General features: G+C 43.2%; 3 protein-coding genes and 2 long non-coding RNA genes across 7 annotated transcripts; 2 read left to right on the top strand and 3 right to left on the bottom strand.

Moving 5' to 3' along the window:
- Positions 1-2,354: 2,354 nt before the first annotated feature.
- LOC128450190 (uncharacterized) lies at positions 2,355-6,114 on the bottom strand. The gene is made up of 6 exons (XR_008339953.1): positions 5,894-6,114; positions 4,574-4,591; positions 3,860-3,889; positions 3,653-3,700; positions 3,439-3,495; positions 2,355-3,016 (listed from the first exon to the last, which is right to left on the bottom strand). It is a non-coding gene; the product is annotated as an uncharacterized LOC128450190 (long non-coding RNA).
- A 1,911-nt stretch (positions 6,115-8,025) lies between these two features.
- On the bottom strand, positions 8,026-13,333 carry dhdds (dehydrodolichyl diphosphate synthase). Of its 2 annotated transcripts, none has more exons than XM_053433662.1 (9): positions 13,261-13,333; positions 12,854-12,934; positions 11,942-12,058; positions 11,695-11,837; positions 10,411-10,527; positions 10,209-10,310; positions 9,992-10,106; positions 8,955-9,062; positions 8,026-8,803 (listed from the first exon to the last, which is right to left on the bottom strand). In XM_053433662.1, exons 2-9 carry the CDS (start codon positions 12,914-12,916, stop codon positions 8,558-8,560), a joined length of 1,011 nt encoding a protein of 336 aa, XP_053289637.1. In that variant the 5' UTR covers positions 12,917-12,934; positions 13,261-13,333; the 3' UTR covers positions 8,026-8,557. The 2 variants fall into 2 exon arrangements, with proteins under 2 accessions (XP_053289637.1, XP_053289638.1); XM_053433663.1 differs by having other exon boundaries at positions 13,164-13,299.
- Positions 13,334-15,845: 2,512 nt separating this feature from the next.
- ago1 (argonaute RISC component 1) lies at positions 15,846-32,797 on the top strand. Its single transcript, XM_053433605.1, has 19 exons — positions 15,846-15,971; positions 19,389-19,575; positions 21,775-21,895; positions 22,696-22,877; positions 23,568-23,704; positions 24,008-24,142; positions 24,402-24,489; positions 24,691-24,838; positions 24,985-25,104; positions 25,199-25,321; positions 25,436-25,569; positions 25,722-25,906; positions 26,097-26,256; positions 26,660-26,750; positions 28,872-29,066; positions 29,166-29,300; positions 29,395-29,496; positions 29,625-29,824; positions 30,045-32,797. The coding sequence occupies exons 1-19, from the start codon at positions 15,947-15,949 to the stop codon at positions 30,151-30,153; spliced, it is 2,577 nt and encodes an 858-aa protein (XP_053289580.1). The 5' UTR covers positions 15,846-15,946; the 3' UTR covers positions 30,154-32,797.
- Positions 32,798-34,192: 1,395 nt separating this feature from the next.
- Positions 34,193-68,687, top strand: LOC128450127 (protein argonaute-3). Of its 2 annotated transcripts, none has more exons than XM_053433607.1 (19): positions 34,193-35,036; positions 48,569-48,740; positions 48,935-49,055; positions 49,507-49,715; positions 50,864-51,000; positions 53,319-53,453; positions 53,555-53,642; positions 53,999-54,146; positions 54,325-54,444; positions 56,388-56,510; positions 57,398-57,531; positions 58,125-58,309; positions 58,615-58,774; positions 58,872-58,962; positions 59,117-59,311; positions 59,876-60,010; positions 60,593-60,694; positions 61,060-61,259; positions 61,411-68,687. In XM_053433607.1, the coding sequence occupies exons 1-19, from the start codon at positions 35,018-35,020 to the stop codon at positions 61,517-61,519; spliced, it is 2,583 nt and encodes an 860-aa protein (XP_053289582.1). In that variant the 5' UTR covers positions 34,193-35,017; the 3' UTR covers positions 61,520-68,687. The 2 variants fall into 2 exon arrangements, with proteins under 2 accessions (XP_053289582.1, XP_053289581.1); XM_053433606.1 differs by having other exon boundaries at positions 56,388-56,531.
- On the bottom strand, positions 42,678-43,916 carry LOC128450198 (uncharacterized). The gene is made up of 2 exons (XR_008339964.1): positions 43,776-43,916; positions 42,678-43,036 (listed from the first exon to the last, which is right to left on the bottom strand). It is a non-coding gene; the product is annotated as an uncharacterized LOC128450198 (long non-coding RNA).
- Positions 68,688-70,634: the final 1,947 nt, after the last annotated feature.

Here is a 70,634-nt window from a genome sequence, read left to right as displayed (position 1 = left end):
ATATAAAAACAACATAAAACAACAATATGGAGCAAAATGGAACAAAATATATACAGTACCAGAGTTATGGGCACGTGCGGTGCTAAGGTGCAGAGATTGGTGATAGTGCCACTAATATATCAACTATAAATGATGTGCAGGGGGGGGGGGGCAGAGTCAGTGTGATGCAGAGTCCATTTCAACTTCAAGACATCAAGGAAAGACAACCATGACCTTCAGAAAAGAAGAAGAGCAGAAGATTCCAGTCCCACAAAATGGATCAGTTAAGATTTAAAGTTCAGTTCAGTTGTTTGAATGTTTCTTCTCAGCATTTTGAAGACTTCTGCTCCACGATGACTCAAAAATCCTCCTTCAATCTCAAAAAGATCCTTAGAAATAAAGAAACACCTGGACTGGCTGTTCATTGTTCACCCTGAACGCAGCGTTTGACTCAGATGATCCCAACACAAGCTCCACTTTCCTGCTCTGGAGCTTTTAAAAAAATACATAGATTTGCACTTTTTCTAAAAGATGCAACGTCTAGTAAAAAGTGACAAGTTCCTGTTTGGAAAGGTTTCACTTCCAGGTGATAACATTTAGTTGCAAATACGACGTTTTTAAGGATTAACTTCTCATCCATGACTGCTTTTCTCTTTTGGTTTCATCTATATTGGAAGCTACTGGAAACTAGGTTCCTTAAAGTTGTGCAAAGGGGTCACATACAACCATGTGCTTCTCTAACACCAATCTATCAATTTAATGCCGGTCTAATGCTCTAGTTTATGGCTTTGTCTATTATATAAAGTCTAACAGTCTTTGGTATTCGACTCTGCAGGTTTAAATCCTATGATTTGACTTGAATGTTGTAGATGTGCTGCAGCCCACCCTCCTCCTCCCCTGACACGCTCCCCCTGGTATCATCTTTCACCCCCAACATTACCACATGTGGAGTAACATAATAGTTAACTGATTCCAAGTATGTGTTTACTGTACAGACTGTATAGGACTCCATACTTTACCTCATATAGTGCAGCAATGCTCAGAGTGCAGGAGTCGATTCGACTGACCCCAGCCAGCACAATGGAGTGTGACCCCATATACACTCAGATTCATTTATACCTGCAAATGTAAATGTAGGTGTTTGCTTGGGTCCGATGTTAAGATTCATGTTGTGAGTCAGTGAGGGTTTAAAAGGCTCATTTACAGGAGTGAACTGTTGAGTTTAGGGATTTTATCGTCGGTCTCTGGAGGATTGACCTCTCGTTTTTTATGTTGTGCTCAAAACATTAAGAACAATTAGGCTCAATAAGAGAAAAACAAATCAGTTCTCAAACTTTTCTATGTTTTTTTGGAAAGATCATAAAAACATTCGATTTTTATATGGCATAAATATAATTTCTGCAGAGATAGAAAATCGAGATATTCAGATTTCCTTTGTAAATGGGAGGTTTGTATTCCAATGAGAACACTGTAACCTGCATTGGACTTCGACCTCTAGCTATATTTGACCTATTTTTGGACACATATACACACACACAAGACATCACATGGTGCTAAATACACAATATAACACAAAAGAAACGAAATGTCATGAAATAACGTCCTCAGTCTTGTCAGTTCGCTTATCAAAACAAAACGCGTCATATTTGACCAAGTTTCTCTGAGTGAACAATTCCCGGCAGAGGGAAACCTCAGCTGGAAAGGAACATTATATTTACGTCTGCAGTGATGTTGTACTGCCCTCTACTGGTACTACACCACAACAACACCCAAGGTTGGCAAAAGGTTGCCTTTTTTGTGGAATGTTTTGTATTTCTCTGCCTCTGTTTATATTTAAGCACATAATTATGCAATGAAAGGCAGCAGAGGAAGAATTCATATGCTTGTTGAAGAACAAATACTTATAGTACAGTTTCCCATTCAAAAGTTTGCTTGAGCAAATGCACATTTAATAATTTCCTATTTACTTTCAACAATAATATGCTGCGATGTAAAGGAGAATAAAGGTAGTCAAATAAAACTATGAAGTAGATTCAAGTCTCATTTTGTAAGTGGAAAATACTTGAGTAAACCAGATGGTACTGATTATTAAACAGACTGAAATACTATGACATTTGTGTGAAAAGCTTGTAATTAAACTGAGGAATCATGTAGAAGGGAAGGTGATATTACACACAGCTGATGTACTCAAAATACTCATTACAATGAGATAATGTGTCTAAAATGGACGCCCAACTCCTCCTGGTTTGGTCACAGGATCTCCACCATGGGGCCAAAGTGAAAAACAAGTCTCAGTGACCGCCCTGGAAATTACTTCTACCTCCCTTCTTTAAGGTTTTCATCATGCAACAAAGTAATGGACAAAGTAACACAAGGACATTTTGAAAATTTTTATTCAAGAACATTTAGATCAACCATGAAGTCAGAGAATGCTTTCTTCTCTCCTAACAGAAACATAACTTAACAGAATGTTTGAAACCAAATGACCCAGTTCACATTAAACAAGTATTGGGGATATATCAACATCTGTCACCCAATAACAGTATTCTTCTGTGGCATTTCCACTGACTACATCTAATGGCGACATACAGTGTTTCAAAACATTTGGTAAGCAATAGTTTGTATTAGTTTAACATTAAAATACAAGGGGGCATAAAAGGCAAAATTCCTATTGTCCCCTGAACTTTAACAATATCCATTAGCTGCCTTATAATGTTTAAAATTTGAAGTAAAGTCCAACTGGGAAGATATCTATCAGTCAGCAGTTTAAAATAATAATAATAAAAAAATAACAGGATTAGACAAACTAAAATGCCACGTCTACGAGATATGGACGGTTATCATCTTTAAATGGATATGAGTGTGACAACAAAGTTTTGTTACATCAAGTGCAAGCCCAAAAAAAAAAACTATAAATGACATTTGTAATATAAAACTTGGTAAAAAATACTCATTTAAAACTGTACAATCACCAAGTACACAGAGTGAGCACATCAACAGTTCTTCATTTGGCCTCGGTGGCTTCAGCCTTTGGCTCCTGCAGGGACAGAAGATAAAACAGCGTTTTAACAGGAAATTACGTCTTTTATTTATTCACAAGGGGAATTAGTCTAGTAGAGAAGGCCCTTATTTGTAATTATTAGATTCAATATTTAATCATTTGACACTTTGGAAACCCTAGATTAACAGTTTTCATCAGAAACCATGTTGTGCTTTCACAGCTTTGAAAGTATTGCACTCTCAAATTAACAATGTAAGCCAAAGAGCAAATGTGTTTATATGATTTTGGTTCTGAGGCGTCAAATGCTGAATCAATTCCTTCATATTTACACTTTCTGCATTACCAAAACACTGGAAGAAATGATTAACTAAGGTAACCTTTCAAAACATGAGTAAGTATAAGTTTATTTTAATATTTATCACACAAAAATCTAAACTTTCTCTTCTGAAGAAACAAACCTCAGCCTTGGGGTTCCCGTTCTCAGTTGCCTTGGCCTTCTTTGCTTTGGGTCCCTTCTGCAAAATAACATGGAAGTAGAGTAAAGTATTACATGATTAAAACATCTAAACATTTGTTTAAGGTATCTTCACTTAAAAAAAAAAGAAAAAAGTTTCACATGTCACAAAAGACAGAGGCTTTCTGTTGAAAACCGCAAGTGATTCAGTTTCTTACCTTTGCTACAGGTTTGGTCTTAGCCTCGGCTTGTGCGGGTTTAGCCCTCTGTAAAACAAGGAGAATTTGCAGATGAGTACATATTCTGCTCTTTACTGTAGCCAACATCAGGATATCTTAATGCGTTGATGAAATTACAATTCAAATATGCAAAATTATCAGAGATCAACATTCATGATGGATTGCTGGTTACTCTCAAGAACTTACCACAGCCAGGCGTGGAGACTTTCTCCTGTCCTGAAGAGATAATAGGAAGAAACACTTGATTAAAATGTTTTGTTTTGACTCTGTTCAGACCTGAGAGATCGGATCACAAGTGGACAGCTGGTTTGTCGGTTCATGTCTGGCATTATAAATCGTGTTCATCGCATCTCCTGTCCAAGTCAATGTGTTTTTAAGTCAGTGTGAGAAGAGCTGAGCAACTGCATTGACATCTATAAATTAACAATGAATTAATTTACTCAATAAAAAAAAAAATTTAAAACCCATGTGTGGCGGCCAGTGTTTATACTGCAGCCACAAATAATGTAATGATATATTTGCGATATTTATAACTTGAGTGAGTCAGATGATGTCAGCTCAGTAGGCGGTCCTTCATATCTGATCCAGGACACATTCCATACAAGTCTCAGATCACCACTAAGTGTAGAGTGATCCAGTTTAAAAAGTGTCTTTCACAGATTACCCTGGACGGGGGTTAATACCTGGTCTGACCAGGGTCTTTAACAGAAGAGCTTAACTAAATATAGAAATAAAATGGAAAAGTAGAGGTATAATGTGGCACAGCAGTCAAAATGACTTCCAAAACAAGAAACTTAAAACTAAGTATAATCAGACATCACAAAATATTATATTTGTATAACAGTTGTCTATAAAAACAACAATGATATATATAAAAAAAACAAGTGAAATTGTACATACCGCTGCGGTCACACTTGTCTGAAAAGACAAAAAAGGAAGAAAAAAAATCAGTACTCAGTACTCTACAACAACACTCAAACAACTTTCAAATCTGAAAGAAACAACAGCAGGATATCGGCTCGCGCGCGCTTTATTTACTTCCGCACTATTTCTGTAGACGTGACGTCACCGGGGACAGACACACGGACACAAAGCCGCGGGGACAAATTGAGACATCACCGCCTGTTTTTCTTCTTCTTTGAAGTTGACAAAGAAATTCCCGCGCATATTTGAATTCAAACTGCCCGGTTGCCATGGCAGCGCGTTGGCGCCCTGACAGCTTCCTTTGTTTTGTATCCGCGCGCGCGTCGACAGACAGCTGTTGAGAAAGCGACCAGATTATGACTGATTATGACTCTACTAATCCGGGGCTCGACGCGACGCGACCAGACACACGACGGAGGACGAATCCGAACGCTTCCAGGCGTAGATTTAAATCGAGGGATGATTATCTTATTATGTTTTTTTGCACATAAATCTGTATTTTTAAGAGCAAACAAAAAATAAAAGCTCCTGCAGAACCGTGCACCAATTACATGCAGAACTGACAGAATCGTGATAAAACTAATCGCTAGATTATTCAAATCCATTATTGCACATTTCAAATCGCTGCACGTGAGCACCGATGCTGATAAATAGACGACACGCGCTGCTGCACAACAAACAATTTGAAAAAATGTTATCTTTCGCTTAAATGCAAAGTTGCAGCTTGAAATGTTTTTGGCGGAATCTATAAAAAAAAAAAAAAAGTGTTTTGCGTCATCATGCATGGAAGGGAGGGGGGGATGGGGGAAAAAAATACTTAAAAAAAGATTTCCCGCAATTTTATTCTAGAGCTTATTTTGGATTCTAACAAACCAGTGAAACCATTGAGTGGAACACGAACATTGGGAATCTGAAGTTTACAGTTGAAAACATTGCAAGATGTCTCCCCACAACATGTCTCGAACGAGCGGGGGGAAACACACGCAGCTCGGTGACAGTCAATAAAACCCGCGAGCATGGACGCGCGGGACGTGAAGTTGTTGCTAAACACGCCGTGTGTGTTTTTGTGTGTCGGCTGCTCCGAGGCGTTTCCCGACGTTTGTGCATCGGTGTGTTGTGTTCTGGTCGGACGGCGGGAGGAGGATGAGTAACGGGTCTTCCTCAGTGTTTCACCCGCCATTGCTGTGAGCGATGGTGATGACGTTCCCCCCGATGCACAAATAACACACGAGTCGCGGGCGGCGAAGAACCAAGCCGCGGCCGATAAATGAAATAAATAAAATAGAAAAATATTACCTTCGTTTTGCCCATGTTTGCTGGTGGGAATCGAACGGGAGAGCTCAGGCAAATATACCGAGAGATACAGGCTTTTTCCGGGGAGAGGACAAACGACGGTGGAGCTGTCGCTGTGGAAAATGGCGAATGTAAAAAGCAAACGAATGTTTTTGTAGTTTATTCTGTGAAATATAAGAAGAGAACTGGTTCCAGCCGGTTTGGTGTTTCCGTGGCTGCCATTGGACGGAGGCGCGTCACGTGTGCATAGGGACCGCCCCGTTTGTTAAAGAGGCAGTACTTTGCTAGGGGGGAAACGATACCACGCCGTGCCGCAAGGGTCGCTGTGTGCCCGGGGTTTCTTCAAGGAAGCAAAACATCAACATCTGTCGTTTTAGTTGTGACGCTTAGATGCAAAGGAGAATATTTGAAAAGTTACACATTCATATATGTGAAGAACTCAAATCTTAACTTTCTTTTTCTGTTTTTAAAAGTGAAGCCAAGTTTTACATCAGTTCATCCTCTATCTCCTGTGATAGAAAGGCAATATACAAATACTCAGTCTTTGCACACAAATTCATATATCGATATAATTTTTGTATAAACACTATATGTTTACTTCTGTTTACTTTATCACTTTCAGCTTATATGCGTCTCTATTTCTATCGATTCGTTGTGCTATTTTCTTTGCGCTTTAAGTTTAAAAAAGTAGGCAGCTGATTTCAGTTTACTCCACAAGTCCCTAAAAAGGGCAGATGATTAATTATAACAATAATTATTATTATATATAACTTTTTATTATTATTGCTGCCTATCCAGGTTCTGTGGAATCATTAGTTGGGATATATGCTGTAAATAAACTGAGTTTCCATTTAACCTGCTGGTGATGTCAGAATATTCACATTCAAAATATTCAAACACATTCATTAGATATACGATAGACACCAGTGTCTGATGTCGCTACTGCCCCCTACTGGAATTCAGTGCAATTTCTCTTTCCTTATATGTTGCTGGTAGAAATCGTCAAACACCAAAATCTCATCTTTCGATCTTGGCAGGAACTTAGTATATAGTTTTTCCTTCAGATATCTTTTAGGTTGACATCAGCCCTCATCTTAGAACCTGGAGCCGATCAGACAATCAGGCCTGGGAATGTTCAGTTAAAGACGTGTTTAAGTATGACAACTATCTGCAACGTAATCATCTGTTCCTCAACCACAAGGTTTCATTTTAAAAAGCTTCCAGGATGAAGCAACTTAAACCACAAGCTTGCAAAAGCCATTATGAAACTTGAATGGTCACAGTAAAAAGCAGATTGTTAACTATCTAGAAAGTCACAAGTGATGTTTGTCTGCAGTGGTTTACATTGAAGGGTTATATTTAAAGAAATAAGTCACACTAGGAGGGAGCTGTTGCCTAATTCTGTTATTTTTCATGAGTCGCTCTACATAAATGTCAATGAGTGTGATCGTAGTGTTCGATACCCGGGGCCGTCTAAAGGCAGATGGAACTGGATGCAGAAGTACCGGTTCACATTCCACTTAAATGAGTTCAAGCTGCACCTACATACAACTAGTTTTTCTCACATTATTCTCTGGAAAATCTATTAAAATGTCAAAGTTGTATCTCATAATGTTAAAGAAAGTGAAAACAAATTCCTGGATCCATAACTTTTGTCCAAATTGGATCTGCGCCCACGTTTTCTGGATTCTTTCTTGCCCCATGTCTCACTCTTCCAACAAGTTTCATGCATTGAAACCTAAAGCTGCAGTAAAAGCATGAAACTGATCTGTAACACAAGCTGAGTTGGACTGAAAACCTCTGTCACATGTTGAACACATTCATGGTCCTGGAGGGGAAAATACGTTTGACCTAGTTCCGGGCAGAAGGGCTACAGAGGCCTTTGAGAATCATTTGAGATGTTTTGAAACACAAATCAGTTTGTGATCGGTTGTCATGTGGGAGCACCGGGGCCGAGGCTGGTTTATTTAGAGGAGAAAACTTCCACTATCAATGTTCTAGTCCTGATATGAATGTGCTTTTGCTGTCGCGTAAGTAAATTTATTAGATATACAATAAAGTTATATTACCAGATTACTGTAAACACCCTGAGGAAGTGTCCATAACAATCCAGACTGAGACATGTGGCACACAAGTAAAAAGGCATGATTCAGACTTCATTTAATCATATCTGACATACAGGAATCACTCGTCTCTGTTGAGAAAGCTGGTCAAAATCTAGTTATTAGTTCATCAACATCACACTGAAGACACAACACTTTCTTTGGGCCACCACAAATACTTTCCACCATTAACATATATTAATGCGAGTGGCTGCTTTGTAGAAGCATTAACAGAACACAGGGTCTCTGGGTTTCACTCAGAGAATTGGATCTCCCCATCAACAGCATGCATTTCACAGATAACTCACACAAATTGTTTAACTACATCTTGACCAGAAGTTTCCAAACCTTAGATACTGTATCTTTTTTTTTTTTTAAATCTACAATCATAAATATTACAATTATTCTACAGCCCCATGGGGGTAAAATTGCTCTGTTGTATTTTACAAATCAGCAACTTAATGAGCCCGTTCCCAGTAACTGTTCGCTCTTCTTACACAGAAGCCCTTTTGTGGAGAGGAGAGTTTCACCTCCTCTCCACCGACTGTTTTTCCTCTTCGGAGCCCTACTGGGCCGAGACCCCTTCACTGCATAAGTCATTAACGTAAGAGTCTCTCTTGTGCTTTAGTGCTTCTAGGAAATCCTGAACTCGTTCTTCCCGGCAGGTGGTGTAGTGCAGCAGCTCCTCCTGTCTCCTCTGGGCGTCCGCAGGTTTTCCATTCCCATGATGCTGCAGGTGCTCGGCCGTGCAGGCCCGGTCCGACTCCAGCTGCAGTAAATTCTGATGCTCTTGATGCAGGTCCCTGGCTTTCTAAAATACCGTGAACATTCAAATTCTAATTAGATAAACAAGCTTTGTTTACACAGATGATATGTGACAAAACATGTAATGCCAATGCTGCTGTATTACGAATGTTGTCATTGTGCAGATTCACATATTGGCGACACAATTAAAGCCTTACCTGGATGTGTTTATGATTTAACTGATACTGAAGTATGGCTTCACACAGGTTCCAGAATGAATATTCCGGCCACAGAACGGATTGAAACACTAGACAGGAGTGGGACGTCTGCAGGATGAGAAGATAAGAGTTAATCAATACGAGGCTCAGAGGTGAAGATGTAACGTTCTTGGCAAAATGTCCATTGGTTAATAAATTCATCACTTATCATAGAATGAATTCCTTATTAACTGGACATTTCTTTGTTGTTACTAGAGCTTGACTGAGGATTTCTAAGAGGTCTAACAAAGAAATGTAATTAATCCTTAAAGTTTAAACTTAAAGTAAAAGAAAACCAAAATACAATTAAATATATAGAACTTGAACTGAGAAAATTAAGATTTTTTAAGTACAATATAAAGATAAATGCATGCAATGTAAAATAGAAGTTGTTATATCGTCAAACATTAACACCAAGACCGATTGAATGTTATATGAACACAAAACAGGAGCCTTTTTAAGGGAAGTCTCAACATGTATGACTGTTATTAGAGATAAGAAATGTGAAAAATACAATAAATCCGGTATTTGGTTACACTCTAAAACTACAGTTGAGTTTTTTGATATATAGCTTGATAAAATAACCATTTATTAGTAATCTAAATTCTTTGGATACATTACAGAAATAGGAAAATTAGGAAAAACTAAAGTTGACTTGGCTGCTTTGTTGACACATATATCTTTAGCAGCTAAAGTTTGATGAGACTGAAATCCAGCTATGGGGGAAGGAAAATAAAAAAATGAAGCTTTATTCAAAGTGAACTTTGGACGTGAATATTTTAAGCAGCATAAACTGACCAACAAGTTCAACCATCATTGTGACAGCTCCAGTCCCCACATCAGAAAACACTAATCACTCATTTGCAGTGATCCCCAGACAGTCGACGATGCTTGGAAATCCACTTCTTCAAATCATACTTGAATGATTTCAAGGTTTGAGGAACATCTCCCACGAGAACTATCAGTAAAAAACAACTCTCAGTTATTCTCATCCTCACCTGCCAGAGCAGAAAGTCGCTGAGCCGCACCTCTCCAGACGTGCGGATGAGCAGGTCAGGGTTTGGAGAATTGTTGCTGTACAGACACTCACTTAGCAACGCCTCCGAAACATCACTGAGCATCACAAAGACACAAACATCTTGTTAAAGCAACGGCTCCTACATATCATGTGTTATTATGGATTGAGTTGAAGTGTTTATTGTTTAAATTGTTCACCTTGCTCTGATCAAGCCTTCCTCCACTCCCCAAGCCATTTCTCTGACCGCATTCGTGATTTCATATCTTGACGTGTAGGCAAAACACACATTCAGGAAACATCTGCAAGAAAAACAACACAATTTGTATAAAGTGGTTGTTTACAATATATGATATAAAGTCTGTTTATGCGAGGTGGGCGGTACCACATTGATGAACCTACTTATTGTGAGCTCTGGTTGTGATCACAGCTTTGGCAATCAGCTGCTGAAGGTCGAGCGGCAGCATGTCTAAGTCCCCCAGGACCCGGATACACACACCATGCTTCTCCAGGTTTTCTCTGCAGGAGGAGCGAGAGAGAGAAAGAGAGAGAGGACGTGTGATAAGGACGAGAAGAAGAACAGGGAGAACCATACGACTGTCATTTGTACATAGCCGGTGAAACATGTCTGGGTGCATTGAGACAGAGACACAAGGAATCTCTACAGAGTCGTCAGTGAGGTTAGTTTATAGTTATAGTTCATTGTCTTGTGTGCACAAGGTGAACCACATGTTCAACACAATAAGTATCATCATCATAAACCATTGTCTTGGTGCCATAAAAACCAGGGTTGTAAGACATCCTCTTGCTCTACATATTCAAAGTGCCAGTTGCCTCTACGTGAGGTTTTTATTTAATTATCTTTTTCACTCATACGGCTATTTGAAAGAAAAAAACATATTTCAAAATTGCAGAGCCACAATAAAATGTCCATTTCTTAGTTAGTTGTGCTCGTGGACTTCAGATCATTTTTCAAAGAATGACGTGTCTAACAGCTAAAACGCCACATTCGACTCAATGCAAAAATAGTTGGGTTTAATCTTCTGACTAATGGCAATGACATAAGGTAGGTCTGGAAATCTAATGCTATTTTTTCTTGATCTAACATCGACTGGTTATTTCTGAAACTTTAGATTAAATCACATCTCTCACACCTTCGAAGTTCACGGTTTGCAGGGTGTCTACACGTAGAAGTCTAATTTAAGCCATTTTAAACCGTTTTTATGCCACTTAGATTAAATTCAAGCCCAAACCTGTGATGTTATTCGATACTTAAAGTAGAAATATTCTTGCTCCAAGTAAACTCATTCATGTCTGTTCGAATCCACCTCCATGATCCCCATTGTTTTAAGTCTTTCAAACTTAAGACACAGCGCAATGTGCTTCGTAAGCACTTCCAGGCTTTAACCAGGAACTACACGTAATTCTCAAGCCACTTATCACTGAACTTGCATTTCACCATGTTCATAAACTAGCCAGCAGGTTAGAACGCATTAGATTAACACATAAATTTAACCAGAAACAGATTAATGACGCAGCACATAGCAGCTTCTAAAAACCCTGACTTTAACTACACAGAACTGCAATCGGTTCCCCTCAGCTTTAAGGAAGCAGTGAATCATATGATGTATAAACTTTCCAGCAGAGTAACAACACATTTTGAATCTTGTTTAACTTGAAACCCACCGTTCCTCCAACAGCTTTTCAAATTTCTGCTTGGCCAGCTCCATCAGCCCATCCACCTCGTCTTTCGAGCGCTTGAAGTTCTCGATGCTGAAGGCGTACACGGTCACCTCTTGGATGTTGAGCTGTTTACACCAACGTAGTGTCTGGTGTGGAGGGAATAAAGGATTACAAATACAGGAACAAACCACTTCAAGCCCTGATGACATGTTTATGAAGAAGACAAACTTTAAACCCAGTGGGTCCTCACATCTGCCAGCTTGTTGAAGCCCTGCATATGTCCTTCCTGCCGCTCCATGTTTTTCTTACGCGCGAATCGGCGGTTACCATCCATGATGAAGGCCACATGCTTTGGCATGGGTCCAGCCTGGGGGACACAAAACAGATCAGGAGGATGATGATGACATGTACATCCCATAATGTTTAAATCATACGCCGGCCACATTTTATGTAGAATCTCCCTGTAAGAGAAAACTTTTCATTTCTGACTTTGGAAGCAGAAACTAATCCAAAGTCAAAGTTCTCACATTAGCTTTTCCCTGTGATTTCAACTGTCTCACTGTGTTTGGTGGCAGAGGACACATCTGCTGATCATGAGGTGAAAGCACAGAGGGGGGGGGGTGTTCTTCAAGTTGTCCAACTCAGACTTGTGGAAACTGTTCATGGCATTTTGCATTGTTTACTGGCATTTTATTGATAAGTGAATATTTATATTAACCGTGAATATGATCAGCTGATAGGGCTGCTGATAAAATGTTATGTGCAGCTCTACACCCTACAGATTGAAGCACCACCTAAAAATACAGCTGGTGTACAACTGGTGAACTAAGAAACTACAGACTGACGTGAACAAACAATTCATATTATATTTGTAGTTCATTGAAATAAAAGGAATATTAATATTTGTAGAGTGAGCCGTGTGTCTAGTAGCTGCAGGTGTTTCATTTACTTCTATTCATAAAAACAATCAAATATGTCATAAGCCCAAATGTTTGCACACATTAACGCTGATCAAGGTGTTTTCCCAAAGGACTTCATGAAAAATACGATCTGTCTGCTGTGCAATCAAAAATAATGAATGAATGAAGTGTGCTGAGTTTTATTTGCAGCCCTATTTGTCCGCTACACACACAGTACTGAAGAGACACACGTTCACACTCACCTTAAGGACATTGGCTGAAATCTTCTCAATCAGGTTTAATTCACCTTCTCTGATCCACGACATCTTCAGTCTTTAAACGGTCTGAGAAAAAATAAATAATAAAAAATGAACACGAGCCACTGAGCTGCGGATGTGAAAATAACCAGGTTACAGTTCAAATGGCTGAATGTCTTATAATCGTGTCATGACAGAAATAATTCCACATGCAGCCATTGACAGATTCCTCCGGTAACTGGAGCTGAGCAGCTCTGAGGGTTTGAATCAAAGCTCAGAGGGAATCGAACATGGTTCAGAAATCATCTCCTCTTACATGGAACTGCTTCATTAACTCAAACTACACGAACACACGCGCTGCTCTGCAAAAAATCACGCGCATTTCTTCCCATTTCTCAGATCTTCCAACTCACAGCTCTTACGATGACGACCTCTTCCGCACTGGAGTCATGTGACGCTGTGACCACTTCCTGCCACGTGACGGTAGACCTCCAAATGAAGTGGATGGACTGAATTTAAAAAGAGGGAGGGGGCTCGGCTGCAGACAAGAAGGCGGCGAGACCTCCGTTCTCTGTGGACGCATGCGCAACAGACATTCCGCGCTTAGGAAATAATTTCAGAAGTTGGTTTTCACCCCTGTGACGTCCCATAAATACTCTTGTATACATACTTTATTCTCAAAATATATTAACTTTATTCTCAAAATATACAAACTTTATACCATTAAAATATACAAACTCATTTCATTAGAATGCAGAATTCTGTCATTTTAACCATTTTTCAAAAGTGTTTAAAAAGTCTTCTCAAAAGCCTTCTCAAAAAGATTTTATATACTTTTGAAATAACATTTTACATACAAATAGATAGATAGATAGACAGATAGATAGATAGACAGATAGACAGACAGATAGATAGATAGATAGATAGATAGATAGATATTAGATAGATAGATAGATAGATAGATAGATAGATAGATAGATAGATAGATAGATAGATAGATAGATAGATATTAGATAGATAGATAGATAGATAGATATTAGATAGATAGATAGATAGATAGATAGATAGATAGACAGATAGACAGACAGATAGATAGATAGATATATAGATAGATAGATAGATAGATATTAGATAGATAGATAGATAGATAGATAGATAGATAGATAGATAGATAGATAGATAGATAGATAGATAGATAGATAGATAGATAGATAGACAGACATTTGTTTGGAAAGATGGTGCACTAGTGGGGAACAGAAGTGAACCATGAGCAGTGATCCTCTATGGTTTTGTATTTGAAAGAGGGTTCCCTCTGCTCAAAGTCTGAGAAGTAAAGATTTTGTTGTTTGTTGTTGTCTTTCCTAAAAGTGTCGTTGTCTTCTATGTTTTTCGATCTTTGGACTCTTTATTGTATCATTCAGACTTTTTCTTGTCTCACTACTAATATATATTGTAACTCTTTGTGTTTACAGACAGAAATGTTTGGAAAGTCAACATGAGAAGTGTCTTTGTGGTTGAAGTTGATTCAATATGAAAAAAGTTTCCACAGCGTCACAGTTTACACGTCGAAAAAGAGGCACTGACTCACTAAGGTTCATGTTTTTACATTTAATTAACATGTAATAACTGTTGGAGAAGGGAACACATGTGTTTTACAGAAAGCCCAATTTCACTCATTCCAGTAATTAAATGAAAGATGCAAGATAAGATACAGATAAGATACATTTTATTGGTCCCACACACACATGTACACACACACGACATGCAAATGGGGGGAAATTTGTTCTCTGCTTTGGACCCATCTGGTGAACACAGGAGAACACACAGAGCAGTGGGCATCAATGCACCCATCCCAGGGAGCAGGTGTTGGGGGAGTAAGGTGCCTTGCTCAGGGGCACTTAGATAGTGGGGTGGGGTAGGCACTTAGACAGTGGGGAACAGATCCAGGTGTTGTCCATCCAGGTATGTTTTTTGTTGTCACTCCGTGGAGTCGAACAGGAGACCACCGTCGGATTTTCTGCCAATAGTCCAACTTTCTGCCACTAGCCACTAGTTTTGTTCAAGTCCTGTTCAAGCTGTATTTGCATGTGTTATGACTTTTTCCAGCGCATGTGTCGTCAAATTGATGAATTGCACGTGTTTCTTCGATTTGCATGTGTTTTCTAAAATTGCAGTGCGTAAAGCTCACTTTATCTATACATTAAAAAGATGGGGCTCCGAAAAGCTCCCATCTTTTGTGAGTCCCAGAAGTCCCAAGAGACGATATTTTGTATCTTGTGTGCAAAAGATGAATAAGTTGTGCAGACAGAGTTAAAATCTGTGCGGTAAAGACATGACTGAATGCTTTGAAGACAACACTATTGGCGTGTGTTTTATTAATTTGCAGGGCGTTGAGCTCTCTCTGCCACCGTACTTTCTCCATCACTGACACGGGGTCATAAGGTCACTGCCTGATTAAAAAGAAGATGAAAAATCATCATAAAAAGCTCCTCATCACATATCCACATCAGTGTCTATGGTCCTGGAGCAGAAACCTGTCCTCACACAAACTCCTGCTTCACAGCATCCTTGAATATCTGCAGTGCAGTTCCCTCCTTCAGCCTCTAGGGTGTGACAGCAAGTTCATCAACAGTTCCATGGCACTTTTTTAATGACAAAGAAGAAGTTTCAGATTTTGGGGGGTGGGGGGCTGGCCTGTGTTTTTTTGTTGGGTCTCCGTCTGGACGCGGAGCAGCAGGAGCACAACACCCGGACCGAGAGCCACCACGTCGCGGCAAAATCGGCAAAATCTCGGCGGGCAGAGGGAGCGCGCTTGCCCCCCGCGGAGGAAGAAGAACCAGCCGCTATCGCCCTCCAGCTCCGGGGTCACCGGGCACACCAGCGACCGGCCGCTACCGCCGTTAGCCTCGACTCCTCTGCGGGTCCGGGGGGCTCCGGCAGGGGCAGGGGGCGGGGGTACACCGAGAAGCGAGACGACCGCACGCCGAGAGGAGGGGGCTGGAAGTCTGATAACGCTTCCAGCCTGAGAGGGGGCCGCCGGTTTGGCCACTGCACCCCCGGACTAGCTAGCTGTGTACCCCGCGCTGCTAAGTTAATGGGATGGAGCCGGGACCGTCTGGCGATGGTAGGTTTTTGATTTCCACTCCAATATGATCCAGAGTTATGGCTGCAGGTAGAGACTGCGGTGTTGGAACAGCGAGGCTCCGGAGCCTGGCCTTAGCATCGGGGTGTGGGGGGTACGTGCAAGGGGGCTCGGTGACAACCCCGTGTGCCGGGGAGGTGGGAGATGGAGGGGGTCTCTGTTTGCTGCAGGCTCAACACTTTGCACGAAACGCGATCATTTACTCAGAATTGTAGACGTTTGCAGCCTGGACCGTGTCCCCAGCCTGGACCGTGTCCCCAGCCCGGACCGTGTCCCCAGCCCGGACCATGTCCTCAGCCCGGACCGTGTCCTCAGCCTGGACCTTGTCCCCAGCCTGGACCGTGTCCCCAGCCTGGACCGTGTCCTCAGCCTGGACCTTGTCCTCAGCCTGGCGCGGGGGCAGGGAGGTCGTGGGAATCTCCGGCGAGGAGGGACGCGGTGAAGCCCGCCTTCCAGCAGCTGGTCTGCAGCCTTTTCAATGACAGGTTTTAAATGTGTCTGTAATCCACAGACGCACAGTGGGGACACAAGCATCCAGGCCCCGACAACCGCGGAGACAAATGCATTATCTATTTATGTGGAACCAGCAATAAGCATCAATTGAGGTGCGCTCACATCTGCAGCTGGATTTCACAAACCCTGGGTTTCAGGGCTGAGTGTGCTCTGCAGCCTCTGTGCCGGCTTAAGATTCACAGCCGGTGCTTTATTACTCAGTTATCATTGATCACATTTAATAAAAAGTCTATGCAGAGTCTGACTTCATGCCCAGTTCGGAAGTCCAGCCTATCGTGGACAATCTTGGACTTTGGCATTCATAAAGCAGCCTCACATCTTTGGAAGGGTTTCTGTGTTGCACGCAGAGTTCGTGATCTCTGAATATGCCCAGGTTGTCATTATCTGCAGAAGTTAAAGACAAGTTGTCAGATTGAAGTCACGTTGTTGTTGTAGATATTGAACCTTGAATTCAGTTGAATAGTTTTTTGGGGGGGGGAGGGCCCCTCGGACCCCAGATCTTAAAGTCTGCTTGAGGGTTCAAAGTGTGATGATTCAATGTGCTTGTTTTCCAGGATTGAGCTGATTGCCATATTTAGCTTGTGGTCAACAGCCAATTACACAGAGAGCCAACTGGTTTGGCTGAAACAATTAATGCATAATTGGTTCTTCCTTCTCTTTCATGCACTTGACCTGTTGTGATCTCCTAATGAGGGACCGGGTCTCAGAGTAAATATCCACTGCTGCTCGTCATTTTTAAATTGTAAAGGGTCTAATTAGTGTGATGGATTTCTAGTGTGTGTTTTCAATGTGTTCATAAATTTGAGCCCAGAAGTTTTCATCCTCAAGCATGAGCAACACTTGAGATCTGCTGTTACTGTCAAAGTCAGAATTTAATCTTTACAAGTTAAATACTGAAAACAGAGCGTACACAAATGTACTTGTGCTGTCTTTTTTGGAAATTATTCAAATAGTTTTGTACTGCAAAGCTGATAAAAAAGATCATGAATCAGGTAACTTCCAGATAAAATATTAACATAGTCCTTCCCGTGAGACTTGGGCTTATTACGTGTTACGTCATTGCAAAGTCAGTAAACAGTGTCGTGATCCTTCGTGGTGTGATGCCGCACCAAAGCTCTGATTTAAGTCTTACCGCCTTGGAAAGACTGCTATTGTCTCGGGCTATGTGAGAGCGCTGGCTCTGCTTCTCACCATCTGCCTTCACTGGCACGAGCGTGAAGTGTGTGTCATTGTGTGTGAGTGTGCGACCATTGCATTGCACTCTGTGCGGCGACATATAAACACACATACAGGCTTTCTTGCACATGGAGTATGCGGTGGACACATGTCCGGTGTCTGTGTTTTTAATATGTTCTTCAGATGTGTGAAGAACATATTAACAGACTCTGTGTTTTCTCGCTTATGTTACTCCTCCTGTCAGCTTGGCATCTTTGGAAGACTTAGCATCCATGTGATGAGTTCTGTGTTTGACTCAAGGATTTCCATAGCAGCTATTTAAAGCAGGGCCTAGTCCAGTTCGGGATACCCAGGCACTTTTGCATGATGTGGGAACGTGCTCAGTGTAGGACCAAAAAGGCCTAGGTCTCTTCAGCGTGACCACAGTGGCACCCTGCCTCCTCTCGTCTCCTGCTACACACACACACACACACACACACACACAGGTCCCCTGATATCCATGACAATACGGTGTTGCCGTGGTGTCTCCATGGTGAGGCTGGGAATGCAGAGGGGGGCCCCCTGTATTTGTGTGTATCAGTGTGTGTTCGCCGTGGCGAGGGCGCTCCCTCTGTCACACACCCATATTTGTGAGCGAGTGTGAGACAGAGGAGCAGGGCAGCTGGGGTCTTTGTTGTGGTGCTGGAGGAGGGCTGTTCTCTGGGGACCCAGAGGTTAAGGCACTGGGCCCCTCTCAGGCAGGAGTCACAGCTAGCCTCACATCTAGCACCCAGACCGGGACCCCCTCTCTGACTGGCTCAGACCTGTTTTTGAGACTTGACACTAAAGACACCGACGGTCAATTGGTTAATAGAATGTGGAGGGAAAAAGTTGTTGAAAATTAAGTTGTGCGTTCTCAGAACCCCGTCATGATTCCCTCAGCATAATGTGTTATTAAATTTAGGATATCCCCGTGTTTAAATACTGGGACAAGCCAGTATTTGTCATTTTGCTTGTTCAATTAATAAAATTATTAATGACAACCATAATTTTCGTGGAATGAACTTATCTTTTGATCACTTTGCGTGGAATTTCTATGAATGAATATCTGTTAATGATATGCAAAGAAGCATTTTTCTAATGTATTCTTTATCTTCCCCCACCCCCCACCACCCCTTGTCCATCCTCGTTTGACCTAATCTTCTCATTCTTCCTCCGTTTTGCTTTGTCAATCTTTTCCTCCATCACCCCCTTATTTTGCTTCAACACCTCTCTCTCTCTCTCTCTCTCTCTCTCTCTCTCTCTCTCTCTCTCTCTCTCTCTCTCTCTCTCTCTCTCTCTCTCTCTCCCTTTATTCCCTCCTCTCCCCGTCTCCTCGGTCACAAATTCACACTTTACAATCTTTCCTGTCCGTGTTCCGTCTGTTACTGCCACTTACTTTCGTGTCCACCTGTCATGTCCTCCTGGCCCCTGCCCACGCTTCCTTCCTGACTTCTGCCCACATTTCTTGTAATCGTTTTCCTGCCACTGATGTTCACATCCACCTCCTCTGCCCTCTCATGCTCAACCGCTCTTTATTTCCTGTGTGCTTGCTTTGCCCTCTGCCTCTGCACTTGCTGTGGCTTTTGTGCACACCCACTTTCTTTTCCTCATTCCTGCCGCCATTGTTTTGAACCTCCTCCCCTCTTCTACCTGTCCTTGCCCATGGCTCCCTTTCCTCTGGCTGTCCAGTGCCCATGGGGGAATTCCCCCCACCCCTGCAGCAGGTGTTCCATGCCCCTCGCCGGCCAGGAATGGGCACCGTGGGCAAGCCCATCAAGCTGCTGGCCAACTATTTTGAAGTTGAGATCCCAAAGATGGACGTCCACCACTATGAGGTGGACATTAAGCCCGACAAGTGCCCAAGACGAGTCAACAGGTAAGAAAGTCACAGTCATGCTTTTTCTTATTTTTTCCGTCTCTGATGTCCCACAAAAAAATCTGTGTGTGTCAGTTGCTATTTGTCGTAAGCTATTATTACATTGTGGCAGCAAAGCATGAATTTTAAATGAAATTGGATAATAAAAGCCCAACAGCCACTTATAATCACTGTGGTGTCAGTCTTTCAGGAGGCGGCAGCCACAGCGTTCATCAACATGAACAATTCAGCAATTACACATTTAAATACTGTGTAACACTTTGTCACAATGATTTATTTGTTTTTACGGGTTGATTGCCATGTACAAAAAAAGTTAGTCTTACTCATTTATTACATATATTAAGGGAAACACATGGATGGGGGGGGGGGGGGTGCAGTATCAGTAGAAGTAAATCACTCAAATCAGAGGAAAACAATCGGAACATTTTGACCTGCTCATTCATGTTATAGATTATACTCGGCTCAATATGGAGAGTTGATCTTCTGTGTAAATCAAATCAAGTCCATGAATCTGTTCAGAATTAGGCATAAATAAGTACGTATGATTTTCAGACCATGTTAAGCTGCAGGAATCCCCCTCTTCCTGCAGTAGCTGCACTTAGATGACTGGACTAGGCAGATGGTGGAGTTCGAAGTGAATCCCAGGCCTCTTTTAATGCAGATATCCCACCATGTTGTCACTAAGAGGACCAATCATTTTGCCACCTATGCTTGTTTACACTGGAACAAACAATCCTGCACACCGCCATCCCAGTGTGTAATGTTAAGTAGAGCTCGACGACATACTAGTTAGCCAGTATGAGCCTTTCACTGACATATTGATATGAAAATATTTGATGAGATAACATGCTTGAGTTATGAAATTGGAGGCACGATGTTAAACACAACAATGTCCAACAACTTTCCTTTTACACAGATGCCGAAATACCTTTGTGACTCCCTTTAGTTTTTAACAGAATGCCGAGGTGCAACATTCCCATCTTGAACACCGTGTAAAAGCAGCTTAGCTGAACTGAAGAGTTCTGCTTTGATGGCTTTGGTCACGGCTCTCCAGAAAGCCCATTCCTCTTAAAACCAAAAAGAGAGACTGTCTTGTCTGCCTGTGAGGGAAGAGGGGTGACAGGCCACAAAGTGGATGTTTCATCATATGTGATTGAGGAGAACTCATCTTTTCACAAATGCATGAATGTCGTCTTTACTCATCTTCATCTGCTCTTGATTCCAAGCAGAAGTTGCAGTGTCTTGTGATTGTCTATGTGACTTTTCGAATGTGGGGCTAGTGGATCATCTCTTATGATCATTTTAAGCTTGAGAAAGACAGGATGGAATGGAGAGAAATCTGTCTTTTAATCTAGAAAACCTTAATTGAGTTTTATTACAAAGGTACATCTGCTTCAGTGGCATCTGGATATTTGAAGCCAGATGTTTATATGAGAACCTGGTGTGGCCATAACTGTTGAACGTCGGCAGTTTTAATAAATGAGATGTTGAATCTCTTTTTGCGTGTTTCCTCAAGTGAAATTAACTACCCCAACTCTGAAAGAAACAACTTAACATAACTTATCTTTGTCTGCTAAAACAGCGTTGACCCTTTACTTGTGTCCTCAAACAATCTGTTGGTGAAATCCTTGCCCATCTCAGCAGTGATTGTCCGGAGATCCCTCGGGCAGAGTCCTTGAGCTTCACTCTCTCACTAATTGCCAAGTTTGTGAACAGAAACAAGTGAAGCACAACCGTAATCTTTGTGTTTGTTATCAAACAGGCCTCAGACAACTTGAAATTTGAAAGAAGAATCTCTGAAATTTGCATGTGTTGGAGCCATATTCTCTCACATTCAGAGAGGGTCTTTGAGCTTCACTCTCTTTTAGCTTTAATGTTTTGGACAAAGGGTCCAAGAAGGCATGCAAAGGTCGAGCCCTCTGACCTTTCCCTTTTCAGAGGACTCCTCATCCCCCAAACTCGTATGAAGGCCAAGGCACCGTGCGCTGAAAGGTGGCCCGCCACCCAGACCCTCTCTCCCTTTGTCCTTGCCTCCCCCCCATGACCATGAAATATTGCACCCACCAGCTGTATCCTCCTTGATCAATATCCCGTCATCTGAAGAACGTCCCCCCTCTCAGCCGATCACAATAGAGCATCTCGATCAGGCAATGGGCTTTATTGACAGAGTATTGTGTTGATGCGTTTTTCCCCCTACAGGGAGGTGGTGGAGTACATGGTGCAACACTTCAAGCCCCAGCTCTTTGGCGACAGGAAGCCGGTGTATGACGGCAAGAAGAACATCTACACGGTGCTCCCACTTCCAATCGGGAGTGAGAAGGTGAGGGTTTGCAGGGGATTCATTGAACGCTGCTACATTACTCAATAAGCACCAACGAATCTCCCCTCAGGGATCAATACATTCTCTCTCATGCTCTGTTTGCAAGAATTAGAGTTTCTCTTGCAGAGGGAGTGAATAGCATGCACAATTTACTGTTTTCCATTTACTGCAGAGCCCATATGTCGACCGTTTAAAGAAACAACTTACCATCTGGTTTGATACTTTTAGTTTGAAGGTTTAGGACGAATAAAACAAGATCAATCTTATCTCAATAATATATTTTAAAGATGTATACTTATGGGAATATGTTTATTTGCTGTCTTGCAGAGATTAAGTCGGGAAGATCTATGCCCAGTTTATATCCGTCTTGTAATTGTGTCACAGACAGTAGCCAGTTAGCTCAGGTTAGCATAAATACTGGAAATGACAAGACTTTGAGAAGATATAACAAGGCACATTGTCCCCTTTAAAACTGCAACTTGAATTTTAACTCATTTGTTTTTTAAACCTGAATCTTAGCATGTCAAACCCAGGCTCAATGACATGTAGTCATATTAAGGAAGTCAAATAGGTGTGGAGGTAAAAATCATGCTGGCTTATGGGTTGTTGAAATGTCAGGAACAGGTAACCAGGCTAAAAATATCCTTCTTGTAAAAAGTAATTAAGGAAATGCCCTTTTGAGTTATAAGTACATTAAACCACACAGCCAGATGTATTTTTATTTCATCAACATTACTGTTCTCCTCCTGCAGTTTTTGTTCCTCATCGCTTCTCTCTGTTTCTGTCCTCCGTCTCTCCAGGTGGATTTTGAGGTGACCATCCCAGGCGAGGGTAAGGACCGAATCTTCAAGGTGTCCATCCGTTGGCTGGCCAAGGTTTCATGGCGCCTGCTGCAGGAGACTCTGGTCAGTGGCCGCCTGCAGGTCCCCCTCGACTCAGTTCAAGCCCTGGACGTGGCCATGCGCCACCTGGCCTCTATGAGGTAAAGGAACCCTACTGTGATACCAACACCTCTGGAAAACATACTAACACTGTACAGATGCATGTCTTAAAAGCACTGGGGTAAGATACTGAGCCCCAAATTGCCACTTATAGAAATAAACTGGATAGATGGATGGACTGTGTGAATGTGTGTGTGAATGGCAAAAAACCTGAGTGGTCATCAAGCCTAGAAAAGTGCTAAATTTAGACCGTTGACTGGAATTATCACATTTTCAGAGAAGTGGTGACCAAGCAGCTGACTCAGGTTTCTTACAGGATTGTTACATTCACTTGCATCAGACTTCTTAGCTCCCGGGGTCAGAGTCACCAAACAAAAGATGCTTGCTAGCTGAGACGTGAGTGTCCTCTGAACAATGCTGAGCAGGGTAATGATGATAACTGGCTCCAGGACTTGACCTGAAAATGGTCCAATAGGAAAACTTAAAATTCACAGATGTTTACCTCAACATGTTTGATTGAGAAAGCTCTGTTCTTAAGTCAAATTGAGTATTTTCCGTGCAGGTTTTCTTGTTTTTTAATGTTTACCAGGTGATGACTTATCCCGATGCCTCCTACATGAGACATAAGCTTTACTCAACATGAAGTCACTCTGAAGTCAATGTGCTAACTCAGTGAAGTCACTCTGCGCGTTCATTAATTTCATCTTCTCCCCTCTACCTCCTCTAATTAGGTACACTCCAGTGGGCCGCTCGTTTTTCTCCCCACCTGAAGGATACTACCACCCACTGGGTGGGGGGAGGGAAGTCTGGTTTGGCTTCCACCAGTCTGTGCGCCCCGCCATGTGGAAGATGATGCTCAACATTGATGGTGAGTCACTGAAGACAAGCTCACCAGAGAGTGTGTGAAGTCACCCAGTGATCTCAGTGCGGGATTGTTTCCTGACATTGCATGACCAAGCAGGAGCAGTGGAACAGAAATGCCTGAAAGTCGAATTTAACACAAAGCCGATGGGAAATGTCTGTTGCTCTCCTTTCTAATAGCCGCTCGTAACATTAGACTCCATATGCATTGAAGTTTTAGGACAATCCCGGTTAAAGGTGTGGACATCCATGTTCCTTCTGTCAGGTTTCTCCTTTTCCCTGAACATACATGTTCTCTGTCTCCCTCTAGTGTCCGCCACGGCCTTCTACAAAGCCCAGCCTGTAATTGAGTTCATGTGTGAGGTTCTGGACATTCGCAACATCGACGAGCAGCCGAAGACTCTCACGGACTCACAGAGGGTTCGGTTCACAAAGGAGATTAAAGGTGCATTGCTGGAGAGTATAAAAGTCCCATACAATTTTTAAAAAAAAACATTTCTCCCAGATGTCGCTAATCAAATCATATTTACTTACTTTACTCCTGCCATTTCAAAACACCTCCCTATATCTTGTTCGTTAAACATTATATTTGCATTTTGATTTGTTACTTTGTGAGTGTGATGATTCCTTTTCTTCTAACGATTTCATGTGTCTTCCTTTGTCACTATAAGTTAATTCTTGTGTACCCGGCTTGGTGTTGGCAGGCTTGAAGGTGGAGGTGACACACTGCGGCCAAATGAAGAGAAAATATCGCGTATGCAATGTCACCCGACGTCCTGCCAGCCATCAGACGTAAGTCAACAGACGGCAGTAAACTCAGTTTATTACAGTAATCTGGCAGATTCCTCTGCTAATACAAAAACCACATGCTGGACTGACGTACATGTCCTGAATAGACATCTTTAATACATTAGTTTTGGACTCTGAAGAGTTGAATGCTGGTCCTTTTCTTTCGGATGTATAATAATTTATGTTTGTCTTTCTTTTTGACAGGTTTCCCCTCCAGCTCGAAAGTGGGCAGACCGTAGAATGTACAGTGGCCCAGTACTTCAAGCAGAAGTACAATCTGCAGCTTAAGTACCCCCACCTACCCTGTCTACAGGTGGGCCAGGAGCAGAAGCACACATACCTGCCCCTGGAGGTGAGGAAGTTTGAGGATGATTCAATTTCTACTGCTCAAACACTTAACCCACCATCTTGTGTTCATATGTAATCCTTAGTAGCAGCATTAGTGCATGTGAATCACCAGTGATTTCACCCTAATTAATTGATATTTACGTGTTCCAGGTTTGTAACATTGTAGCTGGTCAGCGATGCATCAAGAAGCTGACGGATAACCAGACCTCCACTATGATCAAAGCCACAGCTCGCTCCGCGCCCGACAGACAAGAGGAGATCAGCCGGCTGGTGAGTTGTACAGAAATAGTCAAAGCCGGCCATTTATTAGTGTCTAAGTCCCAAAGGGTGGCAGCATCTGAACGATGACCTTCTCTGTCCACAGATGAAGAATGCCAACTTCAACCTGGACCCGTACATCCAGGAGTTTGGGATCAAGGTGAAAGATGAGATGGCTGAAGTGACGGGCAGAGTGCTGCCGGCCCCTATCCTGCAGTATGGAGGACGGGTAAAAAAACTAATAAATCATTCATCAACTTAAAAGAATCAATTTGTGAGTTAAAAGAAATCACTCAAAAGTGTGTTTGCTGTCGCTCTGACCTGATTTCTCTTCTCTGCACAGAATCGTGCCATAGCTACCCCCAACCAGGGAGTGTGGGACATGAGAGGGAAGCAGTTCTACAACGGCATTGAGATCAAAGTTTGGGCGATCGCCTGCTTTGCCCCCCAGAAACAGTGCAGAGAGGAGGTGCTCAAGTAAGAACTAATGAGCAGTGAGATTTCATTCTGTGAAGGGGAATTAAACCCAATTTCCTGAAACATTCTTTGACATTTCTGTTCCACTAACAGTTTTTAGTGTTCTAGCTTTAGCTTGCATAGCTCAATAATCTACTCTGGTCTCCTCCCAGGAACTTCACAGACCAGCTGCGTAAGATCTCCAAGGATGCCGGGATGCCAATTCAGGGCCAGCCATGCTTCTGTAAATACGCCCAGGGAGCCGACAGTGTGGAGCCCATGTTCCGACACCTGAAGAACACCTACTCTGGACTGCAGCTCATCATCGTCATCCTGCCAGGAAAAACTCCTGTCTATGGTATTCTATGTTATTTGATATTCGATCCAAATAATTAGATAATGAAATAAGAAAGTGACTATAATACTCGTCAAAGATACACATGAGGAAATAGGAAGACAGATAATCAGAAAGCTGACTTCACCGAATGCTTCCTCTGCTCTTTGGCATCATTGATTTACTCATAATGTTTCCAAACTGTTGTCTGTAGCGGAGGTGAAGCGCGTGGGGGACACCCTCCTCGGCATGGCCACACAGTGTGTCCAGGTGAAGAACGTGGTGAAGACGTCCCCTCAGACCCTCTCCAACCTCTGCCTCAAGATCAACGTGAAGCTGGGAGGTATCAACAACATCCTGGTGCCTCATCAACGGTGAGATACTGTTTGGTTGCTTTTGAATTTCGTTGCAAACATTTATTGAGCAGGAGAACTACTGGGATAATGTAGATAACACAACTGTCACACACACACAACAGTTGTTTGACCAAAGACTTAAGTCAAAGGGTCTGAATCAAAAGACTTGAGGGTGTAACTGTTCCATATATGTTATACCCTTTATCTTATAAAGGTAATTTTTAAGTGGCTCTTGCAAATAACACTTAAGTTGGTGAAACTTGTTATAATCGGTGTCCATGAACAACTTCTGCACCTTTCAATTCAAGTGAAAGCTCTCAATGTTCCACTGGATGAACTCAATGACCCGTCTCAGCTCTCAGCCTGCACTGTCTTTATGAGCAAGTGTAAATTGCATCTCCTCCTCCATTTGCACTCACAGGTCAGCCGTGTTCCAGCAGCCGGTTATCTTCCTGGGAGCGGACGTCACCCACCCCCCGGCTGGAGATGGCAAGAAGCCCTCCATTACTGCTGTAAGTCTCAGAAGTAACGCCTTCATTTAACTGCACCAGTTGACCTTGAACACAATCTCAGGAAAAGGAGGGGAATGAATTATCGTGCGTTACACAGACCAAGGCCATTCGTCAAATGTGGGTTTGCATGTTCACAGCTTGGGTGGAGGTAGTGAAGTATAACTTCTGAAGGGCATTTCTCATGATTCCTACTTATTTTTAGAAGATTTGACCCTGAAGAGATGTTTTACAGAGTGGGTTTGGGTTTGCTGTTTATCACAGTTACTGGAGCCAGACAATACAGATTTGGTATAAATGGACAGTCACACATTAAGTTCCAGGAAATGTTTTTACCCCCCAAAAAGTCCCGGCTTATGAAAGTACAGCTTGTTGCACTGAAAACATTTAATTATCGGAATTTTAGGCCTAAAAAGTCTTAAATATGTTAAAATGTGACTTGCCCAGGTCTTACTTATTTAATTTTTTTACATTAATTTAATGCTTGTTTCACCGTGCTGAAATTTTTTTTATCTACCTTATTACCTTATCATCAATTAATGGGAAGCGTAAGTAATTCTGGGACTCTGATTCCCGGAATGGTCGTAGATCACACAGGTCTTAAATTGAATTTATTATGACCATCTGCTTAATGCGTTTGTCTGCCACTTAGATCAACCAGCAAGTCAAAGTAATGCATTTATTTGCATCGCAGAATTGATCCACATGAATATCAGGCTTTTTTGCATCTCACAGATGACTACAAATCTCCATATACACAATATATCTGGTGAACAGTTGCCTTCATGATCAGTGGGTTTGAGCCATGGTCGCTCTTTTTCAACCCATTTCAAAGCCATAAAATACTTAGTACACCTGATCAGAAGTGTACCATTGAAAATTAAAGTATAGTGTGGCTGGATTCAACACTTCTTTCTTAGCCATTTAAAAAAAATACTCTATCAAGGATATGTAAATTATGCAAATGACCTCAGGATGTCGTAGGAAAACAAACACACATGGTTGGTTGAGGCTGCCTGGTAACAGTGGCACCGGGTGACCATGGTGCATGTCAGCGCTGGTGAAGAAGAATCCTATAAAGCAATAAATAACATGTTTGAGAGAGAAGAGCTTTATCTTTAATCACTTATAACATTTAGCTCACATATTATTTACAGCCTGTATTTAGTTTGACTGTTATTGTGAATGTAAGTTAGAAATGGGACAAACAGTCATCTTCATCACCTTGGGCACTGGGATACATTTTGAGATTATCATTAAACAATCATTAGTTGTAGCCCAAATTTACTGGTTTATTAGGTATTACAGGCTTTTCATAACAAAACAGATATGTTATATTGTAGAGCTGTAGAAATGCTTTCCATGATCAACATTTCAAAACACCGACTTACACCTTTTCTGATTAATTCTATTTTTGCTCAAGGCCCCAACGACGTCGTGCTTTGAAACTCTGCACCTTTAGAAACGTCTGTATTCGAGTTTTGTTTAGTTCACAATGACTGAGGCTGAACAAAAGCAAAAAGTAACGAGAGAGGAACCGGTGAGCTCATCACTGACTCGCGTTCAAAAAGGAAATGACGTCAAACCCCCCCCCCCCCCCGTCTGCCCTTGACCTCAGCTCAGCTGTGGTTGGCTGTGTTGTTGCCTAGCACTTATGACAGACGCTTGAGTCATGCAGCGAGAGGAACCGGCGGGGGAGAGCGGGTTCGTCTGGATCCTCCTGGCTGAGGAGAGAACTGGTGAAAGTGATGATTACAGAGGAGAGATGTGAAGGAGGAAAAGGAAAAGGTTGATGCTGAGCCTGCCACACGTTCCGCTCGCAGCCTCTAGGGGAAGCTCACATACAAAAATACATATTAGGGAAAAAAAAGGGAAAACTGAGAGAGTACAATGAGACCTTTCCAGTTAAAATTATGTAAATCCACACCCTATCAAAGTGTTTTTCATTTTTGTATATTCTTCTTCTCAGTAGCCTATTTTGTTGTTTCTCCTGGACAGAGCCTGTGAGTTTATTTGGAGAACAAACCAGCTTATTGTGTCCAGTGGCACAGATATTTCCCTTTTATGTTCCCAGTATGAATCAAATCACTGATCCTGACCATGCCTCGTTCCTCTCTCTCCCAGGTGGTAGGCAGTATGGATGCTCATCCCAGCAGATACTGTGCCACAGTGCGAGTCCAGAGACCCAGGCAGGAGATCATTGAAGACTTGTCTTACATGGTCAAAGAGCTTCTAATTCAGTTCTACAAGTCCACTCGCTTCAAGCCCACCAGGATCATCTTCTACAGAGATGGGGTTCCTGAGGGACAGCTGCCACAGGTATATGTGATGTTTTTTTATCCTTTTTTTTCTTTCCTTTAGTGATAGATGCTTTATAAAAACGCGGCTTAAGTGCTGATAAAGAATTCTCTTGTGTAGATTCTTCATTACGAGCTCCTGGCCATCAGAGACGCCTGCATCAAGCTGGAGAAGGACTATCAGCCAGGCATCACCTACATCGTGGTGCAGAAACGCCACCACACACGACTCTTCTGTGCTGACAAGTCTGAAAGAGTGAGCGTTTTCATCATTTACACAATTTGTACACATAAAATAAATTGTCTTTTCTTTTGATTGATAATTGTAACCCTGCCTCTTCTTTTGATAGATTGGGAAGAGTGGGAATATTCCTGCAGGGACTACAGTGGACACCAGCATCACTCATCCCTTTGAGTTTGACTTCTACCTGTGCAGCCATGCAGGCATACAGGTAATAACAGAAACTAAATGCTTTCCTGCTCGTGGGTAATAGCATTTGTTTGAATTCTCTGAATAGACATAGAGAATACCCTTGTCTCCAAATACCTCACATCACGTCCCTTGTCCGTCTGTCTCTAGGGTACCAGCCGGCCGTCTCATTACTACGTCCTTTGGGACGACAATCGTTTCACGGCTGATGAGTTGCAGATTCTAACCTACCAGTTGTGCCACACATATGTGCGTTGTACCCGCTCAGTGTCCATCCCTGCTCCAGCCTACTATGCTCGTCTTGTGGCCTTCCGTGCCCGCTACCACCTGGTGGACAAAGAACATGACAGGTTAGTGTGGGTGTGAACGATGTAAAGGCTTCCTCTCACTTTGATAAACTGTGATCCCATATGTGGTTCCCAGAATTCTTACAACCCACAGGAATTGGATCCTTTTCATCCTATTTGTTCTCTTTGTCACAAATATATGAAACAAAGTACATTTATTCTACAACACATGAAGAGTAGCTGATCTTTTGCTCTGCTTTTTCTTCCCTTGTCTTCTCTGCAGTGGCGAGGGCAGCCACGTGTCTGGTCAGAGTAACGGTCGAGACCCACAGGCGCTGGCCAAGGCTGTTCAGATTCACCACGACACCCTGAGGACCATGTACTTTGCCTGAGCTACACCCACCATCACAACCATCAACCCCTCCCACCTCATTTTCTACCTGAGTGGGCAGACAGCCCATCACCACCTCATCCCCATCCCTTATTCCCAATGACTGCCCACTACACACACACACTCCACAGACCTGCCGGTCAATCCCCCAAATCCAAGAAACATAAAGCCCTTCACCTGTAAAACACAGGCAGACTCAACAGCGCTCATGCACTCAAAAGGTTATGAATATTATTATTGTCATTTTGTTCTTTTTACTTCTCCAGGACTCTATTGCTCTTTTTATGTTGAATTTTTAAAACGTGGTTATAATTATGTAATTGTATTGCATCGCTACCTTCACACTCCTATGTATATAAGTATGCAATACGGATGGGAGGAAAACAGGCGATAAAAAGAAAGAAAATCCTGAACACTTTTTAAACTGCCACCACGATGCTGCCTCTTTACCCATCCGAACACCGGATACCAGTGTTCCCAGCCCCTGAGTACTGGGATCATCCAGAGGGGTGGTACTGGGCACGCACACTTACATGTATCATTTTAACGTTACCATGAACTACATTCATGTTTTTTTTATGTTTTATGAATAATGTAATTTTTGCCTTGAGGAGGTATGGCACATTAGCACTTAGTGTTAGCATGTAGGTGCCACCGGTCCTGCACGTAAGAGTTTGTTAGTACATGTGAGGCCAGCCCCCTGGTCTTCTCTGTAGCAGAGGCAGAAAGAGCAGGTGTAGCATATTGTAGACACAGGAGGAAAGTCCTGCCGGGCACTCTGTGCTGGTTAGCCAGTCCCTTAGAGACTTAGCCTATAGCGGCAACCTTAGCATAACAGTAGAGGGACCATTTGCATAGAGTGTATCAGATAGACTTGCACCCCATGCACCTAAGCCAGCATTATTAACCAGCCAAAAGTGATGCCAACCAATGGAAAAGGGGCCCTTAAACAGGAAGATCTTTTATTTCTGTCTTTTAGGCTATACGAGGCACTTTTTATTTCCTTATTGTTTTGTTTTTTTACTTCCAAATGGTGAGACTTGTCTGTACTGAGGCTTCACACACACACACACACACACACACACACACACACACACACACACACACACACACACACACACACACAAACACTACGTTGAAGTTTTCACACTCGCACAGCTTTCCGAACAAATGGGTAACTAAGGCAATAGGCACCACTTCTCTGTAGATTTCAATGCAGGCAAATTCAGTATGAAGTCTTTGATCACTTAAGTGCTGCAGAGCTGAACTCTCATTCAGCAGTTGACCTTGCTCCGATCATTCTGCACATTCCTACTCGGATCAGTGGAGATGACGCCGGCTTCCACCCACGCACCTCTTCAAGTACCTGTACACAGCATCCTGCACATGTCCCATTTTTATACGAAGCTCTTTCCCTCTGCAGGCAGTTACAACTCACAGCCTGGATAGCAGAAGCACACACCCTGCCCCCCCCCCCCCCCTCCCCCTTACCTCTAAGTCTCTCTCTCAGCATGTAGAGACCAACCTCTTCAAATGCACTTGTCCCCCTTTATTTCCCTCCAAAGCCAAACTGTCACTTGTCACCTTTTCCATTGTCACCTCGTCTTCTCACTTTCCCTTTGAGCCTGCAGCATCCCCTGCCCCAATCCCTTAGCTCGTGTTCGCCAATCCCCCGTTGGTGCTCTGTGTGCATGGGCGACACAGATATGGGATTGCAAAATTGGACAGGGTGGGCCACTATGAATTCTTCTCAATACGCCCTGCCTCTACATCTCGTCACTTTCTGGATTAATGGAAAAAAACCTGCATGTAATTATTCTCCGACTGGATATGTTGAGCCACCTTATTTTGGTTTTCTTAGAGGTAGGAGCCTCGCGCTCACCACTGCCTGTCAGTCCTTTTTCCTCGATTGTGTAATGGTTATAAAGACTGCTTTTTCTTTCGTTATTATTATTATGAATATTGTGACTAGAGTCAGAGTGTATCCTCAAGAGGGCACTGTGGAGACGGTCTCAGAATTCCACCTCAGTTGCCCTTTAAGCGCCTCAAATCTTGTCTGATGGTTGGAGCCCCTTTGAGCTGAAAGGGATCAAAAGATAAGAGATCAGATGAGTTTGATTTTTAAAACATGTTTATGAACGTAAATAATCAAAATGCCTTTGTACTGATCCTTCATTGTGTCCAAGGTGATTTGTATATATAAATATATAATAGTAACCCGTTCTGTATTTTGGCTCACCGGTTGCCGGGCCTTTCACAGTCGGGGCCAGTGTTCCCCTCATTCTGTGCTTAAAAAAAGATTAAAAAAATAATTCAGACTGGGGTCATTTTCCCAGCACAACTGAAACCAGATGCAGTTCTTCAGTCACTGAAGCCACAAAGCACCTTGCAAAGGGGGAGACCAAATGGCAGTCACCCTGGAAGTGCATCATGTGGACAAAGGAGAGTCCACTTCCTCCACACAGCCTCACTGTCTGACGAAGCAATATTGAAGCCACTGATCAACAACAGTTCTTGTCATAGCACTTCCCAGTAGATTTGAATGAAATGCTGCAGAAGCATATTATCTTGGCTCTGTATGTGATAATATGGGAACTCTGTTGGGGAGGGTTATTTTTTAAAGAAAATAAATTTGTTTTTTATTACTCCTGTGTGTTTTTTTCCTCTTATAACATTAACTGGTTTACTTCTTGACCAGATTACTATACTAGGATGTTTATTGTGTCTTTACAGACCCTCTCTACATGTGTTACTATCATTATTTCCCCTAACTCTCAGAAACTAGCCTTTTCTACGAGGCAAAATCGACAAAGATCCACTGGTACCAGCTCCAAAGATACAATAGCATAATATAAGAAGTTTACCATGTTACAGCAACTAAAGTGAATAGTCAAATACACACTTAGTGAAGGTTATCAAGTTAAACAAATACAAAAGTACCGAGTGAAATGCTAGTTTTCTTTGACAGTGACCTCAGCATTTATATGGTTTCATGCTGGTCCCAGGTCAGTTGTCAGCATTTGATTACTTAGACTCAACTTCAATCTACACTCTCTTAAGCTTAAGCTATAGTAAGAACACGAAATAAATTGACATCAGAACAAATTTCCTGTTCCCTAAACTTTCAGTTTTGAACATAGACCGTATATAAAAAAGTGAATGATGGGCTTTTAAAACCTGTCACCAAGTATTGTACTTATAGAATAGTTAACATAGGGTTACCACTGGGTATAAACACAATATATTTTTGTGGCATCTGGGTATTTGTTTACTTTGATTTCAGTTTAAATCAAAGTTCAAAAACATAAAGCTGAAGTTGTAACAGGAATTAATTGGACATCAAAGCAGATGACATGTTCCCTAAACATCCGGGTTCAAACCAGATGTGATGATCCATAGATTCCGGTTTAAGAAATACTTTAAAAACCTGTCACCCAGTAATGTACTTAGAGAAAAGTAAAACACTGTGTATAAACACAATATAACGTGAAAATGTAAATATGTGCCGGTTTTTGCAGGTTTCTTTGATAATAAACGTAGGATTTTATACTTTTGTGGCTCCTGGGAAATTGTCAGCATTTGTTTACTGTGATTTCACTTCAATATTTGATTTTCATAATATTAAAACTGAATCCAGAAGAAGAAGTGATTTGTCATCAAAGCAGATGACATGTTCCCTAAACTTCCGGGTTAAAACCAGATGTGATGAATATAACGCCAAAAATGTAAATATGTGCTAGTTTTTGTATGGTTTTTTGATAATAAACTTATGATTTTATACGTTTCTGGCTCCTGGGCAGTTTTCAGCATTTGTTTACTTTGATTTCACCACAATATTTGATTTTCAAAAACTTAAAAGTGAAGTGGGAACAGAAATTAATAGGACATGTTCCCTAAACGTCCGTGTTCAAAGCAGATGACATGTTCCCTAAACGTCCGGGTTCAAACCAGATGTGATGATCCATAGATCCTGGTTTTTAAAGCACCACAGTCACAGTGGAGTAAACTGAGGGTTTTAACTTTGGCAGAAGGCGGAGTAGTTTGTTCTGACGTCTGCTGACAGTGAGCCCACCTCTTCCTGTCGGTGTCAGAAGGCAACTTCACCATATTAAGCTGGTTCTCCGAACTGCCCAGCAGAGTTGATCTGTCAACGGGACCGAACACCGTCCGAGACGTGTCAGCGCAAACAACCCGGTGGTGACAGCTCGATTCCGGCGACGGGACACGCGCCGCACAGGAGGACGTCGCGGGGCCCTCGGTGCTGGAGGAGCGGGGCCGAGTCAGCGGCTGTTTTTCAACCCGAGGAAAAAGTCGCCGTCGTCTGTCAGAATTCCAACTATCCGAACCGAGCTAGCCGAGAGCCGGAGCCAGCCCCCCGGGACGCCCGCTGTGCCGCGGACACGGATTAATGTGGCCCGCGTTCGGTTGTGTTTAGGGAGTGATTTGGACTCGGTGACCCCCGCTGGGATGATCTCCTGACGGCTCCTCTCTTCCGCTCCAGCCACTTTCCTCCACATCCCCGGCTAGCGAGCTAACTTGGCTAACTAGCAGCTGCCACCGCGTCGTGTCGAGGAGCCCACAGCCCCTCCGCCGTGGCACCGACACCCCGCTGGAGACGTTGACAGTGTCCGTGGACGCCGAACAGAACAACTCCCTGGGGCCGGCGAAACGGACGCCACCGTACGGAGGAGAGAGGAGGGGGCACCGGCGTTTTGACAGCACGCAAGGGAGGAGGGGAGGCTAGCCGGGAGCGGGGCACTGCAGGGGCGGTGCGCTGCCGGAGGAGACACCGGACTGAACGGAGGAACAGTCCCGGACATTTGACAGCTGGGATCCGGGTAGTGACCCGGGCAGAGACCTCATGAATGGAAATCGGAACTACAGGTAAATGACTCGTAAAAGTTGTATGAGTGAGTGTGCTCGTGGTTCTCCCGGGGACAGAACCAGCTGCTGTTCACAGACGAGACAGCACCGACATGTTTTGGGTTCTGTGCTCCGCGAGCCCAGAGGAGGAAACCCTGCAGGTCACCATCTGTACACAGGGAGGTTCGATGCCCTCAAACATGAGTCACAGCAGAGATGATCTCACTGGGTAACACTGCCTGTCACAATCCAACTTTCTTCTTACGACGTAGAAAGTCAAACACTCCACCAGCCAGATGTGTGGGCTCCATTAAACACTGGACAGATGCCTGGTTTTGACTCTTTATTTATGGGTTCAATCCTCACGTTGCACAGTGAGATGTTTGACCCCGAACCCAGCATGAGAACCTGTGACAGAGGATGAACCCCCTGTCCTTTCACAGCCCCCGGGCCCTGGTCACCCACTGACCCCAGACTGACCTCAACATACTGTATTCAGCAGCAGCTCAGTGGAAGTGCAGCCGGGGGACAAGGCCCCAGCAGCTCCACTCTGATTTAACCAGTTCTGCCACATCCATGCTTATCCATGCATATAATAATATGCTGATTCGCGTCCCGATTCCTAAACAGCAAGTAGGGCGGCAGTGTTGTTCTTGACAGGATCCTCTGTTGTGTTGTTTTTTTTTTAGAGAAAATTGGCTGCATGTCAAACCCGTGAGGCTCCAGCTTGAGCTTTGAACATGTTTATCTGCAGCAGTGACCTCGTGTAACCTCACAAATTCGTGTCCTGGTGGATTTGAGTTTTCTTTTCTTTTTTTTTTTTGGTTGTCAACCAAGCTCATGGTCAGTTAACTGTCTGTGTCCCGGTGGCAGTGGCAGTTTAACTGTCTGAACTGCCCGGGCTTTGTCTCAGCTGTAACGGAAGCTTTTCCACTTATGTGACCACAAATGAATACCAGGTAGTGCCGATCGGCCGGCGACACATGATACAGCAGTTGGTCCTTAACCTCCTCCTCCTCCTCCTCCTCCTCCTCCGTCTCCTCAGGAGGAGAGAGAGCACTCTCTGCTGCCTACTGCCTCATTAGTGTCTCAGCTCAGCTGGGGCACTTCCCCGTGTTGGTAGTGTATTGGATCTCGAGGTGTTTTCCTGGTGTAACCGAGCACCTGCAGTAATATCAAACCGTCTAGGAGAGCTCTGTGTCAGTTTGCAGGTGTGCGGGTTAACTCACTGTATATTTTGGATTAGAGGAAATTTGGAGAGTTCTTCAGACAAAATTATGAGTAAAACCACATTTGCTTAGAACTTGAATCATTTCCGTTTCCACCATAACTCTCAGGCTCACCAGTCAGCATGAGAACCGACCTGGGGACTGGGCAGGTTGGTCCCAGTCTGAGAACACATCCAATGCAACTTCCTGCGGTTTATTTGCTGCTCTGCAGACTTACATTAAGTTTGTTTAGGAGTTTGCTTGATGCTTTCACTTTGGAAGACGTTTATTCACTAATAGTCAGATAGAGGCACATTTTACCATATCATATTGTGGCTTGTCTTTGTCAGTAGCTGCAGGGTCTTTGTATTGTGCGTATTGGTTCACAATCCCCTTATCACAAACCACCACGCGCCAACCAGTAAGCGCCATTTATGGGTGAATGATTAAAAGGAGGCCCTCCATCAGTCTGCCAGTGGCCCGCAGAGTAGCGTGAGAAAATGCAAATCGATAGCATTTGCCTGCTCAGAAATGGACAGTTACCCTTATCCCCACTAGTCTAAGCAGCAGCACATGTGGCATGGAAAGCATGGCTCTAGAGAGCTTAGCACTAGGAATATAATGAGTGTAAGGCTTTCAGAGTGTTAAGCAAATCAAATTCATTTTGAGCGCTAAGCCTGTGGTATGTCCACTAACAGCTTGTCCCTTTAATGTTGAGTTGATGCTACATTGTGGTTAAGGTCCAAAAAACTAGTCAGAGAATTAAAATGATGAGATTAGAATTGTTAATAGTTCTGAAAAGGCTGTATAGTCAAATGTAATCTAAGATTGAAGGGTAAATATTTTATTATATAACAGTTTTGACGTACATACATAGTTAAGTTATTGGTATGTCATGCTGGTTTTGGCAGCAGACCCTTTTCCAGGAGTAATTGTTATTCTGGGAGGAAATTCTAATTTGTTTCCTGCTGTGAGTTAGATGAGATGAGTTAACGCAATAATCTCTAACCAGCAGCCTGTGTGCATAAAGGTAACCAGGTCTACAGACTCCACAGTTTTTTAAAAGCATGTTTGAAGCGTGACGGCAGACCTGGTGCTAAGAAATGTCTCAACGTCAGTTACTTGTAGTATTAGTGGGAGGAGATTAGAACATGTTCATTAACCTGTGAACATCGACTGTGTGAGAGCTTGGTTACGTGGCAGCGTGAAGGATGCAGCTTACTGGAAGACAATGAGGTGGCAGGTTCAGGACAGCGGGGGGGCCTCCCCCACCCTCCACCCTCCACCTGTTGCACGACGCTTGGTGACCAGGTGGGATTTGAGTCAGCGAAGGATGAGTCAGCTTGTTGTGAAAGGCAGCCCTGGTGGACGTGTTTTTCTTCCATTAACGCAGACACTAAAGGGGAATATTAATAGTTTCATGAAGAACGTCTCGAGGCATTTCTCAGAAATTAGCACATCTTCTGCTTGTTTGTCGTGTTGATGGCTTACTTTTGTTCTTTGGGGGGTCTCTCTCACCATTTCCTACCCCCTTCTTTCTCTTGTCTGTTTCCCGCTCTTTTTTCAAATTTACATACCCCCCCATCCCATTCCCCGCCCGCCTTCGTAACTGCTTCTGTTTCCCTTTCTGTGCCTCAGAGGGAAACTCTGCCTTCCCTGTCGTTCCCCTTGTATTCCAGCTCTCTGTGGATTTTGTGCAGACACTGGGGTCGGCTGTGAGGGACGGCTTAGTGCTCGATTTGCAGTCCATCCCCATAATACTCAGTTAATTCAAACAGCCCATTGACAATAGACTACCCCCATCCACAGCCCCTGCCACCCATAAGGCTAACCATTGGCATATTGATGTAGGTTTCTTTGAAAATGAAGTGTGGCCTTGCTTTTTTTACTCATTTCATAAGAGAGAAATTTGTCTTAGGTTTTGTTTTGCTGAAGATCATGTCCTAATGTCCCATGTTGATGTGACCAAAGGTTTTCATCAGATCATATTCCATACTTGGAGGAAGCATGGGACATTCACCACGAAATAACATATACAATTTTGGGGTGGATACATGAACCATTTTTGGACAATTTTGCCAATTCCCAGGGAATAATGCCTGGATCTTGATGAAGGGGACTGTTGGCCCTTGGTGCTTCATTGAATTATGTTCCGTATTCGATTTATACGTGATATTCAGTTTCATAATTGAAACATCAAAGGCAATGTGCCATTTATGTGTATATTTCTCAATAATAATTAAGTAAAACTTCGCCCTCTTTTGCAGTCTTGTTTTTAATCTTACTCCGACATGACAATATTTACAAATATCTTAGATATAAAAGCTTCAGTTTGTCTTTTTGACCGTGACGTTCAAAATGGTGCCAGGCTCTAACCCAGACAGTTGCTTCTAGATATTAATTGTCCACTGATATAATATGGTATCATCCTGCTCCATGTTTTTTGTTGTCTGACCAACATGTCAGAGAGCATCTTAATAAAAAATGCTGTTTCATCCCAGAACTTGAAGTGTAGCGGAGCTTTACCCATTAGAACAAAGTAAAAACTCCAAATATCCTGTCAGTTTTACATTATGTTGAGAATCCTCTGGCCCTCTGTGGAACATACTTGTTTTCCCATGCCACGTTTAAAAAAAAGAAGTCTTATTTATGTCTGTGTAGTAAAAACATGAAGAGCTTTGCTGTCTGACACATGCTGATGTCACAGCGGCGAGCTGACGGCAAACTCCTGCGAGTGGGCTGAGTAGACGGAGGGAGAAGTCAAGGGATGTACTGTGTGTGTCTGAGAGGGGGGGGGGGGGGGTACAAAAGAGTGTGAGTAGTAGGAGGAGGAGGAGAGAGGAGGAGAGAGGAGGAAAGGCTGAAGGTTGTGATGTGTCACAGAGATTAGGAGCCAGAGCAGCCAGACCACGCTTGTTTTCCACCACCTCCTCCCTCCTCGTCCCCCCTTCCTGAGTCCTGTTTTTGGGGGGAGCTGAAAGGGGCTCATTTCAGGGGGGAGGTTATGGAAAGGAAGAGAGGGAATTGGATGGGGAGCTATGTGTGTGTTTTGTTGGGGAGGGGGTTCAGTGCAGGACAGACAGAAATCTGTTTGTCCGAGGCAGGGAGATGAATCCATGTTTATCTCCTGTCAGTTTTCCCAACAGTCTCAATATAGTTCAGCGGCAATTCTCACATTTAATGACCCAGCTGCTAATTTCCTACGATGTGAGTATATTTGTATTGAACCAAAGAAGTCGATTTTAAACGCTTCTTATATGATTGGAGTTCAAATTGAGTCATCTGTTTTATCCTCGTGTTTTGGATCTAACATTTTTACAGCAAAAAAACAGATGTGAATTTCATCCACGTGTCGACACCATGTGATGAGCAGCTGTCGCTCTTCCCCCCAAAAAGTGCACTTCACCCACAATAAGAGCACAAGTTGATTTTGTTAACACCATCAAACTGTAGGAGGAGTATGTTGCTTGTGTGAGGTCCGTCCAGAGAAACGGGGACATTGTCTGTGGAAAAACTTGTTGATGAGCAAGACAAAGAAGTGTAGCACCTGACCTTTTTAATGTGAGTAAGAAATCCCGGTTAAGACCCTGACATGACCCAATAATCCGAGTACTTGCTTTGGCTCTAATGAATTTATTGGAGTGCATGCAGAGTAACAGCAGCTGACTTGTCCGAGTCAACAGAGAAAGTCAACAACTCCTGGAAGCCCTGTTTCACTCAGGCTGGAGTAGCAGCACCGGGAGGACAGAGGGCCTCATTTAGAATCTCCTGTTCCCTTTAACATAGCTCATTCTCTGTGTGAAGGTCTTTTACTTGATCTCTTTAGTTTAAGACTAATTGGATGACGGTTATAAAATACAGTCAGGTCAACTTCCTCAGTTTTTGCTTGGGCTGTTAGAAACTAGACTCCTTAATAGAAAGAAATATGGAATTTAACGGATAAAGCATATACTCATGATTATTTGCATTTGGCTTTTCAATATGAACATTTAACCAGAGTTTAGTGAATCAAACATTCCAGTTTTTCAAAGTAATTATCTCCCTTCTTCTTGCAATTGTAAATAAATGAACAGGATTTGTAATTTAAAACATTTAAGTGATATAGGCCAGGGGTTGAACACAATTTTCAGTTCTAACCCGTCCAAGCCCGAGAGAAAACGAATGGAGCCCGACCGGAACCTGATATGCATTCAGTTTGTCTGTGTCTGAACCCGACCTGAGCCTGATGCAGTTAATATATATTTGTGTAACTCTGTCCCTGACACGCATGGTTAGTGCCTGTTTCCCCCCCGATTCCAGACAGACAGTTCAGTGTCCAGCCAAAGTGACCGACCCGACCTGACTGTCTTTTCAAAATTGGCTCGGCCCAGCCTGTCGGGTCCTGCTGGGTTTCCACACTCTATTGTACACCGTTATCTACCTCTACTGTATGTGTGTGTCTGTGTGTAGCTGTTCTCCACCGACCTGTGTCAGTACCTGCGTCACAGTTGTCTTCTTACTGCAGATAACTTGTAACCCCCTCTAAACCCCCCAATATGCAGTCCTCCACTCTCACTGGGCCTCAGGTGTCCCCCGAGGTGGATGTCAACAATTGAACATGTTGTTGTGACTGACCAGGCGTCCGTCAGCTTGACAGTGTGTAGCCGCCTGCTGCTGTTTATCTGCGGCAGAGAGTGGCGTTGACTCCCATGGGTGCCAGACACAACACCCCTGAGGTAGATGTGGGGGGGGGGGGGGGGGGGGAGTCGGACAGAGGAGACTGACTGTGTGTTACGAGCATCAATCCATCCTCCCCGTCTATCAGTCCTCCTGTGTACGTATGTGCATGCGTGTGCGTGTGTGTTTCTACTTTCTGCCTGCTGTGACTGACGCCATTGTGCCTCGCCGCCGAGCACTCGCCCTGTTCCCACAGCTCAGGCCTCTCTGGATTAGAAACACAACAGCTGTATTGTGTGTGTGTGTGTGTGTGTGTTCGGTGTGGGCCTGTATGTGTGTGGACATGTGCACTCGTTAGCAGCGTGGATGCTTGTGGGGGGGGGGTGTGGTGGTTAGCAGGGACTGGACGTCAGCCTAGCTTCTCACTATCCAGTTATTCTGGATCCCAGCCCACTGTGCACAGTGTGACTGTGTTGTGTTGTGAAGCAGCAGAGTGGAATGAGTTCGCATTGCTGAGATGTTTCTGAAAAAAAACGTTATTGCTTAGAAAAGGATCATAATTATTGGTGTAGAAATATCATATTTATTTGTTTTATTGATTTCTTGCACCATTGCATTTATTTATTACATCTGGACAATTGCACTGTAGCACTGGTGCCTCCTAATTAACAAAACTAACTTGTATTTAATTTTGCTGTTTGCTCAAATACAATGGATTCTGTATTTAGAGCTATTTGTCCTTGATGTGACAAATGAAGAATGAATCCTGGAGCACAGATTTGACTTGTAATGTCAATGTTATTAGTTCCTTATTATTATTAATGCGTGGTTGTGCTGTTGCTGGACAAATTAAGCAATTCAGAAAAACACTGACAATAAAGTTTAATAAGTTCCATTCATGAACAAATGGACCAGAAAAGTCATTTCTAACATTGATTCTAGTGTTGTGTGTGTGTGTGTGTGTATGTATGTATGCTGGAAGATTGATGATTGCTTAAACAGCAAAGGGCGACTGCAGCACTTCACTGAGCCAGTCGACTTGTGTTAAACTCATCTGCCAACAAAAAGTTGTGGACTGTGTCCAAGTGTAGTGTAGCCAGCTATAACCACACACAAGCAGCACACAACATGGGTTCAGTGCACGAGCAGAAGAGTGAAGGTGTGTGTGTGTGTGTGTGTGTGTGTGTGTGTGTGTGTGTGTGTGTGTGTGTGTGTGTGTGTGTGTGTGTGTGTGTGTGTGTGTGTGTGTGTGTGTGTGTGTGTGTGTGTGTGTGTGTGTGTGTGTGTGTGTGTGTGTGTGTGTGTGTGTGTGTGTGTGTGTGTGTGTGTGTGTGTGTGTGTGTGTGTGTAACATATTGGGATGATGCTGATGGGCGGGGGGAAAGTAGATTAAGTTGCGGGACTCGTAGGAGTAGTTCTGATGCTGTGTTTCTGCCATGAATCCATGTTACTGTTGGAGAACTGCGCAAGTGACATAAATTCCAGCTGAGCACAGCGGCTGTTCTCCGAAGCAGGAAACTACCGACACCTAAGAGATGTCTTTCAAGCCTGCAAGGTATAAGCACATTAAATCATAGCTTTTGGTCGGGATATCACTTTAGAGTTTGTAGAACATTGGCAGCATTAAGATTTGCTGAGACTCTTCCATTTGGCCCAGACAAGAGGAAGAGAAAAGTGGCAAAAAAAGGATGTGAACCCTCTGGATTTACCTGCTTTTCTTCATTTATTGGTAATAAAAATGTGTTGTGATCTTCATCAAAGTCGCACTCAATGTTTTAAACTAATAACATGCAAGCAATTATAATCCTTTTTGACTTTATTGAACTCATTCATCAAACATTTACAGTCTCAGTGGAAAAATGTTTTCAAAACCCAAGTTGATTAAAGTGGCCGAACTTCCTCTGGCAGCAGCCGCCCTTACACGAACAGTCGTGGTAGCTTTGGCTCTGACCTGCACAATGATCCGGAGGAAGTTTGGACCATTGTTCCTGTAGAACTGCTTCTGTCTGGTGTGAACGACTCTCTCCAGGTCCCTGAAGTCGTTTTGTAGAAGATTTACAGCAACGTTTGGGGTCATAGTCCTGCTGAGTCAGCTGGCCTGGCACAGAGCTTCAGCTGCTGGACAGCAACCTGGCATCATCCTTAAAGATACCTCATCTGATAAAAATGATGTGATATTTAATGATATTGTTTTGTTGCTCATCCCTGATTGATCTTAATACTTCTAAGATCACGTTTTTGCATCAGCAGTTGATTCTTGTGAATAGCAAACTCAAAATTAAACTTTTCCTCATTAAAAACAGCAATTTCTTCGATTTGAACATATTTTATTTTTAATAAATGCAGGTAATTTCAAACAGTTCCATGTTTCTTGCCCCGGAAAACGAAAAAGTAACTGAAGGACATTTACATTGACATTAACATGAATGATCTTGCCTGTGATTGTGTGCCCTTGATGATAATTAATATATTTTCTCAATGAAAACCCCACACAGTATTTTTTAGAACTTCAGCTCCTTTTCAGTGGTAGTTAGTTAAAGTGAAGACATATCCAAAAATATTCATATTAGATTTTAAGAAAGATGTTGGCAGAACCTTAAAAGGCTTTGACAGTACACGACAATCAGTGCAATGAAAAACCCGAACTAGAACTAGGTTATAGAAGGAATTGGTTACTTCACAATAAATGTGAAAACAAGAATGACTTTTTGCTGCACGTGGCATAGGCCCAGGGCTATTGCATAAATTTCCAATGACTATGACAACCCACATCTATCATAGTTGCATTTCACCAGAACTCAGCGATGGTTGAATTTTTTATTGATGGTAAAGATGGGCTTTCCCACCTCTGTGATCTCTCACTGTCTGCAGCTCAGGAAACGAGAAACATACTTACACGGACTGGGGGAGGATTAAATCTTGAGTCTTCTGTTTGTCAAAGCATGTCCTTCCTGTAATTATCTGAAAGTGCGCACACAAACACAGCGCGGAATCTTTTATCGCAACAAGAGGAGGTTTCCTTGAACTCCTCCACTCCCTGTTGGTGGAGTCAATAAACCTTTTGATGTGTGGCTGTGGGTGAGCTTTCAGTATCTGTCATAGCCGAGTATTGCACGTCACCTTCGAGCAGCAGAGGTCATTGCATCCCTGATAAGTATTTGTTGAATAGTTTTGTGTTCAGTAAGTCGACGTTCCTGTAAACCTGTAGCAAGCATCTGCATGTGTTAGGGGTTGTGCAGCTTCCCACACTCCCAGCAAGCCCAGTGGAGGGTGCATTTCACTGTCAAGGTCTTATTCATCATATAAAGCAAGACAACAAGGCTGCTCTCAGACGAGCACTGAACTCTGCACGTTTTTCCCGGAGGGGCTGTATGTGAGAACGCAAATGTCAGAGTCAGATGCTCCAGACCCTTCCCAGGATGCCCCCCCCCCACCTCCTGGTAAAATGTCCGTAAAAAATATTAGAGCAAATGAGTGGACATGTTGACGATGTTTTAAGACTTGACATACGCCAAAAACGGAAAGAAAACTCAAGCTACAAACCTCTCAAGATGGAAAAGAGGTGCAATACACAGAGAAGACGCAGAATCTCAAAATAGCCTTTTAACGTCTTAAACATTTCGTTTTCTTTTGTTTTACCTGCCTTTTGGTTTGAAAACTGTTTTAGATTCAGTGTTCTGGCTAATTACTTCATGAGTTGTACCTCCTGAAAGTTTGTAGGATAAAGCTCCTTACGAATGCAGAAGCTTGAGATTAAAGTACTTTGCTCTCCCAGTCGCTCCCACCTCCGTCCCCCCCGGCCTGACAGTTAAACCTCTCTCTCTCTCTCTCTCTGACCCCCTCGCTCCTGCTCCTCTGGATAAGCACATTTGTTTTGTCTGTTTCTCGAGGGGAACAGAGACGCACAGTTTCCAAGAAGTACAGATAGCAGGGAGGCATTTGAGGTGCTGCGGTACGATCAGGGTCAGGTTGGCTGTTCACAAACACACAAACACACACACCTGTGCGACAAGCCAGGTGGGTTTTCAACACCTCAGTGTATCACCCGCCGTGTGCCTCGAGTTGTTGCTCAGTGTTCACAGCAAGCAGTCCTCACCAATAGTTTAGCCAAAGTCAATATTCTCCAGCTTCTGTTTGAATGGCGGCTATATTCTGGTTTTGAGAAAGACAAAGTCGAACTGTACTTCATTACAAACAATATCCTCCTATTGAGTCATGTAAATTACACATTTTAGTAATTTTTGACCTATAAAATCGTCTGAATAGAACATTATATGTATTTTTTAATTGATAAGATGCTGTTTTCAAACCCTTATGACAAAGAAATGTAATAGAGGGTTGAGATTTAAAACTTTTACCACAAACTTTATCATGAATAATTATAATTGAAAAAAAAATCGAATACAACCAAATACAGGTGTACCAATATGTAGTATTATAAAAACATATATATATATATCCTCAGGCATTTTCAAATCTGTCAAATAAAAGTTTTCATATCGGCGCATATCCACAAACCTCAACAGAGATACTGATATGACTGTTGACTTCTGAATAGCGACCATCACTGCAAAGGGAACCTGAACATACCCACATCCCCACGTCTCACGCTTCTCCTGCAGGCGCCACAATCAACCAGATCTACAGGATTCACAGGAAGCCAAAGAATGCAGGGGGGGGCGCCCCAGCCTAATATCACGGAGACGCCGTTTTGATTAAACCCACACAACTTGGTTGTTTTGATGCTCGTGTGCATGTCGTCACGTTGCTCTATTCCAAACAGAAATCACGACTGCGGGTTGGAGGTTGCTCCGTGTGATCGGGCTCTTCGTCGGAGGTCTGGCCTTCGAGGTTGTGCTGCGTCGGGATTGCTTTGTCAGAATTTATAAATTGTTGCAGTTTGTCAGTGTGTATCAGGGAGAGTCCGCGCTTGTGTTTGTGCAAAATGCCAAAAGTGTAGCAACTGTGTGTGTAATGTGGGAAATATAAGCTCATTATTTCAGCGTGTCCCTGCAATACCACTGCTACAAATTACCGTCTGTCTCCTTGTGTGGGTTTCATACCAAAATAATGAAACCAAGTGGTTGTGTGGGTGTGTGTGTCTGAACAAGGGAGTGGAAATCCAAAACTTAACCCTTCCCCCTGCCCTGTAGCTCCACGAGAAAGAAGCAGGATGCTCCGCGGTGTGTTTCTCTCCGTGACTCACGCTGAATGGAAGCCAGTTCAGAGAGGCAGATGAAAGTCAGAAAACACCCACTCTGCCCACTCTCTAATCCTGCCACTCCCTGCTCGCCCACTTCACCAGGACCATCACACATTTACAAAGTTCTCCCAGTAACGGAAGACGCTGTTGAGTCGTTCAGTCCTGAAATCGCCTGAATTAGGAACTGGGACAAGTCACTCTTCATGGCAGACGACCTCATTTCTGTCGCCCTCATGAAGACCTACCAGAATATTTGTCGTCTTTCTTTTCCGTCAGTCGTGTGTGTGTGTGTTTGTATGTGTGTGTGTGTGAAATTGGACTTCCCTCGTACTTTTCACAAAGGGCACCCAAGGGAATTACCATTACAAAACTTAGCGTGCACATAGTTTTGTGTGAGAGTGACAGCTGTGGTAGAAATTCCAGACTTTCCCCCTTTTTAAAAATAATTTTCCACACAGACCTACACCCTCCATCTACCCTGCTGGACTCCACAGCCCATCAGAGGAGATGCAGAATACAGGGACCAGGTCAAAACTCATATTTCCGAGGCTTCCTGACTGTAAACAAACAGTCGGGGGTTTGCTCATGTTGTCGGCCGTTACCTCACAGAAGGTTTCTGTTCCGATGTAGGGAGGGTTCTTATGAACTTCCCTTCTGCTGGGCCCTCAACCCTAACATCACCCACACATGTGAGGCTCTGAGTCAAATCGGTGATGAATCACACTCCAACCACGACTCTCATTTATCGGTGACACATCTGGGGCTGTTTTTCTTTTTCGGTTGAGACTGGCGAGCTCCAGAAGACAGAACAAGACCGTTGAATAAAAAGTCAAATAAAGCCACGGGGTCTGGAGGGGCGGGGGCGGGCGGGGGGGTTGAAAGAAAGCAACATTTGCCAGGAAAGTTGATGAGTCTCATCGGAGTTTTTGTGTAACGTTGGCGGCTCTTGCATCAGAATGACCAAACACATGATAGCATCCTGCTTTTTAATCCCGACATCATATTGGCACGTCAGCAAAGCGATTTGTTCCTTCAGGTCTGATGTGGGGGACAAGCCTCAGCAGACCCAAAATAGCTCTGACATGAGTGTGACACATTGAGCTGAAGAGAACTCACTTGTTTCTGGATCAAAGTGACTCATGTTTCCTTTTTTTGTGTGTGTGTGTGTCTGTGTGTGTACATATGCAGAAATACCATCTTTTAGAACAAGTGTGTCACGTAGAATCATGTGAAACACACACACAGAGCAAATAACAGTACTTGAAGATATCATTTGTCACAATTCTTTATTTAGATGTCTACTTTGTTGTCGTGTGTAGCTAAATGAACCAAAATGTTCAAGCTCAGAGTTTTCGTGTCCGCTTTTATTTGCATCATATTCGCTTCACTTGTTGCTTTGTCTGCCTCTGCTGTAACTTCTGGGGCAAATGACCTATGAAGGAAAAACACGCTGCTGCCATTTAACCAGTTAACAGTTTTCTCCTTCCACTGTTTGTACTGGTCACTTGTAAAAGATGGAGATTATTTATTGAGGTAGATTTCCATAGTCAATGGTGGTGAACACAACAACTCACACGATCCCAAGCTCCTTCACAACATCACCAAACTCTTTTATTTTTGTTTTGATTGAGAGACCCTTAGTGGCGGAAGTTTAGTCTATTGTAGGAGAGCGAGTGGGCGAGAAAGCGTAATCTCTTATGAATCATTATGCGTCAACTTTGACATTTTGAGACGAATCTTCAGTCCCATCATAAGTTTAGTAACACAGTAAGAATTTAAAGTATGTGAAATGTGAGTCATTTGTCCATTAGTCATCTTTAAGAACCTGCTTTTAAAATGTTCCACTACAGTGAAATGAAGAAGCTTTAGAAGAAACCCTGTGGAACGTCACGTTATTCAGCTGTTGTGTTCCTTTTTCCAAATGCGGCCGAGAAGATGTCATCATCCGTTCGGTTCCATCGAGACGGCTTCATTTGCCGATCCACACACTTCCTGTTTCACACACTGCATTTGTGGTCAATGCACCTGTGTTTCATGTGTGTATTCTCAAAATACATTGTGTCGGCCCGTGTGTAACAGTTGCAGTAGGTGCATGTTCAAATGCTCATCATTTTGAAACCAGCTTTATTCCCCTGACACTCTCTGTACTTCCCCCTGTTTATTCGATATCATTTTCAGTTGCACATTGCATTGAGGTGTGAAGGTTTATTGATGGTGTGGTGGGTGTGTGTGTGTGTGTGTTTGCCTTTAAATGTATAAAATATCCAAGTCAAACATGCTTGTTCTTGATGTGTTCCCTACACGTATCTTATCTTGACATTTGGAATTTCACAGGTCATTTCCCCCCCCCCCCCACCATCAGCCACTTGTATTTACTTTACTGTATCTTTGATAAACTCGGTCGGTAATAGCACAACATGATTCATTCCCATGTATTCTGCACATCTTTTTAAATTCCTCCTTGTTCCTCCTTGTTTTTCTCCCAGGAGCCGTTGGGGCCCAGTCCCTGTTCTCCTTACCTCGGCGGCCTGGCTATGGCACCATGGGGAAGCCCATCAAGCTGCTGGCCAACTGCTTCCAGGTGGAGATCCCCAAGATGGATGTCTACCTCTACGAGGTGGACATCAAGCCTGACAAGTGTCCGCGGCGAGTCAACAGGTACGGCGGGTTCTTATCTTTAAACCTTTTAGAAATGTGCACTTGGCTAATATCTAATATAGAGCATCTTACAAAGGAGTGAGATCCCAATTTGCTGTGTTTTTACGAGAGATACGACTTTAGACTCACAGAGGTTTTTACTGTCAGTACTTTGCTAGGTTCAGTTGAACTGAGAGTCTGTGTGTGTTGTACAGGGAGGTGGTCGACTCCATGGTGCAGCACTTCAAGGTGACGATCTTTGGGGATCGCAGGCCAGTGTACGATGGAAAGAGGAGCCTGTACACAGCCAACCCTCTACCTGTGGCACCTGCAGGGGTGAGCTGGAAAACAGATTCATACAATTGCAAACGCACAATCCTAACTTGCACATAGCCTGCGCACAGACATGCACTCACAGAAGAACGTACACAAGTGAATCAAACCATGACAGCCACCACACACTTCTCTAAAGATGTCTTTAAGCATGAAGGCTTGGTTCTTCAAATGTGAAAGGGGAACTCAAAGACATTTTCTGGAGTTTGCATTTTTATTTATGAAGAAAGCAGCAGAAGATCCCAGATCTCATCTTTCCAAGTTAACATCCACGTCGTCATCTTCTCTGTATATGGCACATCGTATCATCTCACCCACTTGCTCGGCCATTCTTATTTCCTCATTCAGTCCTTCCAGAAGAATTCAGAAAATGCTCCAGACCTGAGTGCGTGTGATAAAACAGCCCATGTGATCTGATCTGCTCTGTCCTCCCTCTTCTCTTGTCCCCTCACAGGTGGACCTGGATGTCACTCTACCAGGGGAGGGAGGGAAAGACCGTCCCTTCAAGGTGTCCATCAAGTTTGTGTCTCTGGTCAGCTGGCACATGCTCCACGAGGTGCTGACCGGCCGCAGCATGCCTGAGCCTCTGGAGCTGGACAAGCCCATCAGCACCAACCCAGTTCATGCAGTGGATGTGGTCCTGCGACACCTGCCATCCATGAAGTGAGCTGGGTTTTAATCTTCCACTAGATACACACGTCTTAGTTCAACCTCTTGGGCCTAAATAGAGAATGTTAATGTTTTATAATGACCAATTAAAGAATTAATAATGTCGAGGATGTTTTACTTTCCCCTCCTCCCTCTTAACTCAAACACGTCTTAAAAAAACGATCCCTCTTCAACTTATAGCAAACACTATTTATTTGTTTTGTCACGGCAGCATCAATATCAGCTCTCTGATCCCAACGGAAATCAAACGCAGCTTATAAGGGCTCAGCTTCATACTTGACCTCGTGCAATCCTTCACTCCATATCACTCTCCTAAGACCCAGCGCGAGCAGCGTTAAACGTAACATCACCGGCGCTTTAATGAAAACCTTTGTCAGAGCTTTATTAGAAATTGTTAAATATGTCGACACCTTGCATTTGGCTCCGCTCGCAGGTGTCAGGCTCTCGGTGTTTCACCGGCAGCTTGACACATTGACAATGCAGGTTTCACTGAGAGAAACATTGAACAATTATTTATCCTGGGAAAGGTAATAAGAGGTTGATGAGTCCAGGCCGTGTCAACACCCATTTATTTCACGGATGTATTTTGAGACCTCATTGAAGAGCTGCTGGGTCTGACACTGTAAAACACATATTGACTTCTATTCTCTATTTGGGATGTGAAAGCTGGGAAATCAGACAACAGGCCAAGTTAACGATCTCACTGTGCCTCTCTCTGACCATCTTCTCATCCAGACTGGTTCAGCCTTCTGCTTGAGTTTATTAACATTACACATCACACGTCTGCTTCCCCATGAGGTCACATGACGGACATATCCCTTATATGTCGCTGCCTCTGGAGGAATAATCTTAATAAAACCCTGTAATGTGCGATGTGCCTTTATTTTTATAATCTTGTTATTCAGACGTGTGAATATCTGCAAAGGTTCTTCTGTGTGACACAACCTCGATTTCAAAATCGGTCTGGAATTTAAAACTTGTGTAGTCCGAGTCCAGCTCAAGATCACATGTCCAGTCTTTCTATTTACCCCATTAACTCCTTTTCTTCTTGAACTGTTTTCACTCCCTATGATTGTTTACTCTATCTTTCCTTCTTTATCCTCTCAGCCCTTTTGTAATTATTGTCACTTTCCCCCATCCAGGTATACTCCAGTGGGTCGATCCTTCTTCTCGGCTCCAGAGGGCTACGACCATCCCCTGGGGGGCGGGAGGGAGGTTTGGTTTGGCTTCCATCAGTCTGTGCGGCCCGCCATGTGGAAGATGATGCTCAACATCGACGGTGAGAGCCAATCGTCATTGTTTGCCTCGCTCCGATTTTTTACTGTGATGTCTCCCCAGTGGTTCAATATGGCCTCACAGCTTTCAACAATATTAATGCAACAGTTGTTTTTATTGCTCACTGCTTCAGACACAGTGAGATGTAGTGGTTTCACAACGTTCTCTTCTGTGATTCAATCTTTCTTTAAAAATAAAACTGTCTTCTCTCGTACGTTCACCCAGAAAAGAGTTTTCTCTGCTTCTCTGTTAAATCTGTGGAAATGAGATTTTAATAATTTAACACATTGATTAGAACGACATGGAGCCTCTGTGAAACAAGCTATTTTTAGAGATTTGTGCCTGATCAGTTTACTCTCATAGATGTAATAGCTGAATTTAACACAGATCTAATGTGATTGTTTACTTCATGAAAAAGCTACTATTTCTTAGGAGCTACATAAGGTCATCAGGTTTCTATTAATGGTTTTTAGACATTATGGAGACTTAAGTTATAGTTCTGTCCAGGGGAACCAATAGTTTTTCATCGGCACATTTCTCATAAGCAGAGCAAAGCCAACATGGATCCAGTTCCTCTCGCTGAGAAGATTCTTTTCAGATATAAAATGTAATGTTTCAAGATCTTATTTTGGTAATTGGCTCGGGCTCGGGGCCCCTTGTCAGCAAATAGAAAAATCTGTTAAAGGACCCGGAATAGAGAGCTACAATTTCAATCTGTTATTGTTTGTGGAAGACATGTAACAGGAAGGGAGATGCAGAATGTCTTTCACCATGTGCACACTGCAGGAGGTGGTTGGAGGCACAAGAGCGTGTGTGTTTGTGTGAGATTGATGGAGGAGCTTGGAGGACGGTGGGTTCTTTGCTGGATGGTAACTGACTGGATGGTTGCTGTGGAGACAGAGGGCGGTGTGTGTGTGTGTGTGTTTGTGTGAGTGTGTGTGTGTTAGTAGTAGTGCCCCTATGAGTTAGACTGGTGGGTGTTGCTGGGGTCAGGAGGGTAGGTGTGTGGAGCATTTCCTTCAGACGGCTTTTGTTTTGCTCCAAGTGCTTGAAGCCTCTCTATTTAAATCTTTCCCTCTCATTCTCCCTTTGTCTCACTTTCCCGCCTTCTCATCCTTGGAAATCAATTGGTCACCACCAGTCTGCTCTCCAGCAACAAACCAGAGAAGCAGCTTTTATGCAAAGCACTTGTTTTCTAACTCCTCTGCATGGCATCATGTCGGGCTCTAGGGATAATTTAAATTCCATATCCCAAATAAAGGTTCTTTCCACATTATCCATATTATTAAACAGCATATTGTTACTATATTACTACTGTGGTACTTATTACTCACCACATATTGTTACTATGCTGCCCTGGATTGTTTTTTATCAACTTAACTTTCTTATCCACAAGCAAGTCAATGTTGCCCTGATATAAAAAGTTTAAAAACAACAATAAAAGTAGCGAATATCTAATTTACTTGATATTAATTGTTTATATTTACTACCTAAATATATATATATTTTTTACATATAAAGAGTTTTATATACCAGTGGACTGCACCTGCATACTTTTTGGTGATAGGACTAATGAGGTATATATTAGATCAAATACAATGGCTTACAAATCAAGTGAGATTTCTGGTCAATAATGCTTTTCAAAGAGCAAATGTTTGGACAACAGATTGCTTGCACGAGTCACTAAGGAGCTGTCTGTGACTCAGGATCCGCTCTGCCAGCCACTCTACAGACTCTCATTCTTCTCCAGAGCAACTGACCATATGTGTGTTTTCATTCAGTCTCAGTCATAAAATCCCCTTGACTTGCAGAGCCCCCTAAATTAAACCCCAAACTCCCCAAGATTCATCAGACAGCATTTTTGCCATGGTGCTGCCCTCTAGTGGTTGACCAGATCACATTGAATTGAAAGTCAAGTATGACACCGAATATGAGCTCTATTTTAAATCTTAATAGAACAGAATTAAAGAGACAGATGTTAATAAAGTCGATGTTAACTAATATTATTTCTTAAGCTTAGTTCAAACAAGGGCACCACATTCCACAAGCAGGCACAGTTATAGTGATGTAACTGTAACATCGACTCCTAATTGGTCTATTGGAATCATCAGGTCTGATCCTGAGTTTTAATGCTAAACACGATGACCAGTAAACTTTGTTAAGCTGTTTAAATGTGTTGCTATCATGTGACTTCAGAAAGTGATGTAACATGGTTGCATCACAAAAAATAGTTGTTGCTCTTCACTGTTTTGTGAAAGGATAATATAATATGTTGTTGTTTTATTTGTCTTAAATAACTCTCGCCCTTGTTTTTTGTTGCAGTTTCTGCCACTGCATTCTACAAGGCCCAGCCTGTCATCCAGTTCATGTGTGAAGTGCTGGACATCCACAACATAGACGAGCAGCCCCGCCCTCTCACCGACTCGCACCGGGTCAAATTCACCAAAGAAATCAAAGGTGAATCCATGTGTTCCCTGCACGTGAGGAATGAGATTTAACGCCAAACCACAAACAGACACATTTCTAATGCGTGTCCAACCCTTTGCATCATTCACCAGGTTTGAAGGTGGAGGTGACGCACTGTGGAACCATGCGGAGGAAGTACCGCGTCTGCAACGTGACCCGTCGGCCCGCGAGCCATCAAACGTGAGTCAGCCGTCTGGGTGGGAGAGGGAACAGGAGACTCTGGGAGGAGTGTGTGGATAGGTTGTTGGTGGGGGGTGGGGGGGGGGGGGGGGGGGGAGAGTCATCTGACAAGCATGCATTGAACATTAGTCATTTATTGGTGGAGTGGATGAGGATCTACATTCGAAGTTGAATAGGTCACAAATTACGTTTATATCATCATAGAGACATTAAAAGGAAATGGTTCATATCTATGGCAGTGGTCTGTGTGTGTACGCTGTTAGAATGCTCTGGGAAAATGAATTTGACGATTTATAGATTGTTGCGAAGTTATGGTAGATGACTATAAAGCTAGGTGTGTATTTTTTTTTACGCAGGTTCCCTCTGCAGTTGGAAAACGGTCAGACGGTGGAGCGTACCGTAGCCCAGTACTTCAGAGAGAAGTACAGCCTGCAGCTCAAGTACCCCCACCTACCCTGTCTACAAGTGGGCCAGGAGCAGAAGCACACCTACCTGCCCCTGGAGGTGAGAGAGACTTGGGTTATTCTTGTTGTGGGGTCTTTTATTAAACATAAATCAGAATATGATGAAATCTGCAGTATACTGGGGAAGCTCCCAGGTGCGTCTGTGTATCAACTGTATAAATATAAAGCAGATCCACTGCAGAAAAAAAGTTTAAACTTTGTCCTTTGTTTCCATGCAGGTGTGTAACATTGTAGCCGGTCAGCGATGCATCAAGAAGCTGACGGATAACCAGACCTCCACTATGATCAAAGCCACGGCTCGCTCCGCCCCCGACCGACAAGAGGAGATCAGCCGGCTGGTGAGTTGAGGAGACAGCTGCTGAATCGAGGTCTCTTCTGTCAGAGACACCACATTCATATACTCAAGTGATATTGGTAACACATTACTTTACAGATCTGTTATTTCCTCATAATTTCTTTGAAGTGTCACTAGGAAGAATCATCTAGCTTGGCACTAATCACAGGAAACATTTAGTTTAGTTTATTAGTGACTTACTCACTTATTAATCTTCCATTTATCATTAAGTACTAAAATTAAGTGTTTTTCATTTATGCAAAATGTTGTTGCTTTAATGTTTGTAGACACATTTAGCTTACCTGCCCTCCTTTTAATAAAAGTGTAAAGGTTATGCTAATTTAGCATTTATAAATAACTGTACCAGAACCAACTGATCACTGTCTCAGTTGTTCTGTGTCTTATCAGATCATTTGGAAAGAAATTAGTTTTTACAAATAATTTTTTGAAACAAATGTTTAAATATACATTGCAGAAAACACAAAAGATACCATTTTTGCATCATATAATATCCTGATATTTCCAGTGAAATATCTCTAGGAAGAATCATTTCATTCACAAGCATGCACCATCATTCAGATGGTGATTATAGAGGTTGGAAGGTCATGGTCTACCAGTCTAGGGATGGAAGCCACCAGAGACACAAAACAGCCTGTGAGGCTAAATCCAGGGCTAGAAAGTCCTTGTATCCTGAAATAATTCATGATACAGTTAAATCCTCGATTGACATTGAGGAATATTTTCCTCCTCTATCCAATAATGTTAAATTTGAACATCACGCCACAATGACGTTATATTGTGAAGTGGCCGTGTTGCTAGGCTTGTCAACAGCTGGTTGCTGTGGTCCTCATCTTGATATCAAATTGCCGGTTTGGTAATCACCTCGCCCACATTCTCATTTTCTATTGTTAACAGAAGCCTGTATGTGAGCGTGTTCATCACATTTGGCGGTTACACGGTTACAGAGCTATGCAGGGTCAAGGAAAGAAATGCCAGATTCATAACGACCTCAATTTGTGCGAGGCTGCTGCGGAGCCGGCAGCGTATCGCTCACGGGGAGATTGACAGGCTGTTCACCGGCTGCCTCAGGCCACCATCAGATTAGCAGTGCACATTTGGTACCTGTTTTTTTTTTTACCGCATTAAACCACATCTCCCTATCTCCCTATCTCCCTATCTCCTCACTCAGGAGTGAAATGACTGGACTCGCTCAGAGGAAATCATCACAGACATCAACTGTGCTGGTGTTTTCATTTAGAAGCTGTCAGAGCCGTGTGGGTGGAGGAGCACAGGTTCACAGGTTCACAGGTTCACAGGCAGAAAAGGACAAAACAAGCAGATGAGCTGTGTCTGTCAGTAAATACATAATAAAGTCTGTAATAAGTTTGCTTTTGGATGAGGGTGAAGAGACCTGACAGTCTGTGGCTGGTCACCAAATTCTCATTTTATTTGCCATTCTAGAAAAATACTACACAATAAACTGTTTGCTGCAAAATACAAATCTGTTTTACAATACACACATGTCCTAATGTACAACATCCAAGACAATAGTCGACACTGCTATTCACAACAACTGTGCATTTAAAGGAGCAGTTCAACTTTTAGAACAAAGTTTACGACCAGAAGTATCTCACAAGTTTCTGTATGGAATAAACAGATGAGATATAACATAGTCATTTGTGTGTGTTAGTCGATTTGCTCGTCAGAATTGTCTACCTACTGATGGAGCCTTGCTAGCTGTTTCCCCCTGTTTCCAGTCTTTATGCTAAGCTAACCAGCTGTTGGATGTAACCTGACAATAATGGACAAAATACCAGAATCTTCCAGCTCTTGTTATCGAACTCTCATCAAAAAGGCCAATAGGCTTAATGTCAAACTCCAGTGAAAACCTGTCTGTGTGTCTACCTCCCTGACGCTGTTCCCGTTCCCCCCCCTCGTCCCTTGCAGGTGCGCAGTGCCAACTACGAGGCCGACCCCTTCGTGCAGGAGTTCCAGTTCAAAGTGCGCGACGAGATGGCCCACGTGACGGGGCGAGTGCTACCCGCCCCCATGCTGCAATACGGCGGCAGGGTGAGCACAGAGCACTTTATGGTACCCTTCTTTTAAATCACGCCCATTCTCTCTGTTTGTCCGACACGCTCTCCCCTGCCTCTGCCTTCACTGCGTCTCTGAAGGGAACTAACTCACTGGCTTCTGTTTGACCTCCATGATGTCTGTCTTTTCTTTTTGTGGTTGAGTCTCCATAGTGCAAACTTTGATTCCACCTTAAAAACAAATATAAGCACCGTGTTTATCAGTTTCAAACAGGCCAGGAAATTAGTTTATCCATCTTTCAGGATTCTATTTGAACAAACTAAAATGACCTAAATCATGATTGGATGATTTTTAAACTAAACGTCCTTTCTTCAGTCGATCATTATGGCAGATAAAGCCCAAACGTTTCCAGCAATTGCTTAATGTTAATCCTCCTTATTGAACTTAATGAGGTGGATTTAAGAGGTTTCCAATAGATTATTGAGACTGAACCACATTGTTAATTAACATCTGTTTATCTGCTCTGAGTGGACACACTTTTATTGTTATTGTGCATTTCATGTGTTACAGATACCACACAACACTGAGCATGACACACACATTTTACATACTCTTGATTCCATCTCAGAGTGCATCACACTGTGCATCACACTTTGCTATACTTTCTCATGTTTCTTTGAAGTTAAAGTGACTTTCTTCTGTAATTCACTGTTTCTTGAAGTAATTTATTTTGAAGCGTGTGAATATGTGTTCAAAAGAATTGAATATTAATGTATCGTGGTGTGGATGTAGAGTGATCGTGATGCCGGTGATGCCTCCGAATATAAGAGTGTATGTTAGTGCGTGATTCTGTTCTGTGAGCAGTACGAATGTTTGCCCACATAATTGTGAGTATATGAGGTGAGACTGCGATGTTGTTTCAGAACCGCACCGTCGCCACGCCCAGCCACGGGGTGTGGGACATGAGGGGGAAGCAGTTCCACACCGGGGTGGAGATCAAGATGTGGGCCATCGCCTGCTTTGCCACACAGAGGCAGTGTCGGGAAGAAATCCTGAAGTATGATTATTTATCCATGCTTTTTAGATTAATGTTGAAACCGCCCGACAGTTCTACCTCTCTCATTATAATACTGTTCAAGGTGCTTGTGTATTTCTGTCTCCATAATCTTACTAGTTAACTTTACTAGTTAATATCAAAGCAACAATGCACATATGATAGCAAGTAACGTCGGTTAGACAAAAGGATATTTTCTCATCCGTGGTCCGGCCAGTTTTTATAAAAATTGACTTTAATTCCTTGTTTTTGAATCCAGATGAAAAACATCTACATGGGAAAATTAAATATCTGCTGCACACTTTATTCTTAGATTTTAAGACAACTCGTTCTTTACTTATGTGAATTGATGTTTATATGGATGTTACCACACTAAACACTAAACCACATTACAGGCATGGGTGCACAAAACATTTTTGGCAAATAAATGTGGATAATGGGTAAATGGATAAATATTAAATGGAAAATTATTATTCCAGCAGATGGACATAGGCAGATATTTAGCTGTTTTCTCATTTTACTTTCTCCAAGCTAGACTACAGAGACCAGCACCATTCTCTTCACTGTTTACACTGTACCTTTCCTTCCTCGTGCAGGGGTTTCACGGACCAGCTGCGTAAAATCTCGAAAGATGCCGGAATGCCAATCCAAGGTCAGCCATGCTTCTGTAAATACGCCCAGGGAGCGGACAGCGTGGAGCCCATGTTCCGACACCTGAAGAACACGTACGCCGGGCTGCAGCTCATCATCGTCATCCTGCCGGGAAAGACTCCCGTCTACGGTGAGAAAACTGCTGGAAATTAAACTTAATAATAAAGTAGAGATATGTCTTTGTCTTGAAGTCTGTGGAAACACTTATTCTCTTCTTGGACTGAATGCTAGAGGGATATTCTCTCTCCCAAATGCACTGTATGTCAATAAGAGTCATATTAAATACACTGAATTGAAAAATATTCTTTCTATCTCCACTTAGAGGGATATATTTTACAAAAGTGACATCAACATCACTATTTCTGCAAGAATGACAGATTTTTAAATATAAATATATTTATTTGATTATCCCTTTTTTTTTTTTTACATCCATAGCCGAGGTGAAGCGCGTGGGGGACACCCTCCTCGGCATGGCCACACAGTGTGTCCAGGTGAAGAACGTGGTGAAGACGTCCCCTCAGACCCTCTCCAACCTCTGCCTCAAAATCAACGTGAAGCTGGGAGGCATCAACAACATCCTGGTGCCTCATCAACGGTCAGCCATCCCCTCTCCCTCCACATTAAATGCCATAGATAGTATTTCTATTATTTTCAGTATAATTCATGGTTTTGCTTTGTTTCTCACTCGACAGGCCGTCAGTGTTTCAGCAGCCAGTTATCTTCTTGGGAGCAGATGTTACACATCCGCCTGCAGGAGACGGGAAGAAGCCTTCGATTGCAGCTGTAAGGCTTTTTTTTTTTTTTATCTGCCTGACATTCTCCCTTGATTTGCATTTTTATCTGAGTTCCCTTCTCCTGCCCTCCTCCTTCCTCCCGCTCCCCTAATCTTCCACTGCCACCCCTCACTCATGCTCCCCCCCACCTCTCTCTCCTCCAGGTGGTTGGCAGTATGGACGCCCACCCCAGCAGGTACTGTGCCACAGTCCGGGTCCAGAGGCCCAGGCAAGAGGTCATCCAGGACCTGGCCTCCATGGTGCGGGAGCTGCTCATCCAGTTCTACAAGTCAACTCGCTACAAGCCCACCAGGATCATTTTCTACAGGGACGGAGTTTCAGAAGGCCAGTTCAGACAGGTCAGCGCCGACTTCTCTTCTTCTTTCACACAATGCCTGTTTGTAGTCAGAGGTTGCCACTGTCGTCTTTCTCTTAGAATCTTAGAAATCTGTTGTTTCTCTGAATCTGTTCTACAGACATGACGCCTCCGAGTGGCTGCTAGCTGAACTGTAGTTAACTTTTTCTCAGCTTGTTTCTCTGAAAAGATCCAGACATCAAATAATAAATAAAACCATTCATTCAATTAAATATATATAGTTAAAAACGACAAAGATCTAATCAATAAAAAGTCAAAATCAAGGAGGATATGACGCCGGTGGCCTGTGATCTAAAAAAAAGTTTTGTAACATGAATAAAATGATGGATTTTTCAACATTTTAATGCAGGAAAAGTACATAAAATACCTTGAATAGTTTTACAATGTATCATTCTCAAGTTTGTGGTAAAGATCTATCATCCATGAATGATAAAACAACTTAAGAACATAATAAAAGTATGTAGTTTACAGTTTAAGGACTAAATTATCATTCCACAGATTATCACAGATTATTATAAATTGTATAATTTTGCTCTGGCTCCCACAGGTGCTGTATTATGAGCTGCTGGCCATTCGTGAGGCCTGTATCAACCTGGAGAAGGAGTACCAGCCCGGCATCACCTACATTGTTGTACAGAAACGCCACCACACCCGCCTCTTCTGTGCCGACCGCAACGAAAGAGTGAGTCACAACCAGCACACACAAACACACAGCCCATGCCTCCCATTAAAGCCAGTACAGAGCGTTCTGTATTAGTCCATATATTTTTTTTTCTTCTCCATGCTCTGCCAGCATGTTAGCTACTGGAAATGGGCCTGCTTAATTACCTTTTGTTGTCAATTGGACTGGACTATTCACCCCCCCCCTAACTACTATAATTACATTCGATTAAAGCATTAGAGAGCCCAGTGCAAACCGAGAGCTGTGGAGTGGCACTCAAGGCCCCAAGAGCAAGACTTATCCAGTAACAACCTTATTTTCAGAGCATGCACTCTCACATGGAGTATTAGCCTCTCTGGGCTATTAAGCTTTTAATTGGTTGGTTGGAGAGCACTTGGTAAACCTTTGCCTGCGTTGGTCCATCAATTAGTTATTTTCCTAAAAAAATTTTTTTCACTGGTATCAAAGATTTGTTCTGTGTTGTTCATTTCCTGCTTCTTCCGCTTTCTGTTCCAGTTGTTTCGGGGTTTAGACGGGGAAACGAAGGAAAATTGGTGAAATTGCATCAGTAGGTTCTAACTGAAGTTAATTTGATTTTGTCAGGTCGGACGTAGTGGAAACATTCCCGCTGGTACGACCGTGGATACGGACATCACCCATCCGTACGAGTTTGACTTTTACCTCTGCAGTCACGCTGGAATACAGGTCAGACCAACCTCCTCTCCTCTCTGCTCATCACACTCTCCTCCATTAAAATCTTAACGTCTAAACCCTGGGCTGTTCAGGGGCTGTGCATTGTTTGAACTAGTTAGAGAAAAGAGGAAATACCATATTCTCTTATTTCTCCTTTTCTCACAACTATCTTAAGTTAGTTCTGTGAGATCTGTGAACCAAATCTGGTCATTGTCAGGTTTCTTAAGAAAGCTTTTATTTTCAATACAGCTGAAAATGTTTAGATCAAGGGAAGGTTGGATGCAATCTTACCAAATATCTCAATTAGCAAAAGCATTGGATCTTGAATCTGGTTCTCAATGATGATCTAATATTGTCACTGAATTGTCTTCCTGCAGGGCACCAGTCGGCCCTCCCACTACCATGTACTGTGGGATGACAATTGTTTCACCGCTGATGAGTTCCAGCTGCTCACCTACCAGTTGTGCCACACCTACGTGCGCTGCACCCGCTCAGTCTCCATCCCGGCGCCAGCCTACTACGCCCACCTGGTGGCCTTCCGTGCCCGCTACCATCTGGTGGACAAAGAACATGACAGGTGAGGAGGGCCGAGAGTGAGCACAGTGTCTTATCTGTGTGGTTGTGTGTTTTGATAGCAGTTGTGTGTAATATCAGCAGATTTTCTTGCACACCTGCCATTGTTGTTTTGTCGTCCATCTTAACTGGTTCCCCCCCCGTCCCCTCTGCAGTGCCGAGGGCAGCCACGTGTCTGGTCAGAGTAACGGTCGGGACCCCCAGGCGCTGGCCAAGGCTGTTCAGATTCACCACGACACCCTGAGGACCATGTACTTCGCCTGAGCTACCACCAACCCTCCCCAGTCATTGCCACCCTTCACACACACACACACAAACACACAAAAACACACAGACGCAACCGACAGTCAAGGAGTCCTCATAGGTGCCAGTCCCCCCCCCCCACACGCCTAGTCAATCCGGACCTGACACTGTGCAGAGGAGAGCAGGGAGGAGGGAGGGGAGGAGGCACACCCACACTGGACTGAGGATGCAAACGTCGTTTTAAAATCAAACAAGCACTATTATGCAATATTCAACCAGCCAACCAGTTTATTCTCACCCTCATCAGGCCCCACTTCAACCCCCCCCCCCCCCCTCTTCTGTTCGTCTCTTTTACTCGTGGCCTGGTGGGTGTGTTTCCTGTTTGTTTGAACCTTTCCCCTCCTTCCGCACAGTCTCTCTCTTTACGACCCACTAATCTGCTCCTTTGCCATTTACAGTACCTCAATTCAGTTTGAGCAGCAGCACTTTTACATTCTGCCAGTTCCACTGCAGTTTGTTGTTAATCCTCCCCGGTGTTTGAAAAGAGGGAAGCATCAGACTCTGGAGTTGTTCCATCGTGTTTTTTTTAATTTCTTTTGGAATTTAGCTATTTCAGTTTCCACTTTTATTTTTCCTTATTTTTTTCCTCTTGTTTTGTCTTTTCTGTGTCACTTTTCACGAGTGTGTGAAATCACCAGTTACATGTTCTTTTGAGCACACTGCCACCTGTTGGCGACGAGGTATAATTGCCCCCTTAAAGTTTTATCATGTAGTTAGATCAGTTTTGTCTTTCAACAGTCAGATGTCACATTTAAAAGGGGGGCAGTTTATATTGGCTGATATATCAATTGCTTAATTGCAGCCATATATGGATTTTTATTTAAAGTATAACACTGTTATTTCTCCTTCTACTTTATGGACATTATGTTTTTAATCATTTAAACATGTAATCCTATGTTTTTAATCCTTGTAGTCATGCAGTCATTTCCCTCAGTGCTTTAGTGGGAGATGATGGTTTAATAGAGATCATGTCGATGGTTTCCTCCAGTGCAATAATCCGTTGAGCGAAGGGAAGAGGACTTTAGGGGACGTACACAACTCAAAAGAACAGTTACACATTTCATTTGAAAGTGAGAGTCCTCGGTAGATGAGATGTTTGCCACTTGCCAGAGACGTTCATGTTTTCCTCTTGTGAGATGATTGATCAGCACGTTTTACGAGTTTTGCCTTTTCTCACTGGGCAAAGAAAAACCCAAACGGTTCAACTGCAGTTTGTGACTTTCATGTTTTTACTTGAATTGAAGGATTTAATGCGCCTCTTCGGTTTGAGGATATCTTCATCATCAATGGCCATAATTTCAGAATTCCTGAATTCCAGAATTCAGAAAACTGATTATCAGTTTGCCAATGAGGCTGATCTTCTCAATTCTTTTAGAATTAACCCATTTTTGGAGAACAAAGCTTTTCACCCGACAGCAGCAAAGCGTCTAAAGGCCATAAAGAGGTAATATTCAAGTGCCTGGTGGAGGTTCAAGTGCTCGATGGTCAAAAGCTGTACAACCTAATATCCTAGGGATCCTGTTTCAGTGGGTAAAGGAATCAAACAGAAAGTTTCACCTGATGCCTCTTATTCTTCTCAACAACCGTCTACTGACTTTTCTATACATCTCATTCAAATCCTCCTAAGATGTATATATTTATTATGTTTGCCTGTACAGCAGTGTGAGCTGTTGGCTTCTGCTTCCGAGCGGCGTTCAAGCAAAGCCCGGCCGAGTTGTCTTTTTGCTAAATATTCACCAGATATGGATCCAGCTGCTACAGTGTGTTTGTACCGAACAGAGGGGGCCGGGTTCATGGGCACGGAGCCGCCCCCTCGATAAAACCAATTCCTTCAATAACCTCTCGTTCAGAAACCCTCCGAGTACAGAACGAGGTTCAACCCGTGTGCACGGAACCGGCCCAAACGTTGAGACCGGCTTCGGAGCGGAGCCGAGGAGCGGAGTGAGCGACCGAAACCTTTGCAGCGGAAGTAGAGCTGACTGATCCGAATCGTTTGTCTGGATCGCAGTCGCCACCTCGCTCCTCGCCGCCGCTCACGACCTGAAGCTCGGCCGGGGGTGGGGGGATGGGGGGGTTGTTTTTAATCTGCACTAAAAGAAGCGTGTGTTTTCGGGACTGAACACAGGCCTGGTGCTACTCATTCTGAATTAGAATCTGAAGCTGAGCCTCTATAGGTGACTGTACATGAGCAGGTGGGAGAACGGTGGAAAGTGGTAGACCTCACTCAGCGAAGGCGGGGGGGGGGGGGGGCAAACGGTACACTGACAGCCGGGCTCTAGGACAGTGAGGTATAATGTAGGGTCCTATATCCGCTGTGGCATTCGACTGCCTTTTCGGAGGCGAGCCTTCTAGTGTGGAAGCCAGTGACTTTGAGCCTTCATGATTTCACTAGTGTCTGAAAGCCTTTTTCAAAAGCCAGATCGAAAGTATATTTGTACATTTTAAATTATCTAATGCACACCACTTATTTTTGCTAACAGAAGAAAAAACAACACCAATGTAGTCTAATTATTAATCTTAGTAATAAATGTATCATGATATGTAATGGTTAGAAGAAAAAAAAAGGTATAATAACAAAGATTTATTATTGCAATAGACTGTTGACTTGTTCCTGTGTCAATGTATAATGTAAAGTGTATGTGTGTGAGCAGTGGGGTTGTTGAAGCTAGTGATTTGTGTGTTTGGACTGTCGTACTGTTATCGGTAGGGACGTGGACTTAAACCGCCTCATGCTTTGATATTTGGAAAAATACTGCTGCAACTTGTCAAACGCTTATTATTTTAGATGTGTGTACGGTTCAGGGTTTGTCGTAGAAGAGATATTCTGAACTCCGAGAGGCTTTTTGTATCAAGACATCACATCTCTCGACAAACTGTAGAACAGAAGAAGAGTCGGCGAATGTCCTCGGAGACGTCTGCTCCTGAATGTTCTCGGCTTCTCTTCACCCGGTGCTGACGCCTGCTGCTTTATCAAGGGTGGAGAGAGAACAAGGAAACCGGGCGAGTGGTTTAGAGAAAGTGTCGCTGAGCCATTTCAAGGACACGAGATCGGGAATGAGACGGAACAAGGGGCAGTCGTTTTCAAATCCTTAAGTGTTAAAGCCTCGAGGGGAGGATTGAAGGCAGAATCGCGTCCTCTTGTTGCTTTTTCCACAGAGTCCTCTCCTCGACCCGAGGCCCCTTCATGTGCTCGCAAACACAAAGACGAGCCGGCCTCCCGGTAAATCTGTGGTGTGACAAAGCCTGTAATCCCATTGTCGCTCTCCTTTCCCCTTTGCTCCCTGAACATTTACTCCCCTGTGCCGGAGGACGACATTCCACGGCCGTACTTTCCCAATCCGATCCCCCTGGGAGGAGAACAAGAAGAAAAACAAAGATGGACGACGTAGTGGCGTCTGGGATAAATTCAAGTGTGTTTGTGTGTTTGGAAGGAATCGAAGCCTAAGTCAGTGTTTGCTTTGCCGGTATGTGGCAGGTTGTGTTGGAAGTCGAACGAGTCTGAAGGTCGATCGTGAGAGTTGGAGTCCGTTTGCTGCTCGGCCTCCTCCGCTGTCTGTCCTGGATGTTCGGTTGAACACATGTTTACATAGCAGATGTGTTCGCCTTGCGTACAACTGAAAAGTCATCGGCTCTGCTTTGCAAATACAATGCTAGTAGAGAAGTGACCGGACACGAGCTGGATCATCAGGGGCCTGTGGGAGTGAACGCTCGAGGGGCTACGAAGCAGGACGACAACCCTTGTTTGTCCTTTAGCTCTGTTATTAAAATGACTTGTTGGATTGGATGAAAGTTAAACTGGTACACTGGGATCCCAGCCTGCAGCGAGCTGTGGCCTTTAGCTCTGAATTGGGATCGTTAGCTATACGGACAAATAACCAAATTCTAGAAAAAGAATTGAAAGTATAAAGGTGTTTTCGACCAACAGCCCTGTTTTGGTTGCTCTGTGTTTGCGGTGGAAAGTAGCAATGGAGTGAGAAGAAGTCCACAGAAAGTGCCTTTCCTCTTGATGGTGCTGTCAATTGAAAGATGAAATGTAAATGGAATAGAATCTCCTTTTCGAGAACACAACGCAGGAATGTCTCCATCTTACACACACACACACACACACTGTACATGTTTGTGTCTTTAGCGATGGCGATGCTAACTCGTGTATTTGGACATTAAGCCGACGTAGAGACGTTATTGTGCCAAGTATATGGTTGTGGTTGAGCTTTCGCTTCCTAGTGCATTTAAGTGTCTTGGACCAATGGTGTCGCTGGTACAGTGGAATGTGTGTTGGTGTCGGTGAGGGGGGGTCCGCAGCCCGGCCCTGGGATGACAAACATAGCACAGCACTTTATAGAGACTGACACTCTCACTATAGACACACAGCCAAGAGTTTTCAATCCCCACTCCCTCCAGTCGCTCCTCCTCCTCCAGCTCGGGGAGGAGAAGGAGGAGGAGCAGATCCAGACCTCAGTGTACATGAGGCGTCGAAGGGATGTGTGTGTGCGTGTGTGTTCAGCAGTCGGTCATTAAAAGTGTGCCTCATGCTCTTGTGACTTTGTTGTTGGCTCGGTTCAGTCCGCCTGCTCTGGTGTGGTGGTTTCCTCTGTGGAGCAGCCACTCGACAAAGTGACCACCACAGGGCCGGGTGTCAAACAGCAGCGCCTCACAAAGTTATGGCGTCAAAGGTCCAGAGAACTTTTTACAGTCGATTTGTTTTGTTGCACTGAGGAATCAAGGTTTTCTTCTTGAAGGGCATTTTTATTAAGGAAAAGCAACATACGCAGGATTTGAATCCAAAAAACAAGTTTCATTTTCTAGGAGAAATCGGCAGAACCAGTGTCAGTATTGAACCTCTCCTCTCGATGCCCAGCCCTGGTGACAGCCTGTGGCATTCTGTCATCTCAGCGCCCCCCCCCCCCCCCCCCGATGGAGGGAACCTGCGCCCGGTCGTTTCCCCGTCTTGAGCCGCTCGTGTGTCGACTGAAACCCCGACGTTGGTCTGTAGTTCTGTGGGATCCTTTTCAGTCCGGGGGGGGGGTTGAAATCTTTCTATTATAAGATATCTCAAATAAAATTTCAAAAAAAATACAAAACACTGCACCTCACTTACCTTGGTATGCTGCATATGTTATACGACATGAGAAGAAAAACTGCAAATTGCTTTTATTATGACATATACTGCTTGAGTAATGCCTGATTGCGATATTCTTATACGGTAACTATTTTAGAGTCAAAATAAGTATAACTGTAAAAAAAAAAAAATTCTGTTTTTGTCTTAACACTTATCCGATTTTGAAAAATTGTTCTTTGAGCCGACTTTTATTTTGTTGTCCTATTTAAATGTGTTGTTCTTTAAAAATATATATAAATGCGGAATATTTTATGGTGTATTTATTGACAGTGCGTTTTAAAGCGGCTGGAGTCTCCGCATCATATTGCAGCATGGTGGGGGCGGAGCCAGGAGAACTAGGCCTTTAGCCCCTCCCCCTCCATGTTGACGCCTTATCCTCCTCGACACATAAGCACAACAATATGGAGGGGGGGGGGGAAGCAGGAGGTGGATTGGAGGAAAAGAAGCTGAGTTGTGGTTGAGTCTCTCTCTCCCTCCTCCTCCTCCTTTCCTTATCTTCCTCTCCCTCCTTCACTCTTCTTCTACCACCTGAGAAGGTTCCCCTTCATCTCTGGTAATGAAGGGGAACCATTCCTGTACCACACTGACTTTGGGTGCTGAGACGCTGACTCCTTTTGCTTTTCTGTTTTCTTCCTTTCATCCCAAGCTGCTAGCTGGTACGTTAGTCATGTCCAATGCCCGAGCCAGTACAAGGGCAGGTGGGACAGCGTGAAATGAAACTGTGGGGGTGGGTGAGGAAGGACATTTAGAAACTTTTAGAAAAGGCGTAATTCATACAGAGATATGGTGAATTCTTTTTTTTTTTCTTCATTTCAGCATAGGCTTTGTTTCTTTCCTCTCGAAATCGTCTCCTGGTTTTGTTTTTTTCTTGTGTCAGAACATTTCACAGCACGAACAGGTCTCATTCCACGAGAAATGACAAACCTCAGCCTCACGTGCGTTCTTTCCTAATTCTCATATTTCCGTGTGACTTCGTCGGGTGCAGCCCCCCCCGACCCCCCCGATCGGCGTCCTCATCACTTCTCATGTAAACCACTAAAAACATCACATTGAACTCTGAAGCCTTGTGGAAGAATCGCTCTGTCCCACTCGTCGTGATGTCAGTTCAGAAGCAGGTCTGAGTCAAAACGTTCATTTGGAAACGATTCTTGGCATTTGTCTCGTCAACATGAACGTTCTGAATGACTTGAAAACATGTGCTAATATGACTTTTCTACACTTTCCATGTGCTGTTGTGAACTTATCGGGTTTTTCTGCAAATCCAAAGAACGGTATTTGCAGATTGTTTGACCCGACGTCCCCAGTGGGCTGGATTACAGAGACCTGTGCCTGTACAATGAACCAAGGATGAAATGTGTTGTGATGAATTGCTGATATTGTGTTTTTCTTTCATTTTTATTTTCTGTTTTCATTTGTTTCTGTTGGTCGTCCCTCGCCCCTTCGGAGGATCAGAGACATGGACATGTCGAGTGTTGTCAGTCCTGTTCCAGAGCAAACAGGCCCCTTCGCCCATTTACACCAAAAACATTTTGGTGCATAAATGTTTACGGTCATGTTTACTCCCACGGTGATCACACGTTTAACCCGGTTTTCATCCCATCAGCATTCCAGTAACAAGTACCAACCAAATACTGCAGAAGAGATTAGGTCCCTGACGCTGCTTTGTGTTCCCTCGTGGTTTTGAAGACAGATACTTGACAGCAGGCTGAAGATCTTCTGTGCACGCTGATCGTCATATTACTTCTTCTGTTAATGTAGCATCACTCTTGTGTCAGTCTTATTCCAACATAAAGATCTTAGGCTCTGATACGTCAAACCTTCACCACCGGATGCTCCAGGTCTCGGTCCCTGTCGCAGCGGCTCTGTTGTACCGACAGCTCGTTTCCTCTCGGTTTTAAATGTCTTTCTTTTGTAACTCTCTCTCTTACAGGACGTTGGCCTTTCAGTGTTGCTTTGCTTCAGTTTGAAGTGTATCTTTGACTAATACTTGCAATAAAATGCTTTGCTTTACCCTCGTTGTCTCGGTGAGATGGTGTTGAAATAACCACAAATAAACAACAACAATATGAAACTTTTCAAACGGTATACATTGTTTTCCGTTTTGAAATTTTTGATAACATATTAATGTAAATTAGCACCCGATTGCTGCAGCAGATTGCAAACACTAATTAACATTATTCTCATAAATATATCTCGGGATGGTACTTGGGTAATTTGTCAAAGAAATTGAATGTGTTCTTGCCTTGGCCGGTTTCCCATCCTTCCACAGGGTTTCGTGGACATATGTTCAGTAGATTTGTTCTCTTGTAATTAAACAAACAAATTAAGACATAACCTACTTGGCATCGTTAATAACTGACTGTGTTGCTGCCAGATTGTTTGACACAGGATGAGGGTAAAAATGCAGATTTTAATCCAAAATCAGGAACCGTTCATTTGGTCCTTTCTTCATTAAACTGAACCCTGCAAAGAGCCCACACTGTTTACCCCTGACTGTCACCGAGAAAAACACACACACACACACACACACACACACACACACACAGACACACAGACACACACTAACACACACACACACACACACACACACACCTTCAATTTCCCCATGTTATTTTGATCATATAAAAATGGAGCATTTGTATTTCAATCATTAATTTCAGTTATTTTTCAACCGAAATTGCAAATATTCTGAGGATTTGCTTCTTTTCTCTTTTTACATTTGTGTAAATTGATCATTTCTGAGTGTTTTTTTTTGTTCATTAAGAAACAAAAAGTGTTTATTGATAAAACAAGAGACAGTCTGATCAATATTGGAAGTAAATTTGAAGATCTTATTCAGTGTGCAGCACTTTCATACTGGAATAATTCAAACTATGATTTCATGTCCTGCATTCAAAGGAAAATTGCTCCAAATTGCTGTTGTCATGTGTTTCCTCACAGCGCAGCATAGAAGGTTAAAAACACAACTCATAGGACGACTTTCATCTCATCAAACGTTCCAGTTGTATCTGAATTCATCCTGTTTTTTTATTATTTCTTGTGGAAGTGTTTCTGTAGCCGACCAGGTTCAGGGAGCAGCAGCAGCAGCAGCTCGGTGGAATCAGAGATCAGGAACAAACAGAGATCACAGAGCGACGGCTGCTCTGTGAGAGAGCAGATGCTCTGCAGGGTGGGACTCCGCTCTGATTATGTTCACATCCTAACTGTCAGACACAGCTCAGCACTCAGCCGCACCCCACCGACAAAATGATGATGCTCATCTCTGCACATCATTTAAATAAAGCAGAGACACACACTCGTTCCTCCGTGGGCCTAAATGCAGCTGCCACACTTTCCTCCCACACTGATCACTCACTTTGACTCAGAGGCACAGAGATAAACCCCGCTGTTCGATTCCGGATCAGTCCTGAACCGCACGTGGCTCAGAGACGTTTAAAGAGAGAATCAACTCGAGACAGGAGTGTTCACAGGGAGTTCGGGGGCCCCAGGCAAAAGCCACTGAGCCATATCAAACCCAAGAAACACATTGATCTAATCGTCAAAATGATCTTTTATTATCAAAATAAAAACAGTGCAGACACATAAATAATAGCAGTTTATTCAAAGTTTGAGTACAAACCTCCATATACATAGAAAATACACATTCAGAATATTGTAACTAGTCCAAGGCAACAACATTTAATAATGATAAATCTCGGGGGGGCCCCCTTATCGGCTCGGGGCTCCAAGAAATTGCCTGATTTGCTGAAAACCCTGTGACAACGTATCATGGAGCCTCACAATGTAGTTCCTTAGAGTTTTAATATGAGCATTAAAGCATGTCAGTGGATTTTTAACCACAACATCAGAAGTTTTAGGGACGATGAACAGAAATTAGGCCAATTATGGTTAATACTCTGTTATCTTAGATAGTTATCAACACATGTCCTCAATCAGGAACAACCTTCCTTTTCAATG

Source organism: Pleuronectes platessa, chromosome 10 (assembly GCF_947347685.1).
Source record: "Pleuronectes platessa chromosome 10, fPlePla1.1, whole genome shotgun sequence".
Taxonomy (NCBI): Eukaryota; Metazoa; Chordata; class Actinopteri; order Pleuronectiformes; family Pleuronectidae; genus Pleuronectes; species Pleuronectes platessa.
The sequence above is the reverse complement of the archived record's forward strand: the minus strand, read 5'-3'. Positions and strand labels throughout refer to the sequence as shown.

What these genes read in the sequence shown, in the direction of transcription:
- dhdds (XM_053433662.1), bottom strand. Translation starts at nt 12,916, where the DNA reads ATGTCGTGGATCAGAGAAGGTGAATTAAACCTGATTGAGAAGATTTCA. An exon ending in GCGACTTTCTGCTCTGGCAG is followed by an intron (nt 9,063 to 9,991) that starts GTGAGGATGAGA and finishes CTCATCCTGCAG; the next exon opens with ACGTCCCACTCCTGTCTAGT. An exon ending in TAAATCATAAACACATCCAG is followed by an intron (nt 8,804 to 8,954) that starts GTAAGGCTTTAA and finishes ACGGTATTTTAG; the next exon opens with AAAGCCAGGGACCTGCATCA.
- ago1 (XM_053433605.1), top strand. Translation starts at nt 15,947, where the DNA reads ATGGAGCCGGGACCGTCTGGCGATG. An exon ending in CGTCCTGCCAGCCATCAGAC is followed by an intron (nt 24,490 to 24,690) that starts GTAAGTCAACAG and finishes TCTTTTTGACAG; the next exon opens with GTTTCCCCTCCAGCTCGAAA. An exon ending in TCCTGCAGTATGGAGGACGG is followed by an intron (nt 25,322 to 25,435) that starts GTAAAAAAACTA and finishes TTCTCTGCACAG; the next exon opens with AATCGTGCCATAGCTACCCC.
- LOC128450127 (XM_053433606.1), top strand. An exon ending in CGACACCTGCCATCCATGAA is followed by an intron (nt 49,716 to 50,863) that starts GTGAGCTGGGTT and finishes TCCCCCATCCAG; the next exon opens with GTATACTCCAGTGGGTCGAT. An exon ending in ATTCACCAAAGAAATCAAAG is followed by an intron (nt 53,454 to 53,554) that starts GTGAATCCATGT and finishes ATCATTCACCAG; the next exon opens with GTTTGAAGGTGGAGGTGACG.